This window comes from Mustela nivalis (assembly GCF_964662115.1).
Source record: "Mustela nivalis genome assembly, chromosome: 2".
NCBI lineage: Eukaryota > Metazoa > Chordata > Mammalia > Carnivora > Mustelidae > Mustela > Mustela nivalis.
The window spans coordinates 169,118,588-169,190,676 of record NC_139021.1 but is presented as its reverse complement, the minus strand read 5'-3'; positions in this window follow the sequence as shown (position 1 = coordinate 169,190,676).

Here is a 72,089-nt window from a genome sequence, read left to right as displayed (position 1 = left end):
TATTATAATTATCAGGAAGACATGAGATAATGCCCTGAAATATCAGGCTGTCACAGAGTAAGCATGTAGGAAAAGTTAGCCATTGTCATTTATCATTTAAAGGTGCTGGTTAAGAGCACAGACTTTGGAACCAGATCACTGGGTTTGAGTTCCAGCTCTGCTATGTTAATAACTATGTGATCTTGGGTAAGTTACATCCCTTGCCTCCCTTCCTCATCTCTGTAATGGGGATGATAATAGAATATGCCTCATAGGGCTGCTATGAGACTTAAGTGAATCAATATGTATAAAGAAAACAGAACATTTCCTAACACACAGTTCATACAAGAGATGGAGCAGTGGGGTTATCCAGAAAATCTTAGTACCAGATACCAGATAGTGCTGACCCTTGAGTCCCCAGGGTCCCCCATTTTTGTTCTTAACTTACCACCATGTAAGAATTCTTCATCTTTACCCTACTGAGCCTTTCACAAATGCTGGGTCCCCTACGTCTCCTTTCTGACCTTACCAGAGGAAGAACAAAAACTGTTAGAGCCAAGGTGTGCCTGGTCCACAGTGAAGATAGCCTATTGCCCTGTCGACTGAAATTCTTAACATCCCAGAAGGATCTGCATTTGGATTACTCTTTGGATGCTGTTCTTCTCCAGGAAAAAAAGGGGGGGGGGACACATGAATAAAAGGACCCACTAAACTAGTTCCTCTATAAGGAAAGAGACGATCTTCCCCAAATTCCATCTTCTGCCCTAAAGTGCTGAATCGGCTTCTGACACCCAGAAACTCTGTGACCTTAAAATCCAGACTCTCTTTCTGGAAGTCAATTGCTGGGAATCTTCAAATGGGCGTCTGTCCCATTTTACAGAAGGGCCCATTCTATGGCATTCTATCATTCTCACTGTGTGGGCCCTGGGCCAGCATAATCAGCTTCACCTGGCAATTTGTCAGAAATGAACATTTTAAGGACCCACCCTAGACCTCCTGAATCAAGAACTTGGGAAGTGTGGTCCAATCAACTGCTCTTAACAAGCTCTCCAGGAGATCTTAAATGCCTTCTCAAGCTTGCGAATAACATGTTTATGGCGAGTCTTCATGCTGTAAAGCAGACTTTCCTAAGTTAACTCTTCTAGTCCGTTGTCCTGAATGCCCAGAGGCATCAGGCTTTGCTGAGTGCCCACCTCCCACATATGTCTTCCTCCCTCTATCCTTGCTTCTGTCCTTCAGGGTACAGCTCGAATGGACCTCTTTCAAGAGTGGTTCTTAGTTCTTGCAAGGAAGCATACTAGGCTAGTGGTTAGGAGAACAGTCTTCAGAAGCAGACAATCCCCAGTGGAAGTCTTGATTCTGTGACTTATACCCCAGGCATGGTGCCTTCCTCTTTGCTCCTCAATTTTTTTATCTGTAAAGTGGGTATAATAACAGCTACATTTGGGTGAGGGTCTCTTTTATGAAAGCACGTTGAGTGGAAATAGGTGATAACATGGCATCTATGTATAAAATGAACAGTGATCCCTCTGGATTTTAGTCTAACCACACAATAAATAACAGATTAATCGTTCTCACACTTTGCTGCACATGAAAATCACCTAGGTAAATTTTAAGACCCTGATGCTTGTGCAGCATCCCAGACCAATGAAATTAGAATTTCTTGGGATTGGATATCAGTATAAATTGACAAGGTGCTACCAAGTCTGGGAACCACTACTCCAGATTGCTTTCCAGTCTCTTTATAAATGGCTTGAATCATGGGGTTTGGCCCAGCAGCGTGATACAGCACCCTTGTAACAAAGCCATCTTGTCTATAGATGGTATTTTGCATGTGCCCCATCAGCCTAGCCAGAAGGTAGGGCCACCAAAGCTAACTGGGGCCCAGGCCTCCTTGTTTTCCCCATCCCCAAGCCTGGAATATGTTCAAATCATGACTTGAATTCAGCAGGTGCTTGCTCTTGATGAACTAATTTAAATAGAAACTGAGCTGGGAGGTCCTGGGTGGCTCAGTGGGTTAAAGCCTCTGCCTTCAGCTCAGGTTATGATCTTAGGGTCCTGGGATTGAGCCCCACATCAGGCTCTCTACTCAGCATCGAGCCTGCTTATTCCTCTCTCTGCCTGTCTCTTTGCCTACTTGTGATCTCTGTCTGTCAAATAAATAAATAAAATCTTAAAAAAAAAAAAAAAAGAAAAGGAACTGAGCTGGTAGAAATGAGTCCCCAGTAGGCCATCTCAAAGAGGTCTGAAATGAAGAACAGGGACTCTAAAGCCAGGCTTCAATGGTTTGGGCTATGATAGAACAATTCACTAACTGTGTGACCCTGGACAAGTTAATCAACTTTTCTGTGCCTCAGTTTCCTCATCTCTAAAAGGGAGCTATTCTAATCAGTAGCTCTACCTCTTGAAGTTGTCATAAGGATCAAATATAATAACATGAGTGAAGTACTTAACACAGTACTTGACACATCAATAAATGTTACCTGTCACTATTATTGTGCTAGAGACTTAATCTAAGCTGTCTCAGACTCCAGCTTTAGGATTGGTGTGATCATAAGATCTGCTTTTCTTTCTCATTTTCCTCAGATTGGATTTAAGACAGCAGAATTGCTCTATTTGAAATTTTGTGATGCTTCAGTATTCCCCCGCCTTCTTTAGTAGTCATTACAGTGCCTGACACACACTAGGATTCAATAAATACTTAGATGGAAAGAATAAAGTGGATGAATGGGACTAAAATGAACTATTTCTCTATTAGACACGATTGTTGTCCCTGTGGAGTCAGAGAAAGGAAAGTGTTCACTTCAAAAGGAAATACAAACACCAACAAAACCCAAGGATAGAGAGAAAAACAGACACCCCTGGCATTTTGTCATTTAAATCATAATAGCATACCATATGTCTTTTTGTATAATCTCTTTATTTTAGCCTTTGCTGGGTCCCCATGTAAACATCACTAATTCATTCAGTCATTAAAGTGACAATTCCTAATTACAAGCTACAGAGAATTAAGTCTTGAAAGGGACTCTGTGGCAAGAAGGGCATGAGTCAGCCTGTGGCTTAGCTGCTCCAAGACTCTCAGATGCATCAACTCAGCTAGTAAGTCATAATGCACTTGTCTTAAAGCCCTGCTTGGGCTAATGGGTTTGTTCAGCTCTGAAAGAAAATACAAACATTTTTTAAGGGATGCCTGTGTGGCTCAGTTGGTTAAGCATCTGACTCTTGATTTTGGCTCAGGTCATGATTTCAGTGTTCTGGGATTGAGTCCCGAGTCGGGCTGCACACTTAGTGAGGAGTCCGCTTGAGATTCTCTGTCTCCTCCTCCCTCTATCTCTCCCCCTACCCAATGTGCATTCTCTCTTAAAACGAATACATCTTAAATTTTGTGGGGGTGGGGTGGGGAGGGAGTACATTTATCCAGTAGCTTGAAAAATCCAACCAGTAATGGCCTGGCAACTGGGCAATTTGGTTGGTGGCATAGAACTCCATTACAGGAGACAGTAGATCACAGCAGTTTTTAGAGAAGAGGCTTTGAGGCCAGACATGCTCTGCTGGAATCTTGGTTCCTCTCCCCACACAGTTCATGGCCTGGAACAGGGCTACACCAAGCCTACTTTACAGACCACCATCAGTCCATAGACTGTTACCGCTGGTGAGGTTAGGGGCTTGTGCAGCATGTACATCAGCTACATCACTAAGCACAGCATTAGTTCTGCCTCCTCTTTGTTTTGTTTTTCCAAAGTAAGACTTTCCCAATGAAGGAAGCAGTAGGTTGATTTACATTTTTTTATTGTGTTATGTTAGTCACCATATAATACATCATTTGTTTTTGATGTAGTGTTCCCAGATTCATTGTTTATGGATAACACCCCGTGCTGCATTCTAATGTAATTTGCTTCTTCCTTTGTTGACTGACAGCGAAGAGCTCCCAGAGCAACTTTTTGAGTAGCAACAACCAGGGCAAGTTACTTATTCATTGTGAGGCTCAGTTACCTTTTGGGTAGATTAGGGATAATCATTCCTACTAAGTAATATGGCTACTGTGAGACTAGAATGAGGTCTGACATGCTACATGCTTAGTATAATGCCTGGTGCATATTAGGTGCTCAATAAATGAGAGCTATTACTAACCCAGATAATATAATCCTAATCTAGCATATGATGTTAATGCTCTTATCCGAAGTGACAAAACCAAAACATGTTCAGGAAACAAAGGGTTTAGTGGTCAAATAAGTTTAGAAAACTGATTGAGCTCTGGAGGACAGAAGGAATTCATCCTAGGTGTCTGTCATGTTTCTGACTCTTTAAGACCAAAGCTATTTTATTTTTGGTTCTCCAAAGCCATCAGACGTTATATTCAATAAATGCATGGAAAGCCTAAAGGCAGATTTTACTTTGGAACCAGCTGTCCGGACATCAGTAGACTGAAAACTGTCCCAAGTATCTTATGTCTTGTATTTTCCTCCCCTGGACAGTCTTGAGCATGAGTGATTGTTTCTTCTGGATTATCTCCAACTGGCTGCAACTCCCATCCTCCCCTGTTTAGACCGTCCTCCTACACTTCTTGAACACCTGACTGGACTTTTGGTACTGTGGCCTCAGCAAATGATTCTTTAAGGCCAACTAACCAGGAGTTTAAGAAAGTTGTTTTCAGGAAACCACAAGTCTTTGGCGGCAGAGAGAGGTATACACACACACGGGGTAGTTTCCTCAAGAAATCTCAAAGGTACTCTTGGAGGTTATGTGGAGGTGGAACCGTTCCAAATCAGCAGCTTTCAAGCATTTTCATTCTACAGCTTCCCATCAAGTCTCCACTACAATATTTTAGATTTTTTCTTTTAGTTAAATGACTGCACACTTACTTTAGATTAGCTCTATATTAATCAGGGTTCTTTTAATTAAAGGTGACACAACTCTAATCAAAGTAACTTGAACAAAAAGGTGAATTTGTTAATATCCATGACTGGGAGGGATGGAGGAGATGCTAACTCGAGGTGTGACTGAATCTGGGGACCAAATGATATCCTTGGGGCTTCCTGTCTCTCAACTCTGCTTTTCCTTCTGCTTCTCCTTGTTGATTTCATTTTCTTCTGCAGATTTATTTCCTCCCAGTAGATGTAACTTGGAAGCTCACAGTTTGGGGGGAGGGGTGTCACATCTTCATAGCTTATAATCCTGGAGACAGAAAGCTGTCATTTCTGAACATCCAATTATAAAATCCCAGCATCACCTGTCCATCTGAAATCAGGGAGTTAGTTACATTAACCCACCAAGGCTGGGTATGTGGTACTCCTGCCAATCGTCCCTTTCCCTTTATAGCCTGGGTCTTAGGGAATTGTGAACTGAAGCCCCACTAGAACTACCTGGAGTCAGAAAGCATTTAGTTTTTCAAAGGAGGGAAGAGATGTTGGGCTGATTTACAGAAGTTATAGAATATTGGAGGGAGAGGGTAAAACATAAAAGAAAGACATGATGGAACTTCAAACAAAAAATAAGCAAGTAAGTTTAGGTAAGCAGGTCTTGTGAAGGTCACTCGAATTACTCAATATAAGATAAATAACTTGTCTGTCTAAGGAATTGACTAGTCTTTCTTATTAAAACCTCTCTTTAGAACACCTGGGTGGCTCAGTGGGTTAAAGCATCTGTCTTTGGCTCAGATCATGATCCCAGGGTCCTCGGATCGAGCCCCACATCAGGCTCTCTGCTCAGCAGGGAACCTACTTCCTCCTCTCTCTCTCTGCCTGTCTCTCTGCCTACTTGTGATCTCTGTCTGTCAAGTGGATAAATAAAGTCTTTAAAAAAAAAGTCACCTCTCCTTATTATATTGGAACTCACTTGATCTAATATAAAAACCGTATTTCCCACTTTTTTGACAGAAGCAGGAATTTTCTCATCACAACTTGGCCTTGCTGTTGTCTCTCTCTGTCATTTCTCCTAATGAAATGTCTGCCACAAAGTAAATGTTTAATTCATATTAGTTATATTCCCCATTTTGACTTAGGTTATTATAAGAATAGTCTCATTAAATATTTATAATAGCCTTACATATAATAACCTTATATTATTACAGCTACTGTTTTTTCTTTTCTTTTCTTTTTTTTTTGGCCATGAGGGAATTGAAGCTCACAGCCTTTGGGATATTGTTATGCTCATACCATTAGTAATGGAGAGGGGGCTGAGATTATTCAGGTTTGTCTGACTCCAAGCTGAAACTCTTCATCTCCACATAATGAATTCAATCTCTGGTTGTTGGAAGAAGAGAGGAGAAAATTGACCTCCTTGACCTAACTCCAATTCCAAGTCCGTAGAAGTAATTCACACCGTCCCAGCCACTAGGTACCTGCCTCCTCATGATTACGAAGCATTCATTATACAAGGATCCTTTATTTAATTTTTAAGACTACTGAGTTGAGGATGCTTCCTTGACAGCCCAATCCAATAACGTACAACAAAATCTCCCCACAGACATTTCTTGTTTAAATACAAATGCCACATCCTATTTAATTTGAAAAGCAGTAACATGATTGGGCTTGTTTTCAGCAGTTCCATTTGGCCCTTCATTGGCACCTTTCTGTTAATACTAATGTACTCCCGGGTTGTGGATAATTTTAGCATTACCGAAGCTCTAGGTCGTCTCATTTCTGTTGTTTCTGTTGCCCATGCCCGTTCATGTTTTACCCCCCGCTACGATGCTCATCTTCATTTTATACGTGTCACCAGCTTGAGAGTCTTGAAAGATGTAACCAAGGTTTCTAAATCCAAAGTAAGTATCAAATGTTTAATACTGGTTAAGGCAGTAACAGTGATTTTTCTTCCTCTACTCACTTGACTCTTAAGTCCTCTCTGGCTTGCTTGTATATTTGGAAATGAGTTAACACCTGCAAGAGAAGGCAGATTGTCTGCTTTAAAATCTTGGATCAGAGGTACACTTGAAATATCTTACAATTTTATGTGTCAATTATACTTCAGTAAAGTTGAAAAAACATCTTTGGATCAAAGAGTTCAAAGGAAGCCCAAAGTCCCTGTCCTGGGTCTCTGCCTTAGAACTTCACGTGTCTCCTCTCTCCTCCCCAACTCCTCTGTCTCCTTCCCTGACGTCCCTCATCTTTGCCATTTCTCAGGTTCCTGTCTGATGTATTAGAATATTTGAGCTGGAAGCAACAGCTGACATCTTTGTCTCACACATCAAGGAATTTCTCCATCAGTCAGTTCTTGGTTAATTCAGCAGCTTAGGTCCTTCCCCTCTTTATTCTGTGCCCCTCAGCAGGCGGGCTTGGTTCTTACACTAATTGTCTTGTGGCAATTGGCTTCAAGTCCCGGGTACCACACTGTACGAGCTAGCTAACCGAGATGGACGCTTCTGTGCCTCGCTCTCTTTTCCCCAGTGAGGAGCACTGTCCCAGAAGCCCCCCAGCTCTTACTTCTTAATGGCCAGAGCTGCATCCCAGGCCAGGCCCAGGCCCAGGCCCAAACCTTGTGGAATGGAAGACCATCACAGACTTAGACTAATCAGATTTATGCTCTGAAGCTGGGAAGAGGCCCCACCATGAACACCTAACTACAAGGAGTGAGAAGACAGACAAAAAAATCGGGGTTCTGTTGCTGAAAAGAACTGAGGATTCAGCAGGTAGTGTCTGGCTCAGTCTTGGGGAGCTTCCAGGGAGGGCTTACGGCCTTCATTATAACCAGTAGGGCAATGACTCCTACTTATTTATCTTCAGCCTGGATTTCTTCTGAGAATCAGAGAGGAGACTCCAAATATCCACTTAGCTATTCCACTTAGCTCTATAGATCTTCATTTTGTTTTTTGTTTGTTTGTTTGTTTTGTTTTGTTTTGAGGTCTTCCTCTTGAATAACCCTCCGTTCCTCCAGTTACATGTGCCACTTAGACCTCCCAGAAGCTCTCTCCGGGAAAATACCAAATACCTTTTTAATCCGCCTCCTTCACTCCTAGGACTGTATCCAGGCCCCCTGAACTCTCCTCGGAGGTGCGTTGAATGAAAGGTCCTGCCAATGGGTCTCTTGCTATGAGCTCCTTCCAGTGGGCCTTAGTTTTGTATTAGGCCTTATTTGAGCAGAACTCCTCACTGAAAGATCAGGGGGGATAGAGGAAGTCCCTGTATTTCTATCAAGACATTAGAAAGCTCTCTTACTGTCACTTATAAATGTACAGGGAAAGAGAAAAAGAGAGTAAGATTGATATTTACTTAATGCAGTGTTATTTAAACAATTAGAAACATTGAGAATCCAAGTGTTCTATTTCTTATAAAAAAGTGATAAAGAGTACTTTGAACCATGCCTGCTTTCTTCTCATCACAGCACTTACAACACCAAGTGAACACCCTCTCTATGTTCTGGCGAACTGTCATGCTTCTTTCTAAGTTTGGATTCGCTTCCAACGTTTTTCTGGTTTTTTTTTTTTTTTTCCCTTTGCACCTTCAAGGTTGTGAAATAGTTCTGAGAGTTCCTTTCATGTGGTTTTTTTTGAAGGTGCCAATTTCTCTGGGCTATTTTCCTCATCTATGTGGATAAGTCACCTTCTCTAAGTTCTTCTGATTGGCTGGCTGGAGTCTCCCAGGGGTGGCGCTCAGCATTCCAGGTCCTCTTTTGCTGCTCTGTTTGCATTGTTAGAATTCTCCTTTTTTTTTTTTTTTTTTTTAAAGATATTTATTTATTTGTCTATTTGAGAAAGAGAGAGAGAGAGAGAAAGAAAGCAACAGGAGAGGGAGAGACTAAAGCAGACTCCTGTTGAGCATAGAACCCCCACACAGGGCTCAGTCTCAGGACCCTGAGATGATGACCTGAGTGGAAATCAAGAGTCAGATGCTCACTCCCCTGAGACACGCAGGTGCCTCAGAATTTTCCTTCTGATTTGAATTTTATTTTCACTTCTTATTTCCTTTCCTTCCTATTTGCTGGCCATCCCCCTCTTTTGATTGCCCAGTTCTGTAACATGTCCCATGAGTGTCTCACCAAGAGAGACCAGGAGGCAGCTCAATCCCAAGGTTTGCTTGGTTGTGAGCCACTGAGACCTGCGCCCGGTGACCAGTTCCCCCTAGACCTTGAAAGACGTGACTTGATTGGTCACTGATCATGGGGTGTATCTGTTATTTTCAAGGTGATTTGTGGACTAAAAGAGCTGGCGGCACACTTTATTCAATGGCTCCTAATTACTATACTGTGGTAACTGGAAATTGATCTGCGCCGTTGGGAAATTGATGCCTATTGAACGCAACCACAGTGGCTGAAATCTGCATACTGTGAAGGGTGAAGGTCACTTATGTTGTAATTCAGGACAGAGCTGCTCAGTGGCCCCTTGCAGACAGTGTTTTCAGCTCTGTACTTACGAGACACCCCAGGCCAGCCCACTCCTTCTAGGTGGCTGCAAAGTAGAGCACGGTTTCATCAAATGCCCATCCCTGGACCTTATGCCTGGTCTCTGGCTTTAGGAGAGGATGTACTGTTAGCCTTGAGTCTGTGCAGCAGGCCTGGATGGAAACAGCTGTTAATTAGGGAGGTGACACATAGTAGCTCTGCTGAGAAGCGGGAATGCCATTACCAAGTTTAATAAGCCGAGTAACTGCCTGTGTGTCAATCAAAGATGGTAAAGGGAACAAATAAGTAGCCTGCAGGTCCCCTCTTTCTTTGTTACCGATTCGTTAGCAAATCTTTCAGTGCTTTGGCCTTTGGAACCTAATGTAATCCAATCTAATCAAGGGAATGCTGAGAGAAGGCCTGGGGGACTCTGACCTTGTCTTTGCTGTGTGACCTTACCCAGAAATTGGAACCTTTGTTTACTGGCACTGGGTCCATCCCTTGCTTTCAAATCCTCTCTTTGTCACAGGCACGGGGCAGGCCCCTTTGATGCCATCACAGGAGATCTCTACCCTAACCTCAAAGTGGCTTGAAACAGTGAGAAAGCCTTTGTATTTGCTCACTTGGAGCTCATGGAGATGCCACCTCTTTCATTTAGGAAAAATAGAGTAGACATATCTTCTGTTCTGTGTGTGTGTGCATGTATATGTGTATGTGTATCTATTTGATTACATACTTTATGTGTTGGAGAGAAATGTTAGGTTATGGTAAGGACACAGACCGCTATCAGAGCTGAATTGCAACCTAGCCTTGACCACTGAATGTACTTGAGATGTTCTATGTCTTACTGACAACGGATTCGAGATGTGGTGGCTACTGATGGTCACAAGCTGGTGTGTGGTCCAACAAGCTGATCTGTGTACAACATTTCACACAATCAGTGGGACATTGTATGTGCTCAAAATGCTATTTTCCTAACCTCTCCATTTTTTCTACTTTAGCTTCTAGTACTCAGAGAGGAAATTATTGTTCAGTTGTAATGATGAACCAATCCTAAATAATTGGTATAGTTAGATTTCTGCTCTAAATATTTAACTTTTCATGGTATGTGTGTGTTTGTGTTCTTTTTTAAAAATTTTATTTTATTTTTTTCAGTCTTCCTAGTGTGTGGTTCTGTTCTTGTTTCTTTTTTGATGTGCTTAAATATTAGAAACCTGCTGAAATCACTTGTAGATATGCATGGGGATACAAAAAGGATAAATGAATAAATAGTAATATCTCCATTGACATCCCAGTGATGTATAAATCATTCTTCTCTTCTTTCCTCTGGTCTGGTAACCTGTTGTGATACATAGCCACATTCTTCAGCTTGTGGAAAGCTTTACCTCTGAAATAACTCAGTTTTTTTCTGCAGTTCTTTTGTTTCTTCCAAACAGTTGGCACACTGTCAAAGATTTTGACCATGATGTTTTGCTTGCCAACCCCTCATAGGTGGCTTGGGACAAGTGTTGGTATATTTTGGAATGGCAGAAAAAATGTTTTGTATTTATCAAACCCCATCTCATTTATTCTTTGTCGTGACTGAGGTTCATGACTGGGTTCAGGCAAATAGGATGTGGGTAGAAGTGATGGCCGGGTGATAAACCTTCCAGGAAAATGATGACATTGTATTACCCTTCTCTGGTGACTTCTAAGGTCTGTATTTTTTAAATGGAGAATAATAATAGGAAAGGGTACTGGTTACCACATGGAGGAATATCACCATAGAGAGCCACCTAGACCTGCATCGGACCATGATATGAACATGTAATCAATCTTTGTTGGGTCAAGTGTCTGAGATATCAGGGCTATTTGTTACCAAAGCATAACACACTCTTTGCTGACCAAAATGCTTCCCCATCTGATTCATGGGGCTTTTCTGTAGATACAATGATACTATCCTCATACTAGGACTTTGTAAAGGGAATGTGAAAGCAAGATGTGAATGTAGCATAGGTTTGAGAGGTGAGAGACCACGCTCTTGCAAGAATGTCACATGCTTGCATCTCTCTTGTCAGTGGCCTTGTCATCTGAAAAGTAACAGTCCTCAACCTTATCATGAATACTTCTCAGAGTTGTTACAAGATGCAAATGAAATCACAGACATGTAAGAACTTGGTAAAATGTAAAGTACTGTCGAGTAGAAGCCACTGTAATTATTTCTCTGGAGCTTTGAGACTCTCTCTGGAGTATACTTTCACATGTTTTCTAGAATGTCAGCACATATTTTTGTTCACAAAAGCATGAGCCCAAATGTACCTCCTAAATGTAATCTGAAACACTTGGCTGGCAGGCATTTTCTGCCTCAAATATCTGCTTGAAGCTGAAAATAGAAGTGGCTAGGATATTAGGCACAAAATGTCTGGAGGGGAGATAAAAGAACCTTGCACAGATTTTTACTCTCTCCTGAAGATGAGGGTGGAGACGTAGGTAAGAAGGTATATAGTTGAAGTCTGGTATAGGAGAGAGAGAGATATCAAAGTTCCCTCTGGGAAGGACGGCCCATGGACCCCTAGAAGGGGCCCCAGGGCTAAGTGCTCAGCCTTATACAAGGCAGTTTTGATGAAACATGTGAAGACAAAGCAGGTGGTTTACAGATGGAAACTTCAGGTCCAGGATCGACCAACAGGTCCCTGAGTGCAACTTTCTCTTGTTGGGGCTCTGCTCCAAGGACAGCTATGTCCTCTGAACCTCAGTGTTCAGTTTCCTAGCTCTTGCTACAGGCCAGGCACCGTGCTAGGTGCTTCACAAATATTAGCTCATTTATTAGTCATGAATAACCCTAGGCAATAGGTACTCTTATGATCCTCACTTGAGAAATGGGGAAACTGAGGCCAGAACTGCTAAACTTTAGGACACAGAAACTATAAGTGGCTGAGCCAGGACTTAAACCCAGGCAGCATGCTCTAAACAATATGCTCACTATGCTGCCTCACCCAGAAACAGAGTAGAACATGCTTGTGTACCTGGGAGGCCCAATGGCCTTCAACACCCTGGAATTCTAGACTTAAATTCATCAGATGAGAGTCCATTAAAACCAAACTCAAGCAAGAAAGCCACTTCCTGACCAGTTCAAGTTGCACAGATATGTGGTTATGGCTCCCAGAAATAAAATGCAAATCCTCTTCTTGCTACTGGAATTAGCAATGCCTTGCTCCTGGAAACAGAGCATCACTCATTGAATTTCCCAAGGGATTGGACAGCTCTACTGCAGAGCCCCCAGTGCCCACCGCATGGAAAGCCAGACCCAAGCGAGCTCATTTCCTATTTCACTTGGTTGTTGGCTAAAAGAAATAAATAAAAAGAAAACCCTCCTGAGGTTTTGCTTTCAGTCTTGGGTATGAAGATTCATTAGCATATCTTCATAAAAATGTGTGTCTGTGGCATGTGTTTACTGTGCATCACAATGCTTATACGCACTCATTAATTACCAGTTGCCTTTAGGCATTTACTTGAAGACAGTCAAGTACTATGTAATCAAGTAGAGCTAACAAATTACTTTTGTAGAAAATCTGGAAAAAGGAAAATGTGAGATTAGCAATTAGTATGTCTCCTACTTCCCTTGCTAGCTGGTTGCTTACTTTATAATGTATCGAGCATCACACGACTGACTGGGTCTCAGTGAGTCCTTCTCTAGACTTGGTGCTTCCATCTCCCAAATGAGTATTATTCTACCATCTTTCCTTCCTACTACTAAGGGCTGTTCAAGAATATAGTCCAAACCACCTGCATCCAGCCTATCTGGGGATGTTTTCTTAAAGTTGGAAAGTGTCTAGCTCCAGCACTGACCGCCGAATCAGAATTTGCACAAGTAAGGTCTGGGGACTGCTGATCGTGTAACCTGGTTCACCCCCATTAACTCAAAGTTACTTTCATTCTCGAAGTGTTTCTGCTTTGATAATAAGCTATGTGGACCCTCTAGGCCTGAAGTTCTGCATTTTGACAGGCGGCCCTGATGATTTTTATGCTTATTAAAGTTTGAGAACTATCATTGTACATGTGGTAGAAGGATTGGAGTAGATATGACTGTTAGTGAAATTGATGGGGGAAAAAACCACTCAAGGGTCATTTATAAAAATCATATTCTTACACACATCATTTGTCTAAGACAGAAAAAAGATTTTACTAGAAGATAAACATGTAAAACATACCATATTAAATATTAATTATGAGACTAACTTCTCCGACTGGCCTCAAGCAAATCAGGAAATCTGGTACAACCGTGTCAAAGAACACAGTCGGGTTCATGCCCCCATAGAAATTCTATGAAGGCAGGAGTAGACTATATACAAACCTATGAGCTCCTTCTGAACAGGCCCCTGAGGAGTGGTCACCATGAGAAGACATCCTTATATTGCCCATATGGCTGAGAAATACTGTCAGCAGAAGCCACAAACTGGCAGTCCCTGGCCCATAGCCACCCACAGCTGTGTTCTGTTCTGAACACAGTGATTTACTCACTTTGTGTCATTTTCAAACACTTAAAAATCAGGAGATGTCATATTCAAAGAATTATTTCTAACTTTTTGTGAACTCTCAGAGGATTTTCTTCTCATATGACAGGAGCTGACTAGCTGAGTAGCTGCCGGGCTCTTGAGATGGAGCTGAGGTTTCCCTTCACTAGAGCCCTCGGCCAGCCTGCTTCCTTCGTTCCCGTGGCCTGCCAAGCCCTGTGGCTGGGATGTTGCTGTCCCTGCTCTGCGACCAGGTGGCTCTCATTCTTGGCTGCATATTAGACTTATCTTGGGAGCTTAAAAAAAGAGAGAGAAGGAGGTAGAGAGAAAGGAGAAAGAAAGAGGGGAGAAGAAGAAGGAGAAGAAGAAAAAAAGCAAAGCAAAGCAAAAAAAAAAGACTGGACTTAGCACAGATGATTACTAGAGGACCTCAGGGATGAGGCTCGGATATTTGCATTTTCTAAGCTCTATGCCAACAGAAGGTTGAGAACCTCTGGTTCACCCTGAGAACTTTCCAGAATCTGCCTCAAGAAAGGATCCCAGCATGTTCTCAGTACCTCAGGGCTCATCTGTGACTACTTTGTTTAACGTACCTGGCACATTTGACCTTGAGGTGTTACCCTCAGAAATTTTGTTTAAGTCAGGAGGAGGGTCAGTGTGTGTGTGTGCCATGGTTGGGGGGGGGGCGGGGGTTGCCAAGGTTTGCATTTTTCCCAATAGTTTTGGTGTAGGTGGTCCAGAGCCTGAGTCCGATAATTGCTCAGAGCTTTTCTTCTCCTCCCCCTGACAAGTTGGAACTCAAGGTAAGCTCAAGAAATTCAGCCATCCCGTGTCATAAACAGGAAGAGCGGGGATAATTCTGAGGTGAATGTTGCCTGAGAGAGCTGACGAGGCATTATTTCTGAAAACCTGTGTGGCATTTTAAATGAATTCTGCTCATGGCTTCTCCCCTGTTTTTCAACCTGACTGCAATGAGCAGCTGAGCTCTGAGGGATAAGTTGTTGACATCTCAGTTTGAAATGTAAGTGCCGGGAACACTTCATGATCACAGCTAATTCGCCCCTTGTCTGCCTACCTGCTACCATTTGGACTTTCAGAAAAGCTGCCCCCTCCCATGATAAAATGGCACAAATGGAAACTCATCAGAGGAAAGGCCACTTGTGTTTTTCCTGACTCTGATTCAACTCACTCCACCTCACCGTTGTGGAAGTGACTAAGAGGTCTGGTGAAGAGTCTTCATCTTATAGTTTCTCTCAAGGTCTAAAAAAAAAAAAAAAAAGAAAGAAAGAAAAGAAAAACATAGGAGTAGTTCTTTGTGGTGTTAGGGGTAGGTAAAGTTGTCTTGGATAAACCACAAAGTGCTTCAACAGAAAAATGGATAAAAAAGTTATGGTCCATATATACAATGGAATATTACTCAGCCATCAGAAAGGATGAACACCCAACTTTTGCATCAGCATGGATGGGACTGGAGGAGATTATGCTGAGTGAAATAAGTCAAGCAGAGAAAGTCAATTATTATATGGTTTTACTTGCTTGTGGAACATAAGGAATAACACGGAGGACATTAGGAGAAGGAAATGAAAAGTGAATTGGAGGAAATCAGAGAGGTAGACAAATCATGAGAGACTGTGGACTTTGAGAAGCAAACTGAGAGTTTTAGAGGGGAGGAAGGTAGGGGAATGGGTGGCCCTGGTGGAGGTATTAAGGAGGGCATATATTGTATAGAGCACTGCATGTGGTAACTAAACAATGAATCTTGGAACACTGAAAAAATTAAATAAATAAATAAAAATACCCCACCACCACCACCAAAAAAAAAAAAAAACTGAAAACAAACCACCAAGAGAGTAATTTATAAAAGAAAATAAATGGTCATTCGGACTTTGTCACAGTTAGAACTTCTGCTTTTGGACACATTAATGTTGATGTGGATGAACTATTTACAAATCCTGTATTTGATTAAGTACTTACATCTGGCATGTAGAAAGAATTCTAGGATATTCCAATTTCAGGGATTAACACACTCAGGTTAAAAAATAGGCAAAAAAAAGGTGGGGGGGGGCACCTGCCTGGCAGTTAGTAGAGCATATGGCTCTTTTTTTTTAAAAAAAAAGATTTTTTTAAAGACTTTATTTATTTATTTGACAGACAGAGATCACAAGTAGGCAGAGAGGCAAGCAGAGAGAGAGGAGGAAGCAGGCTCCCCACCAAGCAGAGAGCCAGATGTGGGGCCCAATCCCAGGACCCTGGGACCATGACCTGAGTCGGAGGCTGAGACTTTAACCCACTGAACCACGCAGGTGCCCCGGGCATATGGCTCTTGATCTTAGGATTGTAAGTTCAAGAGCCCCACATTGGGTGGAGAGATTATTTAAAAATACAATCTTCAAAAAAAATAAGCAAAAAATTTGAATAGACACTTCAGCTTAGAGGATAAAAGGTTGGAAAATAAGCTTGTAAAAAGAATCTCAGTGTCTGTGGTCATTAGGGAAATGCAAATTGCAACTAGTTTGTAATAGCACTATATGTTTATTAGATTGTCCAAAATTGAAAACAGTGAGCACATTGGATGTCGGCAAGGATGTGGAGGAACAGAAACTCTCATACACTGCTGATGGGAATTAAAATGGTATAACCACTTTGGCAAACGGCATTGGAGTTTTTCAGAAGATTAATCCTGTACCACATAATCCAGCCATTCTGCTTCTGGATATTTAACCCAAGAGTAATGAAAGTATATTTCCATTAAATACTTGCACCTGAAGGCTCATAGCAACATTATTTGTAATAGCCTCAAATTGGAAACAATCCAAGTATCTATCCACAGGCTAGCAGGTAAGCAAACGATGTCAGGTACATACCGTGGAGTGTTACTCGGTAATTAATATGAATGAACTATGGATACATCCTCAGTATGTATGAATTTCAAGATAATTGTGCTAAATGAGAGAAGCCAGACCAAAAAAAAAAAAAAAAAAAGTACATCTTGTATGATTACATTTCTGTAAAAGCTTAAAAAAATGCAAGCTATGACAGAAAGTAGATCAGGGTTGCCAGGGAGAGGGTAGAAGGGGAAAGGAATGAGAAGAAGGAATTATGAAGAGTTAGGAGTAAACTCTTGAGTGAAGATATTCATTATTTTAATTGTTTACATGGCTTCCTAGGTGTATACATACATCAAATCTTATCAAATTTTATACTTCCAATGTATGTAGCTTATTGTTTGCAATCATTCCTAAATTGTTTGAAAAGGAAAGGGAAAATGAAAAACAACAAAAAATTAGTTCTGTGATTTTTGTTGTTTCTGTTAAGATTTTTTTTTTCTGTTATAAGTGATAGAAAATTGAATGTAAACCAGCTTAGGTGAATCTTGAGTCCTCTAGGAGATGTTTGCCTCATTAGGAGGAATAAAAGTGAAATTAAGGAAGCTAGAACTTAGAACATTTATATTTAACTCTTCCTCTCCATCTGGCTCAATCAGAAATAAAAGGGCTCACTTGCACATTTACTTTCTAAAAAGCATTTTTTTTTTTCTACGCAGAGCTCAGAGGCAGAAAGAGAGCACAAGATCTTGGCTGGGTATCAGATTCTATTTCCTCCAGCAGAAGGGCAGGGCTGTAAAACTTGAAAGAATGTCTTTTCTTGCTCTTATTAAGGTCTTTGGATAAGCTTTTTCTTTGCTCTTTCTTTTGCAAAGGGAAAGGTGTAGGTCAATTACTTACAAGGCAGGCCACACTCAAGGGATGGAAGTTATGAGGAAGCTAGAGGCTCTCTGAGGACAAAAATGTGTCCATGGCTCTGGTACCAGATTGTGCTGGAAAGACGCCATGCCCTTTACATCCATCAATGTTCAGTTGAAAGGAACCTTCAATTTCAGTCATTAAAAACAAAGGACTGTGTGATAGTAATGTGAATGTCCAGACAGTCCATGATGTGGGTGAGCAAGTGGGATGCTGACTGCTAAGGAGATGAGTTTTCCACTGTGTTGGCCCATGAAAAACTGATTTTATGAGGTCCATTCCATGACAGGAAAGGTGAAATACTTGGAGAACTCATAACATTTTCCAAATAAAAGTCAAACTTTTGTTTGTACCTTCCTCCTGCCTGCAGTAATGAACATAATTTTGATCATTATCTCCATCGGGTACCAGAAGGGATACTGACAGCTCCACCTATTATCACTAGAGAAGTTAATCCATCACAGCTTCTAGAAAGGTTAGCCCACCATACTGCATGATCTTGTACCCCTGGCTGTCGGAGGCAGGCCCCTGGCCAGGGCGGCCTCCGCCATTAAAAGATGGCGCCTGGCTAGTTGCCAGGTTAGGATTGCCTTGTGAGACTAAGCGGAACGCCCAAAGAGGAAGTAAACAGCATTGGTTGCTAGCGAAGTTGTTCATTTAGGTGCACAGCCTGATTCGCTCCCTCCTGTACCCTGCTCGCTGATTGGTCATGTAAACGTATATAAGTGCGTAGACTTGCGGAAATAAAGAGAGAGAAGATGCATCTGAACTGGGGCTTCTTGTCGTCCTTGCGGGTCGAGGGCGCCTGGCAAGTGATTGAATCAAAGTGTGCATCTGACCTAAACCTAGCCAGTGACTTCAACTGGTTATCCCCAGTGGGGAATCTGAGTTTAAGACTCAAGGACCCGTCTCCCACTCTTGTCAGATGGTGGTGGGTACCAAAGATGAAGAGTCACAATGTATTGAGGTGCTGAGGAAGCAGAGGTATGGGGGAGATCATGTGGTTCCTGGAGGATATTGAGTATAGTATCTATTTATGACTTTTGTAGTTGCAATTATTCTGAAAACTCAGCAACCCTTCATTGCCCTTTCTTGGATGTCTGTGTTCTTTCTTATTATGTCCTCAAGGTAAACCCCTCATTGAGTTGGTGTGAGGGGGCTCCTGTCATAATCTAAAGAGCCCTGATGGCCATTGGTCAATATTATAGGGCTACAATTACCTTAGAATATGCAAAAGCACTTTTATAAGCATTTAATTTATTCTTTACTACAAATGAGATAGGAATTCTTATTTTTACTTTACAGAAAGAGTCCTGGGAAAAAAAATGTGTTTCAGGGAGGGGAAATAAACCGTCCAAGGTCACATAGGTGATCAGTGGTGGATTTGGAATTCAGTCCTAGGTGCTTTGAGAGAGATAGCTAATCATTTGCCCTTGGTTTTAGTTATGACATAGGTTTGACTACATGCTATAAAACTAAAAAAATAGTGGCTTAAACAATATTTCCCCATGACATAACAGCTCCTGAGTAGGTAGTTCGGGCCTGGGATGATGATTTTGTTTCCTGTGGTTATCCAGAGACCCTGGCTCCTCTGTCCTGTTGTTCTGCCATCCCCAGGTAATTATCCTTGTCTCCTGGTCTGAGATGGATTACCTCCATGACCATGTTCCAGCAAACAGGATTGGTAAAGTGGATGCAAGGAAGGGGCCTATCTCTTCCTTTTAAGGAGGTCTTGTAAACTACACATATGACTTCCTATCACATTCCACTGGCCATGAAGTGATTACCTAACACATCTAACAGCAAGAGAGGCTGGAAAATATAATTTTTACTCTCAGCAGCCACACCCTCCACTGATAATTGGGGTATGTTGCTGTGGAGGAGACTCAGGAGCTAATGGATTTGGGGTGACAGCTAGAAGTCTCTGCCTATGTATCTGTTTCCTCAAAATCCAGGTTGTCTCCTGCCTCCATTTAAAGAAGGAAGTGATTATGCCAATTCACACTAAGATACAAATGCCTGGTGATGGATACTACTTGAGAGGAGATCCTGTAGACAGAGGGTAGAGGAGAACAAAAAGGAGGAGCAGGACACTGTGCACTGGGAGAGATAATTGGGAGAACTCCCATCGGGAACTTCATACAGCAAAGGAAGCTGGAGGAAGAAAAGTCAAGGTGTGCTACTTTCCAGTTTTGCAAATATCAGTTCCATTCCTCAGGTTCTTTCTGTTCTGTGATTTCAAGGATCAATGTGGGTACCGCAGCAATATGTCAGTTAAGTCAGTCTCTATCTTTTCCACTAGGGAGTGAATAAAATCTCCACACCAGATCCTGGGTGCTCCATACTGGTGAGTTAAATGTCAGCTCACTTAGCCCCCCATATATTTAGTTCCCTGTTGCTTGGATTTCTTCTTTAATGAGTGAAACCCAAAGGAACCCCAATACTAATAGTGTTAGTATTAGAGGTTTCAACCCTAAAGGTAGGGATAGCATAGTTAAATTTCAGTCCCTGACTGTCACTTCCTCTTTGGGTCAAGCTTAAGACCGAGGCCACCATATCCTCCAAATTCCAGCTTAGGAATTTCCTCCTGGGTTGAAGATGTTTGATGATGTCATTCATCAATGACAGTCAGTAGAGCCTCAGACACCATGCAGGTGAGTCCATCTTCATGGCCCGACAACTCAGACTGAAAGAGGGGAATTTCACAGTCATTTCTTGAAGAGCTGAGATGAGAATTCTCATCACTTCTTTCCCAGGCTTATGGTTTCTGCCACACCAGCAGCTTTAATCTTTCTAGCCTTCCCTTGGTTAGGAGTTCTCTTTCTAAAATTTTTAGGAGTGACCCAGAAGAACCAGCAAAGGTCTATATCATCCCACCATTTGACCTTCTCTACTCAAAAGGCAGGGCTTGGAGAGCTCCAGCCCATCCACCCAGCACCACTTTGTGGCTGTGGAGAAGGGCTGATGTGTGGATTACCTGTGTCAGAAAGCTGGTTCCAGGAAGGGGCTGATCCCAGCGGCCAAGGCATTAAGAAAACCAGTGGCCTCTGTAGCTCTACCAGCCCCTGAGACAGTCATAAGTTGGCTTTCTCACATACTTCATGAGCCAGTGCAGCTTCCCCAAATCAGAAACCCAGGAGTGGATTTGGACTAATTGATTAGCTTGGGAAGCCCCCGTGTTGCTTTTTACATCCTCCAGAAATAAATACCATATGAATTTGACGTGATGAATGTGGATGCAAATGCCAAAGAAAGTAATAAAGATTTGACACTTATTAAAAAGTGTTGCCAGAAAAGTATGAATGATTATTTTAATATAAGCACCGTGTGGTGCATATCCCCCTGCTTTTCTTTAATTTCCCCACAGATAGGCTGCCGTGAGTGCCCTACCCTTGATAAGCAAATGAGAAATTATATTTGGAATTAAATTTTCAAAAGAAATTGCAATTGTTTTAATTATAAGTCACCCAATGTGGGTCCTGAGCTAGACAGGCTCTCGGGCACTGATTGATTGGGGGGCCCGCAATAGCACGGGACTGATAGTCAAAGCATGGAACTGGGCTTTGCAGCAGGTCTGCGTGCCTGTGTTTGACTCCCATGGGGAAGAGCAGATTTATTATTAATTATTATTAAACGCAAAAGCAGGTTGAGAGCCTTTTTCATTGTAGCATCCGCAGGCCTTCTAGCTATGTAAATCCCATTAAACCTAATGGGGCTCTTCTGATTAAAGCTCCAGGCTTAAATCCAGAAGATGCTCTCTTGTGCATATGTTGAGGGAGTCCCTGGGGTCTACTGGGTAAATAATCTATATATTAAATAGCCCTTAAGTTATCATTAGAACTCAAAATGACTCCTCCAGCATATGTACTAAGTCCCCACTAAGTACTAGGAACTCCAGAGGGACGGGTAGCCCTTTGCAGTTCAGCATAGTTGACATAACACGCTCGTCTTTCCCGTCTTACACCTGTTCCTCCTCTTGGACTTTAATCTTGCTCAGTGGCACCACTTACCCTGAGAGTCCTTCCATCACCCCCCAACACAGCCTCCCCCCCCCAACCATGCTCAACCAAAGCAGACATCAATTATCCTGCCACCATTTCCCACTGGGCTTGGATGTGACCTTAGATGCTTTTCACCCAGAATTCCAGCCCAACACTGACACGCCCAGAATTGGCCTGTCGTGTGAAAACATTTTCCAGTTCACCTAGTATCTCCACTCATGGTCCACATCTCTGACGGGTCCCTGAGTGCAGTGGATTCTGCCTTCTCTTAGAGCTCTTTTATTTGTACTTGCTTCCTATTCTCATTGTTACCACCCTCTTTTCTTCTTCTTCTTCTTATTTTTTACACAAAGGGTGGTATTGCATTTGCTTTATTGTAGCTTTCCAGCGGGAGTCCTCAGACCGGCTTCAGTCAGGCCAAAGGCTCCATAGCTGTACCTCAGAGACCTGGAGATAGCTGAGTGTGTGGGAGTGGGGGCAGTGATAAAAGCACAGGGTAGGGACTGGTGGAGTGTCAGGTTATCATCTCTGTTGCTGCTCTCGCTGCCCACTTTCCGTATGTTTGGGGCATGGAGATTCTATGGGATATTTCTTAAAAGATATATTTATTTATGAGAGAGAGAAAGAGAGAGAGAGCAATGTGAGTTGGGGGAAGGGCAGAGGGAGAGGAAGAGAATCTTAAGCAGGCTCCACGCCCAGCACAGAGCCTGGGGGTAGTTGGGGAATCTCAGGACCCTGAGATCATGACCTGAGCTGAAAGCAGGAGTCGGTTGCTTAACCGACTGGGTCTCCCAGGCACCCCTGGAATATTTTTTCCTAGAGTAAAAGATTGGAAACCAATGGCCTGCAAGTGCCCAGAGCCAGAAAATAGGGAGCACACTCTTCAGTCTGCCCAGAGAAAATCCCACTCCACCACATAGGAGGGGTTAGAATGACAGAAGGTAGCCAGTGGTTATTTCTGGCTGGTCTTCATTTATCATCCAACCCCCAGATCTTGTCTTCCTTCTCTGCCTCACCCTGTGGCCCCAGTGAAGCTGACCTATGGTGACTGGGCCACAAGGATTCCTTTGCTCTCTGGCTTCTAGCTGAATATAGACAGTAGGAGCACTGGCCCTAGATTGTGGGGGTGAGAAAGGACAGTGAGAGGTGTAGGATTGCCAGATTCTGCAAATTAAAATACAGGATCCCAGCATCTCCCCATGTCCCCTAACCCTCAGCCCCTGGTAACTATCATTCTACTCTCTCTTTATAGGAGTTTGACTCTTATTTTATTTTTTATTTTAAATTTTTATTTAAATTCTGGTTATTTCACATATAGTGAAATATTGCTTTCAGGAATAGAACTTAGTGATTCATCACTTACATGTAACACCCAGTGGGCATCACAAGTGCCCCATCGTCCATTTAGCCCATCTCCCACTCACCTTCCCTCAAGCAACCCTCAATTTGTTCTTTAGAGTTAGGAGTCTCTTATGGTTTACTTCCTCTCTCTTCCCCCCCCCCCCGGTCATCTGTTTTGTTTCTTAAATTCCATGTATGAGTGAAATCATAAGGTATTTGTCTTTCTGTGACTGATTTGTTTTGCTTAACATAATACCCTCCAGATCCATCCACATTGCTGCAGATGGCCAGAATTCATTCTTTTTGATAGCTGAGTAATATTCCATTGTATATATTATATCATATTATATATATATATATATATATATATATATCATATTACATATATATATATAACTTCTTTTTTATCCATTCATCTGCTGATGGACATTTGGGCTCTTTCCATAATTTAACTATTGTTGATAATGCTGCTATAAACATCGGGGTACCTGTGCCTCTTCAAATCAGTACTTCTGTAACTTTGCATAAATTCCTAGTAGTATAATTGCTGAGTGATGGACAGTTCTATTTTTAAGTTTTTGAGGACCCTCCATACTGTCTTCCAGAGTGGCTGCACCAGCTCGAATTCCCACCAGCAGTGTAAAGAGGGCTCCCCTTTCTTCTCATCCTCGCGAACATCTGCTGTTTCCTTTGTTATTAATTTTAGCCATTCTGACAGATGCAGGGTAGTATCTAATTGTGATTTTGATTTGTATTTCCCTGATGCTGAGTGAAAGAATGAGTTTTTTATTGATAACCACTCATGTTCTCCACCCTGGGACTGGGCAATTGAAGCCCTCAGGAAATGGTTTCTTTTCCAAGCTTAGGGATGCATTAAAAATTTTTTGTTTGTTTGTTAGGTTTCACATATAGTGAGATCATGTAGCATGTGTCTTTCTGTCTGGCTTAAGCCTCATAGCATAATTTCCTCCAGTTCCATCCATGTTGTAGCAAATGGTAGGATTCCCTTCTTTCTCATGGTTGAATAACATTCCATTGTACATATATGTCACTGTACATACCATATCTCCTTTATCCCTTCATTTATTAGCAGGCACTTGGTTTGTTTCCACATCTTGACTATTGTGAATAATGCTGCAAGGAACATGGGTGTGCATATCTCTTTGAAAGCTATCTTTCTGAGAAATTAATTTTCTTTCCTTTGGATATATACCCAGAAGTGGGATTATTGGATCATGTTACATAAATAAATTCTGAGGCTATTAGGTACTTCATGGTGACTATAGTTCATGGTAATGTTTTACATACTTGAAATTTGCTGAGAGTAGATCTTTGGCATTCTCAGCACACATCCAAAAGGAAACCAAGTGAAGTGATGGATATGTTAATTAACCTGATTGTGGCAATCATTTATATATAGATACAGATATATAAGTATCTAAATATAAATATAAATATATATTTATATATATATAACATCAGCATATTGTATGCTTTAAATATATGTACTTTGATTTGTCAGCTCTATCCCAGTAAAGTCAATGGGGGTGGGGGAGGGAGGTTACAAGATCCCAGTAAAATTTAAGTTGTAGGTAGCCATGAAAGAGATTGAAATATTTGGGACATATCTATATTCTAGAATTATTTGTTGTTTGTCTGCAATTTATATTTAACTGTGAATCCTGTATTTTATCCAGCAATCCTAGAGAGGCTGGGCTGTTTATTCCTATTCCTGCTGAAGCCTGGCTGAGCTTTTATGACTTTGGCAACAGCTCTTCTTGAGATCCCTTTTCTATGGCTCCAGGTGTCACTGGGCTGGAAACCCAGTCCTCTCCCCTTTAAGCCTCCCATGATTTTCAGTATATGAGAGCCTCACCGTCCCTTGCTGGAAACAATCTCTTTAAAAGGTTCAGTTCAATAAATTCCTTTTTTTTAAAAAAAAAGATTTATTTACTTATTTATTTGTCAGAGAGAGAGAGAGAGAGAGAGAGAGAGAACAAGCAGGCCAAGCGGCAGGCAGAGGTGGAGAAACAGCCTCCCCACTGAGCAAGGAGCCTAAGGTGGGACTTGATCCTAGGACCCTGGGATCATAAGCTGAGCCGAAGGCAGGGGCTTAACCAACTGAGCTACCCAGTAATCCCAATAAATTCCTTTGGAATAGGCCATTCCAAATGCTTCCTGTCTAATGCAAGGGCCACCCCTGTTATAGGCATTTTCAGGCCCCTGGTATGTCAGGACAGGGTACTCCTAGCTAGGAGTGTCTGTGTCATTCTTCATGGCCGCAGGCTGAGTGAATGGGTCCAGTGGTCAGTCACCAGCACATCGGTATCTACCGTGAAGACTGGAATTCAAATAGAACATGAATGGAAATGATTAACAGAAAGGGTTTTCTAGTCTACATCTCAGATGGGTTCCTGAAGCACAAGACATGTTAGTACCCAAATGTGCCTGTGTAGATGTGCACACATATGTATATACACACATGCATGCATACATACTTATACATTCATATATAATACATATTCTAAAAAAATAATCTTAAAAAAAAACAAACCTATTTTTCCTCTGTGATAATCTGCCAAATCTGCTACAAAGAAACAGTGAAGCAAACCAAGGAAGCTGATAAAATCCCCTGAGGTGGGAGAAACCGAGTTTCTGTTAGCTCGGGATTCTCAGACCAGTTTCAAGAACTAATGAGGTGATGTACGTCTTCCATTGGGTGATCAGTATTCTTCACCATGTCTCTTGATTTATCATTTCAGCAAGGATTTGTAAGGTGCGGTTCTTTGTGTTTTTAATAAAATAAAAAGCGTTTGATTTCTTCAATTTGTCATTTCTTGTTTAATCATAAAATTTTAAATTTGCACATAAATCAAAGATAATTTCCATTAATTCTGTGCAGCAATTCATTTGCACGCATATTTTTTGATGTCTACTTTGACCTAAGCATGAATTATGTCTCATGAGGCCCATTGGTATCCCATCAACAATGCATTATAGTGTAAAACATGTCCTTGAGGAAACAGATGGAGAAAATGCTGATTAAGTGCATTCTCAATGCCTTAGCCACCTGGGTGATCTTCGAGCCACAAGCCATGATCAAAGTCCCTCATTCCCATTGTGGGTCCCCACTTCCTCTTTCCGAGTCTGGCAAGATTGCATCAGGGGATGGGGACACCTCCTTTTCTGCCCTTCTCAGTGGCTCCACCTCCCCCCAAAAGTCTTTCTCTTCATCTCCCCACTCTCAGCTTTCTTACTTTCTTATTCTCTTCCAGAGATAGTTCTGTCATCTTCATCTGTGCTCAGCCCCTTTGGGTATAGGCAACTCCTAGTAATTTTGAGTCTTCAAAGAAATTAGAAGCTGCTTCTCCCTAGAAATCAATAACCAGAGTATTGGAGATCCTGATTTTAGAGTAGGATTTCTTAACTCAGAAGGAGTCTAGAGACCTGGATGGAAGCCTACCCTACTTTTTTTCCAAGGGTTGATTTCAGGCAAATGTCTCTGTCCTCATGCTCAATCTTCTCATGTGAAATGGACATAATAATACCTATCTGGCTAACTCACAGAGCTCTGGCTGGGGGCCAAGGAAGTGATAGACTTAAAGGCCCATTGATGTGTTAAAGGTCCATTGATGTAAGTCTACTCTAAGGTTATAGCAGATACATCACCTTGACAAAAATGAGCATGCAATTCAGGAAAACAGCCAACTTCTTTTTTCTTATGGAGTAAGTCACGGATTGACTGCTGATTGTTTTGGCCTTGTGTGAGGGAATTAAATTTTCTTTTGTTTTAACAAATCTGAATCAAGTAACTATCATGTGCCAGGCACAGTGGCAGTAGGAATAAAATGAGAACTTGGTTATAAACCCTGACATCCAAGAGCTCACAACTTAGTCACAACCCACGCTAAGTAGGACATAATATGGTTAGAATGATCAACGTGTCTGCAAAGCTCTCTGGGAGTTTGAAATCTCCCAGAAATCCTGGGAAATCTCCCAAAATCTTCCTGGGAATGAGAATAATTGTAGGAAGGTTTTGTACTAGATTTTAATTGGTTTACTCATTTATTCATTCAACAAATCTCCTTTGAGCCTTGGCTTTGTTTCAGGCTCTGTGCCAAATGCTGGGAATACAGCAATGAGCAGGTCAGATGTTTTCTTATTCTCAGCAGCTTACAGGGTAGTGATACAGGGTAGTTCAAAGATTAACAAGCATCTTACCATTGTACAATTATAAATATAATAGGTGTGCAGTAGTAGTACAGGATAGTTTTACAAGAGTCTGTTTAGCCTGGTAGTCCACAGATGGAAACTGTCCTAACACAGTGGTTCAAAGTCCTCCCCTAGGAAGGAACACCCAGGCTGGCATCTTAAGGATGGGTTAAGGGAGAGAATGGGATGAGCAGAAGAAGGGACAGCAGCTGTGCATAAACACCGAGGAATGGCAGAGTAGGGATCCTTAGAAGAACTAAAAGGTACCCTGCTATGAAGGAGCAGAAGCTTCACAAACATGTCCTAGTCTTTCTGATTCGGAATTCATCTTGTTTTCTGTCTTGTTCTGTCAACTTTTCTCCAGTTACCAGCTAGGGCATCAGTATCCACCGTTTTTCAGACACCCTAGAATCCTTTCCTGAGATGCATACTGAGTCTTTGATTGAACGTATGTCAAGTCATTTCACAGAAAAATGGGGACAAGCAAGGAGGATTGGGAAGACCAGGAACTCAGGAGCAGAAGTTCAGGGACATTTTGTCAAGCTACCATAAATGGGACTCAGAATTCATTATTTGATTTCCATTTCTGGTTTATAGTTCTAAGTAGCTGGACTTTGAGTGGACTGCCTTGGGTGAGCTATCTGCCCCCGGATCAGTCTCCGTGGCAGGAGGTAACAACACATATAGGGAGTGTCTACTGTGGGACAGGCAGTGCTCTGAGTGCTTTGGACATGCATCTCATTTAATTCTCAGAGCAGCTCAGAAGTAGATATTACCAAAATCTCCATTTCACTTAGGAGAAAGTAGGACAGGGAAAGATGAAACACTTACCAAGGTCACAGCTAGTGAGAAGAGCCCATTTTTGAAACCGAGGAGTCTGACTACAGACACTCTACTCTTAATCCATTGTTCTATACAGGGACCGTTCCATGATAGACATGGCCATGGTAACTTTCCTTGTGTATTCAAGCAGTTTCCAGAAAGGGAGGAATTATTAATGAGCCAGGAAGATACCTCCAGGCTTGTTGACCAGATATCCCAGTTCAGTTTTAAAATTCCTTTCTTCTTGGGGCACCTGGTGGCTCAGTGGGTTAAGCCTCTGCCTTTGGCTCAAGACATGATTCCAGGGATTGAGCCCTGCTTCTTCCTTCCCCTCTGTCTGCCTCTGTGCCTACTTGTGATCTCTCTCTGTCAAATAAATAAAATCTCAAAAAAAAATTCCTTTCTTCTTAAGATCAGGTCTTCCCCAGCCATCAAGACCACGCTGAAACTATAGTACAAAATTCTAGCTAAGTCAGATGTCTACTACCAAGAGCATACACAGAAATACACAAAAGTGTAGCAGGCATACTTTCCCAATGAGAGGCAGTTCATTCTCTCACCAGCAGATCTATAAAATTGCAACCAAAGGCAGTCAAGAATCTCACATGCTTCTTGTTTTCTTCAATTCCATAATGTCCTCCAGCACTAACGTTTAGCTCTTCCCATTTCTGAACGTAGTCCTGTCTTACTAATTCCCTTTACATCTTCCTGCAAGGAACTTTCTTCCTTTTGTCTTTAAATCATGGTGAAGAGAATTCATTACCTCATTAGTTGGGAAGATTTGAGCAGATCCTTTGGGCAAAATAACACTTCTATTTATTTTTCTGTCAGAGAATGACAAGGAAGGAAACACAATTGCCTACAATAAAAGTTTTTAAGAGTTTGCTGGAACTTCCTTAGTTGCAAATGCTGTTTTTTCCCTTCGGCAATCTTAAGCAGAGGAGTTGGTGAATGGATCCCACTGCCTAGCTCAGGAAGTAGGTCAACTACTCCTTTTCCTCTGGAAATTTAGAGCCCTTGAGAGGACCTTTAGAGTTAACAGGAGCCAGGCTTGGACAGTGCCTTAAAGAGTAACTGGTCTGCCTTGTGTACGTGTTCTAGCATCGGAGATTTGGAAGCAATAAGATCTCAGGAATGAGAACATAGTGGCCACTACGTGGTAGCAACTCACCACTGTCAAAAGACCCAGAAGAAATTAATAGGATTTTTACAGCATCTGGAAATTCACATAACTGTGGTTGCAGATTAAGTCAGAGAAACATAGCTGTAAAGGAAAAAGTTGTCTATAGTTAATGCAAATGATGTGATGAGTTTGGAGTCAGTATACATTAGTAAAACCATTACCGTCATCAGTGTCACAAACATATCCTATAAAACTGTAATTTTTAATTTTAAAATTTTAAAAACTCAATTGTAAAATTTTCTTTTGTGTGTGATAAGAACACTTAACATAAGTTCTACTCTCGTTGAAAAATAATTTTTTTAAAGATTATTTATCTTAGGAGAGAGAGCAGGGGAGAGGCGGAGGGAAAGAAGATCTCAAGCAGACCCTCTGTTGAGCATGGAGCCCAACACAGGGCTCTGTCACACGACCCTGAGAGCATGACCTGAGACAAAATCAAGAGTTGGTCACCTCACTGACTGAGCCACCCAGACACCCCTTTTCAAAAAATTTTAAGTATGTAATACAGTATTGTTAATTATGGGCACTAGGAGGTGTAGTAGATTTCTAGGACTTAACTCATGTAACTGAAACTTTGTGTTTCTTGATGAATACCTCCTCATTGCCGCCTTCTTCTACCCCATGGCTAGCAACATTCTACTCTCTGCTTCTATGACATTGACAATTTTCAATTCCTCATATAAGAGGCGGTATTTGACTCTCTGTTTTGACTTTCTGTTTGGTTTATTTCATTTAACAACATCCTCCAGGTCCATCCATGGTGTCCCAAATAGCAGCATTTTCTTCTTTTTAAAGCTTAATATTCCATTGGATGTAAATACCACATTTTTCTTTACCTATTTATCCACTAAAGGACATGCAGATGCTTCCATGTCTTGGCTAGTTTGAATAGTACTGCAGTGAGTGTAGAAAAGCCAGTGTCTCTTCCAGAACCTGATTCCAATTTCTTTGGATATCTACCCATAAATGAAATTGCTAGAATATATTTTCTATTATTTTTAAAAAAATGTTAATTTTTTGATGAACCTCCATACTGTTTTCCATAGTGGCTACACAATTTCCCACTAACTGTATACAAGTGTTCCCTTATCTCCTCACCAATGAGCATTATCATTTGTTTATGTTGTTGCTGTTGTTTGTTTGTCTTGATAAAAGCCTACCTAACGTGTATGATGTAATTTCTCATTGTGGTTTTGATTTGCGTTTCCCTGATGATTAGAATTGTTGAACACTTTTTCCTCATACGTGTGATGTAGTCCTCCATGTCTATTTTTGCTTTTATTTCCCTTGTTTTTAGTGTCATTATAAAAGAAATCATTGACAAGGGCAATGTTCAGCCTTTTTTCTGTTTTCTTCTGGAAATTTTACAGTTTAGGTCTTACATTTAAGTCTTCAGTCCATTTGAATTTATTTTTGTATATGGTATATGACAAGGGTTAAATTTCATTTTTTTGAATATGGATATCTGGTTTTCTCAACACCATTTATTAGAGAGTCCATTCATTTCTTATTGTGTGTTCTTGTCACCTTTGTCAAAGATCAGTTGACAATATATGTCTGAGTTTATTTCTGGGCCCTCTTTTCTGTACCATCGATTTAGATGTCTAAGTTTATGTCAGTATAACACTGTTTTAATTACTGTCACTTTGTTGTAAATACAGAAATCAGGAAGTATAATACCTCCAGCTTCATCCTTCTTACTCAAAATTGGCTTGGCTATTCAGGGTCATTTGTGTTTCATATGAATTGTAGAATTTTTTTTTTCTATTTCTTAAAAAAAAGCCACTGGGATTTTTATAGGCATTTCATTGAATCTGTAGATTGCTTTGGTAGTATGACATTTTAATAATATTAATTATTTCTATCCATGAACATAGGGTTTATTTCCATTTATGTATTTTCTTTTAATTTCTTTGATCAGTGTTTTATAGTTTTCAGTGTACAAATCTTTCCCCATCTTGGTTAAGTTTATTCCTCAGTATTTTATTCTTTTGGAGATTATTTTCTTGATTTCCTTTTCAGATAGTTTACTGTTAGTATATAAAAATACAGCTAATTTTTGCATGTTAATTTTGTAGCCTGCAAATTTACTGAATTCATTCCAACAATTTTGGGGGAGTCTTTAGGGATTTCTACATATAAGATCATGTCATCAGCCAAGGGAAATAACTTCACTTCTTTCTGGCTTATATACCTTTCATTTCTTTTTCTTGTTTAATTTCTGTGGTTAGGACTTTCAGTACTATGTTGAATAGAAGTGGTGGAAGTGGACATCCTTCACTTGTTCCAGATCATAGAGGAAAAGCTTTCAGTTTTTCAACATTGAGTATGATGTTGACTATGGGCTTTTCATACATGATCTTTTTTATTATTATTATCTTCAGTTATCCAACATATAATACCTCATTAGTTTTTGATGTAATGTTCAACAGTTCATTAGTTGTGTATAACACCCAGTGCTCATCACAACATGTGCCCTCCTTAATACCCATCACCTGGTTACCCCATCCCTCCACCCCCTCCTTTCTGTACTCCTCAGTTTTTTTTTTTTTTTCCCTAGCATGTAGAGTCTCTTATGGTTTGTCTCCTCTCTAATTTCTTCCCATTCAATTTTCCCTCCCTTCTTCTATGATTCTCCATACTATGTTCCACACATGAGTGAAACCATATGATAATTGTCTTTCTCTGCTTGTATTATTTCACTTAAAATCCCCTCCAGTTCCATCCAATAATCTCATTTCTGTGAAGGAAATTTCCTATTAAAGTTATTTTGTTGAAAGTTTTTATCATGAATGGATGTTGAATATTGTCAAATGGATTTTCTGCATTTATTGAGAAGATCATATAATTTTTAGCCTTCATTGTGTTAATGTCACCTTGATTGATTGTTGTATGTTGAATCATTATTGTATCCCAGTAATAAATCCCATTTGGTCATGGTATATGATCCTTTTAATGTGCTGTTGAATTTGGTTTTATTGAGGATTTTTGCTTCTATGTTAGTCAAGGACAATGGCCTGTAATTTTCTTTCTTCTGGTGTCTTTTTCTGATTTGGTATCAGGATGATGTTAGCCTCATAAAATGAATTTGGAAATATTCCTTCTTCTTTCATATTTTGGAAGAGTTTAAGAATTACTGGTATTATTTCTTCTTTGAATGCTTCACAAAATTCACCTGTCAGGCCATCAGGTCCTGGGCTTTTCTTTCTTAGGAGGTTTTTGATCACTGATTTTACCTCCTTATTTATAATTGGTCTGTTTAGACTTTTTCTTTCTTTCTTTCTTTCTTTCTTTCTTTCTTTCTTTCTTTCTTTTTTTTTTTTTTAAAGATTTTTATTTATTTATTTGACAGAGAGAGGGAAAGAGAGAGAGAAATCAAAGTAGGCAGAGAGGCAGCAGAGAGAGAGGAGGAAGCAGGCTCCCTGCTGAGCAGAGAGCCCTATGCGGGGCTCCATCCCAGGACCCTGGGATCATGACCTGAACCAAAAGCAGAGGCTTTAACCCACTGAGCCACCCAGGTGCCCGGCTTTTTATTTCTTTTGATTCAGGCTTGGTAGGTTGTATGTTTCTAGAAATTCATCCCCTCTAGGCTGTTCGATTCATTGATGTATTATTGTTCATGATAATCTCTTATGGCTCCCCCACCCCCCCCTTTTCATGGTATCAATGGTAATATTTTTTCTTTAATTTATGCTTTTATTTATTTGAGTTTTTTCTCTTTTTTCTTGGTTAATATAGCTAAGGGTTTGTCAATTTCACTTATCGTTAAAAAAATCTCAATTTCATTAATTTTTCTACTGTTCTCTGTTCTCCATTTTTTTTTGTTTTTGTCTCAAGATATTTTTTTCCCTTTTTGTTTCTTCTTTAACCCAATGGTTATTAAATAATGTGTTGTTTAATTTCCATGTATTTACAAATTTTCTTGTTTTTCTTATGATGTTTTTAGTTTTATTCCATTATGGTAAGAAAAGATATTTGGGGAAATTTTAGTTTTATTAAATTTGTTAAGACTTGTTTTGTGACCTCGCGTGTGATCTGTTCTGTAGAATGTTCCACGTGTGCTTGAGAAGAATGTGTATTTTGCTGTTGTTAGGTGCAGTGTTATGTATATGTCTCAGTATTTTTTAGGTCTGCTATTCCCTTATTGATATTCTCTCTAAATACTGTGTTTATTATGAAAATGGGCATCAAAATTATCCTCAGACAGATCTGAGGGTTTGAAGTTGGGGGGGAGGTTGGGGTACCAGGTGGTGGGTATTACAGAGGGTACGGATTACATGGAGCACTGGGTGTGGTGAAAAAATAATGAATACTGTTATGCTGAACATAAATAAATTTAATTTAAAAAAATTATTCTCAGTCTTCTGGATTATGGTGTCATTCATTAATATGGGCGATACAAAAGGAAGAGCTTTTCAATTTGGGGGAGGAAAGTTGTTGTTTTGTTTGATCAATTTCATTTACTTGTTTAGTTTATACACTTGCCCAGAGTTTGAGTATGACCTTTTTCAGTGGTGTTGTTAAGGAGGTTTTTAATTCCCTACAATGAGCTTGAAAAAAAAAAAAAAAACACTTGCCATCCTGGGGATGTCTTCCACCACTGTTTACAAGGCACTGGAGACTGTGTGCGTTTCTCTCTGCTTTGCTGAGAACACTCCAAGTGCTCTGAGGGGAGGTTTGCTTTCTTACTTCAGTGCTTGCTGCAGAGCTGGAGTAAATGCATATGTGTTTCTAATATCTTTTTCCTGAAAAAGTAACTTCCCAATTTCATTCTGAAACATACTACCCTATAGAAGAGAACCATCGAATTGTAATAGCATCTCAAGTGGGACAGTATTAAACATTTCTTTCTCAACCCATAGAAGCTTTGTATCATTCTTCTCACTTTTATGTACAACATAATGAATCTGCAGATGTTTTCATTTTAAGTAAACAGTCCAAAGGGCCCAGGTTTTTTTTTTTTTTTTCTCTGCTGCCCACATTCTGGCCTTCTAGTGTCTTCCAGCACATTCTAAGATCTGTGTCATAGCTGGAAAAAGAATCCCAGTACTCAAATATCACCTTAGATTAGGTACTTAATTTATGTCTCCCTCTCAGATTAATTTGTACATTGTAACTATTTAGTGGGCTTATATAACCCTAGTAAGAAAGGAAGATAAGCAAAGTGTAAGGTAGCTTTAGCAAACTCATTGACAAGAGTGTCCATTTCAATTTGGAAAAAAAAAAAAACCTATATATATTTTCTTTCCATCCTCTTCCCTTCCTTTCTTCTTCTTTTCTTGATTTCTCTTCCTGTTCCTGCCCTTTATGAATGTATTAAAAATGAGTACAGCCCTAAATTAAAAATCAATTTTGAGAAGTCACTGTTAATATCTTTTTAACAACTAGCCAAGTGTCAGGATTCCTCTTTTTTTTTTTTTTAATTATTTTTTTAATTTTTATAAACATATATTTTTATCCCCAGGGGTACAGGTCTGTGAATCACCAGATTTACACACTTCACAGCACTCACCCAAGCACATACCCTCCCCAATGTCCATAATCCCACCCCCTTCTCCCAAACCCCCTCCCCGCAGCAACCCTCAATTTGTTCTGTGAGATTAAGAGTCACTTATGGTTTGTCTCCCTCCCAAAGGATTCCTCTTTTGACCGCGATGGAGATTTTCAACAATTAATCCTTGGGCCTGTGCTTGCTAGTCAGTTCTTTAGAAAAAGATTAGATGATATGGGAAGAGAAAACTTCTGCTTTTCTAAAGCTGCTGCTTTTCTAAAATCTCCAATGCAGATTCTGTCTAGGACATCTTCATCCCAAATTAAGGATTAGCATCAGTTCATGTGATGCCAAAGATTAAAGTCCACCAGTTTTGCATCATGCCCCGTTGACAGGGTAAAGTAGTATTGCTCTCACACTTTTGGAAGTACAGAAAGTCTGTCTATTCAGTTCAACAGCCATGGCCATATTCTTGACTTGAACTGAATTTCATGACCAGAGAAGACTTTAGAAGCAATACCCTGAAAGAGGGCAAAACACGGTTCTCTCTATTGACTTGCCAAGTTGAAGCCATGCCTGGGGCAGTAGGGCCCTCTCCACTCATGGTTCAAATGGCCTCTAAAACCATGTGTTTGAGAGTTTTACATTTGTATTGACTATTAAGCCCTGCTATAATCAGAAAGGAAACAACAGTCAGAATTATTTTCAAGGGTTTTCCTCCTCTTGATTCTTATAGTTAAATAGATAATTATTACAAAAGATGCAATCATTATGCACTTTTTTGTGCATATTGCCTTTGTTCCTCTTTTAAAACAAAAGTTCATTCTTACTGTAAAAATGTCACATACATTTGCAGAAGTGTACATCGTGCAAAATAAAGTACACAAAAAAGAAAGCAAAAATAAACACATAAAGTTGTACCATCTAGAAAAAGGATTTTTAATGTTTTCATGAACAATAGATTGTGTTTAACAAATCATTGAAGACTACATCAAAAGCTAATTATGTACTATACAGTGGCTAACTGAACATTGAAAAAAAAAAAAAAGGCTTGAGTCATAGCAATTGCACTACTGAGTATTTACCCCAAAGATACAAATATAGTGATCCAAAGGGGCATGTGTACCTCAGTGTTTATAGCAGCAATGTCCACAATAACTGAACTATGGAAAAAGTCTACATATCCATTAACATAAGAATAAATAAAGAAGATGTGGGAAATACACACACACACACACACACACACACACACACATAGTGCAGCCATCAAAAAAACCTGAAATTTTGCCATTTGCAACAATGTGGATGGAACTAGAGGGTATTATTACTGGAGGTAAATAAGTCAATCAGAGAAAGATAACTATCCTATGATCTCACTGATATGTGGAATTTGAGAAACAAGGCAGAAGTTCATAGGGGAAGAGAGGAAAGAATGAAACAAAACAAAACCAGAGAAGGAGAAAAATCATAAGAGACTCTTAATCTCAGGAAACAAACTGAGGGTTGCTGGAGTGGAAAGGGTTGGGAGAGGGTAGCTGGGTGATGGGCATTGGGGAGGGTATATGCTATGGTGAGCGCTGTGAATTGTGTAAGACTGATGATTCACAGACCTGTACCCCTGAAACAAATAATATGCTATATGTCAATAAAAATTTTAAAAAATTAAAGTAAATAAACTTAAACAATAAAAATAAAAAGCCATCTTGAAAATTAGGTGTGTTTGGGTTATGATGTATAGCTATGTATAAGGGAAGAAGGAACAGACAAGATCTACCATTAACATTTTCTCTAGTTAAGAAGCACCAAAGAGGGGGCCTGGGTGGCTCAGTGGGTTTAAGCCTCTGCCTTGGGCTCAGGTCATGATCCCAGGGTCCTGGGATCAAGCCCCGCATCAGGCTCTCTGCTCGGCAGGGAGCCTGCTTCCTCCTCTCTCTGCCTACTTGTAAGTAGATCTCTGTCAAATAAATAAATAAAACCTTAAAAAAAAAAAAAAAAGAATCACCAATGAGGGACAACTGGGTGGCTCAGTGAGTTGAGGTTTAGCTCTTGATTTCAGCTCAGGTCATGATACCAGAGTCATGAGATCAAGCCCCACATCTGTTTGAGGTTCTCTCTCTCCTTCTCCTTCTACCCTTCCCTTCCACTCACACTCATGCTCTTGCTCAGGCTCTCTCTCAAATCAGTCAATAAATCTTAAAAAAAAAAAAAAAGAAAGAAAGTAAAAGAGAAGAAGCAGAAGCAGGAAAGAAATCACATTCAGAGGAGAAGGGAGAAAAGTTGAGAGGATAGATTGTGCGTGTATATATGTATGTCTGTGTGTGCGTTTGTGAATAAAAAATGGAGCACGTAGGGTGCTAGACATCAATGAAGGAATGCAAATCTAGACAACACATGTGGTTAGAACCCACACATGAAGAGATTTTTTTCTTTTTGGAGAGGTTTCCCAGGCCTGCCACAAACAATAACATCCACAAGGCTAACCTGTATCCGCTCAAATACAGTTTAAACAGTTCTGAATTGGACTTCCTAATTAAAATTTTAAAGTCTCTTTCTTGAAACTGCTAATTAAATTCAACTGAAAACATCCACGTGGGCTTATCTACATGTGTGTGTGTGTGTGTGTGTGTGTGTGTGTATTTCCATAATTGAACCAATCCACAGAGATACAGATCTGTTGCTTGGGTCTTGATTCAAGAAATACTGAGTTCACACAGTTTTTAACTTATCTCCAGGGAGTAGGACTCAGAGACCCTTCACTCCCAGCCCGTTCTCAAGTTGATCTATTCTGGGTTTATCCTTCAGTGCCAAGAGAGCCCCATAACCTCCTTTGCAACTCAGCCCAGAATCCAGGTGCAAAACTGTTGGCCCAGGATGGTTCATTGAAATCCACAGAGACCAAGAAGCAGAAACCGGCACATCCACTTGGAATACCAAACAGTTTTGTTTTGTTTAGCTTTTTCTTCTTCTCCTTCCCCTACGAGGGCCTGTCTCAGTCACAGGGAGCATAATAAACACATCTTAGATTTAATCAATTTCAGAGACTCTGGTCTGTTTGTCGACTAGTTTAAATGTATTGAATTTCCTCAGCTCTTCAGCGGGCTGGGAAGGGGAACAGTGGCTTATAGCTCAGGATGCATCTTGACTTCTTGCATGAACATCTCCTCCTTTGTTTGTGACAAATCCAGTGACGATTAGCTTTGTAACGCCGCTGAATGGCTTCTTGCCTGCTAGCTGCCCCCAGATAATAGTTTTATCACACCAAATCACCATTATAAGAATCATTGCCAATGTTTCCCCAGGATAAATAGCTGCTTTTTGACAAAGCTTGTCTTTCAGGGTAAATGCTTGAAGACCTGCATGTCTCGTGTCATTAACAAGTTAGCAGATAAATAGTCCTATTCAGGAATTCTCTTTGCTGATACAGACAGTTATAAATTCACATAAATGAAGCAGACAGTTTTCATTTGGAACCCCCACTTAGCATTTTTATGTTACTGATGCTTGCCAGATAAAATAAAATACAACCTCTTTGTTTGCTTGGCAGGCAGCTAGCACCCTCCCACTTCAGTATTTTTTTTTCTTTGTTACTGGTGCTAGAGTCACCCTGAAGTCAGAACATTTTTAACTCAGGAGCCAGCTGACCTCCTAAGATTGGTAGGATTGCATTCTCTGAGTGTAGATAGAACTCTGGCAGAGAGAGAATAGCACTCAGCAGTCAATGTGTGGCTCCCTGCAAAATCCCTGCCTCAAATGTATTAGATTTGAATCAGGAAAGAATAAGAGCCACTGACCACCAGGGGAGGAGAGGACTGTAAAAAGGTATAATCTTTTTGTGTTACAGTTGGGGAAAGTTGATCCAAGAGCAGGAACATGTCTTGCCCAGGGCCACACAATTAATCTAAGTTGGAGTAAAAGAAAAAGTCCACATACCAGTTTTCCAAGGGATGGGACCCCCTCCACCACCCTTTACATGGGCTCTTTTGTGTTAGGGTGTCAGTTCTCACACAGGACCTATTAAAAAGGAAAGACTGCTTGGTAGAGAGATATTTGAATGCCTTGTCCTTCCACTTAAGCAATTAACAAGAGTTTCTTTATCTGGGAAATTACCAATGACAGCTCAGCCAAAAAAATAACGTGGAACCTCTCTAACTTCTGTTGAAGTTGGACTCATCCCAAGCTCTGAGACTAATGCCAGGAGAATAAACCAAACCCTGGGAGCTATGCCCTTGCCTAGGGCTTCCCTTTGCTCATCTGAGACTCTTCTTTCATTCCTTCAGCATTTGACACTTTGGACCAACCCCCTCTTTTTGGATATTTTCCTGTGCAATGACCCCTTTGCCTGCCTAATAACCCGTTCCTGGTTTCTCTTCTTTGTAATTCAGGTCTTCCCCCTAACTTGTATTTAATTCTGATCTTGATAAGGGATGTTTGGGAGAAATTCAGCAGCTCCGCACCTCATGAGCCCAGCTGCTAGACCCACACTGACCTTGCGCCCAACTTAAATGGCACTGACAGTGACCAAGTCTCTGACCGATGGAGAACAATGAGATAGCCGCAACTCCCTCTGAAAGGGTTCAAATTCAGGGCTCTGCTCACTCAGGATTTCCCTCTGCAGGAAACTCTGTGGCTAGAGAAGTGGGCGTGCCTGTCTACCTGGCCAAGTCTACCCACAGCTTGAAAGACAGATGGCCAAGGTGGATGGAGCTGGAGGAGGCAATAGCTGAGCAGCCAGGAAGTCCCATGCAGGGAGGTAGAAGACAGATTTTAATGCCAAATGTCCTTGGCCATCCAAGGCCAGGAAACCAGAGCATACTGGGCAACTACCAAAGGAAAATGTATCTTTGAAGTCTATGCTGAAGGACATAGGACCCAGAAGTTGCCTTTAGCAGGAGAGCTGTAGGGCTTTTCCAGCCATCTCCTCTGTCTCTAGGACTAGCAAGGAGGCTGATTTATGAGATGCCAATGACCTACCATGTAAAAGGGGATAGATAAAAGAGAATATCTGAAATCAGTCTTAGGACAGATGATTATAGCTTAATTTTTCTGTAGAATTTGTATCTTGGCATTCTTTATTTCTAGCTTTAGTTTAGAAGGTTTCATGCTGACAGGAAAGACCATCTATTTGGAGGGATGATTATTATCTGTTTAATGTTGAGATCTAAAGGGCTCAGTTTGACATGCTCCAGAAATTTATATAATTCAGCTGACAATCTTGACAATCTGGCCACCTGAGGATCTTGAGATAAGATGCTAAGCAAGCAAGGAACACCCTCACCCTCGCTTCACTGTCACTGACATCTTGGGGTGTTGTCTGATACTTTGTGAAGGACAGAACAAATGTAAATGAGATATCTTACTCATTTGGGGCTAATACAACAAAATATCATTGATGGGGTGGCTTGGACAGTTAACATTTTTCACAGTTCAGAAGTCTATGAAGTCTAAGATCAAGGTACAGGCAGAATAGTGCCTGGTGAGGTCTCTCTTCCTGGTTTGTGGAGGGCCACTTCCTTGCTTTTTCTTCAGCATAGTGGAGAGAGAAAGAGCTCTAGTTTCCTTCTCCTCCCATCATGGGGGCTTCTCCCAACCCCATCATGGGGGCTCCTCCCCTGACCTCCTCTAAACCTAATTACCTCCAAATTTCATGACATTGAGGATTAGGGTTTCATGTGAACATTAAGTCCATGGTGAGGGATTCCAAGTTGGACTTCAAAAGGAATCAAGGGGACACTGGGGGGCTCAGTCTGTTGAGCATCTGATTCTTGATTTCGGCTCAGGTCAACTCAGGGTCTTGAGATCAAGTCCCGGGTTGAGCTCCATGCTCAGTGAGGAGTCTGCTTGAGATTCTCTCTCTTCCTCTCCCTCTGTCCCTTCTCCCCTCTTCTCTTTCTCAAATACATTAAAACAAAACAAAACAAAAAACAAACACTTAAAAAAAGAAGCATGAAGGAGGGAGTCAGGAAGTATCTTTTTAATGCTGAATGTTGATGGTGTTTTTTTTCTTTTTTTAAAAAAATATTTTACTTATTAATTTGGCAGACAGAGATCACAAGTAGGCAGAGAGGCAGGCAGAGAGAGAGGAGGAAGCAGGCTCCCCGCTAAGCAGAGAGCCCGATGCGGGGCTCGATCCCAGGACCCTGGGATCATGACCTGAGCTGAAGGCAGAGGCTTTAACCCACTGAGCCACCGAGGCACCCATTGGTGGTGTTTTCTAAAGCGTCTTATTTCAGATTTAGCCTAATTGAAGAATCAGTTTTATTTCTCACGAATCAAGTAAGATAAATGGTCCAATATTGATGATCTATTGCTATAACAGTACATTTTAATACTCAGTGGCTTAAAAAATAATCATCTATTGGTTATGTGTGAGGAAATCAGCTATGGGAAGAGAAGGTGAGTTCATAGGATAGCAATTTAGGTTATGCAGGGTTAGACTGCTCTTCTGGTCTCAGCTAGGCTCCCTCACATGTCTGGGCTTGATTGGCTATCCTGGATCTTCGATAGCCTCATTGTAGATGGCTGTAGTGACTGGAGCCTCTCTTCCTGCACCCCTCCAGCCGGCTGGCTCAGGCACATCCTGATAAAAATTGTGCAGAATCAAAGGTGAAAGCAAAAAATGTACAGGTGCTTCCACAAATTTCTGCTTGCCTTGTTTGCTGTTTCATGGGTCAAAACAAGTGACATGGCCAAACAGAGAGTCAGCCTATGAGGGCATTTCCAAAGGTGTGAAATGTGAAAGCTATTGATCAGAGCAAACAATACAGCCATTCTACAATACCATGGGAAAATCCAGCTTTCTCTGTACTGATAGCTGCCAAGTCCTTACCAGTTTTAGGGTATTGATGGCATTTATACAGATTGCACCCATGGGCAATTTGGTTTCCACTGCACTGAACACTGACTGTAAGGCTAGTTTTCCCAGGAGAGCTTTGGTTCCTGCCCACCCTTTCCTCCCAATCTGAGTCTAATTGACTTTTAGTCCTAACAGCAGCACCTGATTGCTGGAGCAGCCACTCTATAGTCAGAGCCCAAAACAAGAGCCCTTTATCTCTTTGTGCACCTTTAGCTTCCATTCTGTGGGTGTGAGGGTGATGAATGTTTAGAGAAGCCCAAGGATGAAGGGAAGTTTATTAGCCAGGTTTCTCCCAGGAAGCAGAACCAATAGGATATATTATATGTAATATTATATCACATATATTATATAATCTGAAGGGGAGATGGACATGTACATCCTTATAATAAATCACTTTATAAAAAGGAATTGATTGGCTTATGTGATTATGGAGTCTAAGAAATTCCACAAACCACCATCTGCTATCCAGAGAGCTGGGAAACCTGGTGTTGCAGTTCAGTCTGGGTCAGAAGACCTGAGAATTAGGAGAGTTGATTGTGTAAGTGCCAGTCTGAGGACAGGAGAAGACCCAGCTCGAACAGGCAGGCAGAGAGAGCATATTCATTTTTTTCTCCACTTTTTTGTTCTACTCAGGCCCTCACTGGATGGGATGATGCCCATCAAGCCCAGAGAAAGCAAGATGCTTTACTCAGGGTACAGATTCAAATGCTAATCTCACCCAGAAGCACCCTCACAGACACACTCAGAAATAATGTTTAACCAATTATCTGGGACTCCGTGGCCTAATCAAGTTAATGCATAAAATCAACAAGAATAATAAGGAGAAATATTAGAGAGTGAGAACAAGACCACCTTGTTGGTTCCCCCAAGACCCTCTGTCTTTGAGGCAGAGGTGATTAAATCAGGGAGGGACCTTCAAGGTCATATTCCTAGTGTCAGTGATCTTCATGTGTCACCATAAAATATTCAGGGAATCTCAAGTTATGGATTTTAGTTCCAATGATATATGGGGGAAATATTGTACAAGGTTTCTGGGTCCACAATATTGAGGAAGAGAGCTGATTATACATTCTAACTTATTATCTCTCAATCTCCCTTCCCACTCCATACAGGAACCTTCACCCTTGTCTACTACTAGATGCACCATTCCTAGCCCCTTTCTCAGTCTGGATAGAGTTGGCTTCATCCTCCTGTTCTAACTTGCTACTCTTCCAGCTAGCAGAGAGTCTATTCTGTTCTTCTTACTTGGTCGTCTTCTTCCACTCCTTTCTTGCAAGGTTTAGGCTTCACCTCTTTATTTCCAGACAAGCACCTCTTGGCTAGTCCCCCATTTAAGGTAGGTGCCAGAGTGACACAGTAATTATATTCTCTTACATAATCTTGAGCAGGGTGGGAAAAAAAGGAATATTCTTTGCATATTAGGGATTTGATGTCACTGAAATTTCATGAATGCCATGTCAGAAATTCTTTAATACATCTTCCTTGCTTTGCAGAATAGGAGCATGAAATTCAGTCAAGTGAGGGATTCTATACATAGATATATAGTCAATTTCTTAATAGGGCCGGGACTTCAAGCTCTGAGATCTTATCCAGTGATGACATTTAGAGACAGCAGATGTCTTCTCATCTCTGAAACTGTTCAAGCAATGATCACATCAAGGAAAGATTGGGTTAAATGGCCCCTGAGATTCAGAGACAGTGAGTCTAACCTCTCAAGTTATAGATGAGACAGCCAAGAGAAGTTGAACAAACTGCCTACATCCCATTAGCCTTGAAGTTAAAATGTAAAGCTGGGTGTTCAGTCCCTGTTCAGTGTCCATTCCCTGCACTGTCTTCTGTGTATCTCACCTAGAAGAGACTCATTGTCTTGGACTCTTCACATTTCTTGAATCTAAGTGCTACAGAACAGAAGAGAAGAACTTGTGCTCCTCATTTGCATTTGTTGGATTCCTTTAAGTTGTTCCTGGGCCAGAAACCCATTTTTTAAAATATTTTCTGTAAAGTTGCCCAGAAGCACTGAGCCCTGGTTATTTGGATCATTTAAAGCAATTGATTTCTTTCTTCACTTTTTTCTCTTGTTCTTTCTCAATTCCTTCGGAAGACTCCAAATGAAAACACAAAGAGAAAAGCAATTTTTGAAAGAATTGAACATCTTGAATTTCTTTTTCAGATGATGTTTTTCTCATTCTTAATGACCCTCTTTATTTTTTAAGTAAATGCAACTAAAATTTTCTACCAAATATCCTCAATAAGGAAGAAGAATGAGCTTGTACCTCTGGAGGTCTGGAAACATAACTCTAAGTTCTCCCCACTTACCCTGAAATTTCCTTGAAAACTTCTGTCTTTTTTTAAAAAAATGAGAATTTCACATTTATTTCTCCAACTGATGCATTTTATTTAAAGTGTTTCAAATTACATACCATGAACACAAATTGATTCTGCATCCGTCACTATCTATATCCCAGCGTTCTGCACCTATCCTTTTGGCATTGTAAAAAAATATTCTTGTTTAAAGAAGTATGGCTTTACACACCTCATAGAGATGGGTATTGAGCTTCCCAGCTTGCCTCTGAAAACCATAAAATCACCAAAGGATGAATTCAATAACTTCCAATATTTGATCTCCCTCAAAAATATTAAAATCACATTCTGCCCCATTAAGGAGTAACACCTTCCCCAATATGCATGTCATAATATAATATCGTACAAGATTAAAAACTAGCATTTATTGTTTTATGCATGATCTCACTTCATCCTCACAATCCTATACAATAAGAACAATACCATCAGCTACATTTACAAAGATGAATTGGAACCAAAAAGGGACTCAGTCACCTACCCAAGGTCACATAACAATAAAGGGCTGGAAGTGAGGGTTGGGATGAGACCCAGGCAATGTGTCTCCTAACCACCACACTTTCTGGCTTTTCTGTATGAGTTTCTTCCAGTTCTTGGCAAATATTTGCTCCTTCAGATGATGTACCTCTCTCCCCAAGAGTAGTTGTTCTAGAAACAAATCTCATAACTTGTGTTCCCCAAGTCATTGTTTCTTGTCTGTCCCTCCAGTAAATAGAAGAACAAAAGGACTCCTTGGCTATTTCTGATATCTTTTGTATTTTTAAGAAAAAGGAGGGCATTTGTATTAAAGACAAAAACCAAATCAAACCAAAATGAAAATGCAGTGACTCAGATGCTGTAGGGAACTACCTTGGAGAAACTCAAACTGACAAGGATGAGGTCAGGGAGAAGCTGCAGGGAGAAGACTCAATCCATATGGAAAAGTCTTCTGAGAAGAAAATGTCTTAAGATGCATTCTGGTGTTTTCCTTGCCTTCGCACGGTGTGCTATCTACCTGCATTCCCTTTGGACCTTTCTTTTTTTAACCCCCTAAGGATATTTTGGCCACTGTGAACAAAGATGGTGCTATCACTTTGATGCACTTCCTCCTAGAGACCAACACTATGCCTTGAACATGGAGATAATCTGGTACCATGCTGCCAGTACCCCAAAAGGGAGCTTTGGTTCTCTCAGCCTGTTCTCTAACAGTCATGGAACTTTTCATCATCCTACCTTATGGTTCTTCATTCAATAGTATTTTTTAAACCTCTACTACATGCAAACCCTGGGATGGGAACTGGAGATAAGATTATAAGTAGAATACATATATTCCCATTATCTGGAAGAAAGGGAGACCCAGTTAATAAATCATACATATATATGAAAACTTACACTGGCTAAGTACACTAAAGAAGATGTATGTAATGGCACCATGAGAACATTTACCAGGCATGCCTGACCTTGTCTGAGAGAGTTGGAAGAGACTTCTGCAAAACCTGAAGAATGAACAGTTGTAAATTGTGGGAAGGTAGAGGGAGGACAGAACATTCCAGGAAAGAGAACAGCATAGAATACATTTAAGGCAGGCATGCAGAGAACACAAAGCAAGGTGATAGAACATGAGACCACAGACATGGGCAAGATCAGGCAGAGTCTTCTGGGTCATGTGTATGACTTTATCCTAAAAGCATGGGAAGCCACTGAAGTGTTGAGTGTTGGGGGAGGGGGGAGCTGAGTGTCATGTGTAATCAGAGTGACAGTCTGGGAAGTTACTCTGGTCTCGGGGAGGGAGAGAATGAATTAGAAGAAAGGCAAGTAGGGATTAAGGGAAATCAACAAAAGGTTATAAATAAATTCTACCCCTGAAACTAATGATACATTGTTAACTAAATTAAATTTAAATAAAAATGTTAAAAAACACAAAAAAGTAAATTATAGAAAAGGCTATTAAAGATGTTCAGGCAAAAAGGAGTAGACTGAATATTGACATTGGAGCAAGAGATAAATGTTTTGATTAGAAAGATATTGGGAAGTGAGTTGGGGGAAACCATAGAGGGAGACAAACCATGAGAGACTGTGGACTCTGAGAGACAGAGGGTTTTAGAGTGGAGGGAGGTGGGTTCAGTGAGCCTGGTGGCGGGTATTATGGAGGGCATGTATTGCATGGAGCACTGGGTACAGTGTAAAAACAATGAATTTTGGGACATTGAAAAAAATTGAATTAAATTAAATTTAAAAAAAGAAAGATATTGGAATATAAATTCCACAGGAATTGTTGATAGATTGATATGGAGGATTAAAGCAGGACCTTGATTTTCTGGTTTGCATAGCTGGATGAATTGTAGTGCCTTTCAGTGATACAGAGAACATCAAAAGGAGGCCAGGTCTGAGGATGAAAATCATGTTTAGTTTCATACTGTTTTTTAAATTGGAGCAACTTTGAGTTTGAGATAAAGGCATTAGGTAGTCAGTCAGATATACAGGTCTTCAGTTGAGGAGAGAACTCAGAATCAGAAGCATAAATTTGAGTCACTGGCATAGAGAACATCATTAAAACCATAAACAAGGAGATTGCCTACGATGCACTGGTGTCAGACGGGGTCAGATTGGACTGTATGGAGGAGTGGCCGGGAGACAGGGAAATAAAGACAGAAAATGTAGACAAAAATTTGGAAAAATTTGGCTCTAATAGGCAGATGGGAGACAGGGTGATAGAAAAATATGTGGAGTCTTTCCCCCACCTTGGTCTTAATAAGCCCATTCTCACTTCTTGATTTCAGATAGTTCGTTGCCTTCTTCAGCCCAGACTCCTCTGTGTGTGTGTGTGTGTGTGTGTGTGTGTGTGCATGCGCACATGTGTGTGTGTTCATGCACACACGTGTGAAGATTTTTAGTCACCTTCTGGGCCTGGTTATTGGATCTCCTGATACTGGCTCTGCAAGTTTGATAAAAACAAATTAATTGTGTGTGTGCCTTGAGTGGAGGGATGAGAGGGAAGAGTCGGGTTGATCAGATCTTGCTGTAATCAGCTAAATTAAATCACCAGCCCCATCCCACAGCTGGAATATGCTGGAAATTATAGCCTTGACTGTAATGACAGATAGCATTTACTGAGTTATTGCTATGAACTAGGTGCTGTGCTAAGTGTTTCATACATATTTATCTTTTTATTTTCACAATGATAAGGTAGATACTATCATCATCTCCATTTTACAGAAGAAAGTCCCAAGGACAATGAGATTTAGAGACATTAAGTGATTTGCTGGACGTCACACAGAGCTGAAAGTGGTAGGCCCATGTGTCCACTCAGTCAAGCTCTAGAATTTGGGCTTATCACCACCCCCACTCTACCTCCTCTCGATCCTCCAATCTCAGAACATTTAGGTAGATTCTCTCCCTGGGAAACTTGGAATAGCTACATTGCTGCATCTAGTTACAAAAGAAACAACACCATGAGACTTCTGATACTTTCTGTTCTTGGCAGGGGGGAAAGGGAATGAGCTTTAGTGGAAAGGGTGCTGAATTAGGAAGAACTGGATTCCATTTTGACACTGCCTCTTGCGAGCTATGTGATGCTGGGGAACTTAATTCATATGTCCTTTTTTTATATATATAGATTTTATTTATTTGACAGACAGAGATCAAAGGTAGGCAGAGAGGCAGGCAGAGAGAGGGGGAAGCAGGCTCGCCGCTGAGCAGAGAGACCAATGTGGGGCTTGATCCCAGGACCTAGGATCATGACCTAAGCCGAAGGCAGAGGCTTTAACCCACTGAGCCACCCAGGCGCCCCTTAATTCACATTTCTGAGCCTCAAAGTGCCATTGGTTAATTGGAAATAACACTTACTGAGTGCCGTAAATATGCAAGATATTTTCATATTCATTGCCTCATTAAGCCTTTACTCCCCCCCCCAAATCCCACATAAGGTAGCTATATCATATTCCCTTTTTACTGTTGAGCAAATGAGTCTTACTGAGGTAAGTACATGGTACATTTCTCCAGACATACTTACACCTGTGTGCAGGGCCGGCCCCCTCATTCCTGCCTGCAGAATCCACCAAACCAGCCCCTTTCCACGACCCTCTGGGAAGTTATCTAGTTTGCAAGCTCTGGTCCTCCCAGCCAAGTCTTTCATCTCCTCAATCAACAGATAATAACTGAACTCCCACTCTGCGCAAGCCCCTGTATCCCTGGGGGAAGGGGACTTTCTCAACACCTTTTGAAGCTGGTCAAATGGATGGTTTGATACAGCTGTCATCTTTATAGGGAAGGTGAGTTTCTTCTGCTAATTCCACTCCCTCAGTGCAGCCTGTTGCTACTTGGATGTCTCCCACAGAAGAGAAGGAGGAAAACGCGGCAGTGGGTATGTGTCAGGGAAGGATCATTAGTCCATGCTCATGTTGTCTGCATGGAGACAGCCCACTCACTGCACAGTGGGCCTGGGATCCTTGGTATTCACTTAGGGCACTGAGCTGGCCCGAGCCTCCACTCCATGGGCAGAATGAGTCTGATGATCATGGTTATAGGAGATTAATGTGGTCATTAAAAAATCAGTCCCAAGCAAGCATGACCTCCAAATGATAAGAAAACAAGAGCTGTTTCTCATGGTGACATCATTTTCTCAACTTGGAAAAGCACTTGTCATGACCACAGGCAACCATCACCCTTAAAGCATTTGTCCTAAGATACCCACATGTTAGCTCCTTCTTCTTGAGGACATGGATATAGTGGAAGCACCTCAAGAAGAAGGAACCTCCATGGTGGGGGCAGGATGCTCTGAAGGCAGGAAGCCTTGCTGCAGTGTCCTCTTCTGACCTGGACTAGCTTTTCTCACTTCTCTGCACTGAGGGTCTCAACAGCTGACATTGTTCCATGGTCTTTCCTGACATCCTTCAAAACCAGCTGCAGGAACGCATGGGTTTTGTGCGTGTGTCCCTTTTCAGGTTTTTTTTTTTTTTTTAAGATTTTATTTATTTATTTGACAGAGAGAAATTACAAGTACACTGAGAGGCAGGCAGAGAGAGAGAGAGAAGGAAGCAGGCTCCCCACTGAGCAGAGAGCCCGACGCGGGACTCGATCCCAGGACCCTGAGACCATGACCTGAGCCGAAGGCAGCGGCTTAACCCACTGAGCCACCCAGGCGCCCCCTTTTCAGGTTTTTAATTGCACAAATTCCCCATGATGGTACCTCTCAGCCAAAACCCTGAAGCAATTTTAAAGATTTCTCAGTAAGACTAGACTATCTGCCTAGTCTGTGTCTATATTCTTACACTGACCACCATGAATTTTGCTTTGAAAAAAAAAAAATGACGTTGGCAGGGCTCTCTAGTTAACGACTAAGAAATATTAAAGTTCACATCACTGCCAAGCCTTTAAAATTAATATGCCTTTAACTTTAAACAAATTTAAGTGAAAATAACCTAAAATCAGTTGATGGGGGTAAAGTGCTGATTTTGTTTTCTTCTCGAGGCTGAACTTTCTAGGCATTTAAGAATGAGTGGGAATTGCAGTCAAGTAAAAGTGACATCAGTAGCAAAGAGCAGCCATCCCATATGCTCACCTTTCCTTGCTGGAGAAGCAATGGCTTACTACTGAAACTTTTGGGTGTTATTATCCAAAAAGTCTTCCAGCCTGGAACAGCAGGCTGTCTCCAGTAGGACTTTATGGTTTGCTGTCTTTGTTTTTCACTCCAACCTTAATACATGCATGTATACTCACTTAATTTGAACTTGGTAGCTCCTCACCCTTACCTTCCCTTTCTCTTCTTTGTGCTTCTGTTTTCTTCCTTCTTTTCCTCCTTCCTGTATATCATGGCAAATTTTACTCTAATTTTATTTTATATAGCAGATGTCTGAAAAGACTGACCGATTTGCTAAAAATAATCATTTGTGCATTTATATGAATACACGTATTTACTGTTGCTTTTTCAGTATTTCCCACCATTTTTCCATGTTTCTCTTTTTATCAATGAAACACAGAGTCTTGGGGCACCTGGGTGGCTCAGTGGGTTGAAGCCTCTACCTTTGGCTCAGGTTATGATCCCAGGGTCCTGGGATCAAACCCCTCATTGGACTTTCTGCTCAGCAGGCATCCTGCTTCCCTTCCTCTCACTGCCTGCCTCTCTGCCTACTTGTAATCTCTCTCTGTCAAATAAATAAATAAAGTCTTAAAAGAAGAAGAAGAAGAAGAGGAAGAAGAAGGGGAGGAGGAGGAGGAGGAGGAGGGGGAGGGGAAGGGGAAGGGGGAGGAGGAGGAGGAGGAGGAGGGAGGGGGAGGGGGGAGAAGAAACAACACAGAGTCTTCTATATTCTAGCCAAGCTATAGTTTGGGGTTCTACAAGAAGGTTGGTATCATTCTTTTTGATAAATATTCTTGTTCTTTTGAGTAAGTTTCCTAATTTGCTTTCTTGGTACAGAGCTATATGGTAGGTACCCCCAAAACTCTTCCCACTGCATCCCATTTTTCCTTGCATATTTTTCCTTTTAACCTTTTCGCTTAGGTCTAGGGACAAAGGCTGAGTATCATCTTGACAGCCTAGGCCACTGTTATTAGGCAAATAGAGAGTTAATGGGCAGTTGGTTGAAATCCTGCATGTGAGGGCTATAGGAAACAAACTGTTTCATCAATTTAGTTCTTGAAATACATATGCTAACCAAAGGAACCTTGTACAGTGCTTGCATCATCCATTTTTCTTTATTTTCATTACATGCTTTGGACCCTCTCCTATACATACCTAGAGTTTCTTTTATAGCCAGGAAAAACTTGTGAGTTTGAAAATTCGCCAGGTAGCAATAACAAATGCACAAACTTTGCACAAAGGCTTTGGGGATACCTCTTGCAAGATACTCATTCACATCTAGGAGAATTGTGTCCTCTCTTTTCCTGTCTGACCCTTTTGTCCCAGCAGACTGAAGATACCATGCATTTTCAGATTTGAAAACTCTAAAATGTGCCAGGAAGTTGTCTTGAAAGCCATTGCCTTATGCTCACCTAGAAACCATCCCCATATATGCCATAAATCAAGTCCCTGTTTAATATGATTGTTCAAAGAAACCAGACTAGAAAAATCTTACTGCTAGTCATGACTTGCTCCTTTGTGCCATTCAGATCTCAGCTTTAATATTACTTTTTCAGAAAAGCCTTCCTAACTACTCAGTCTTTTTTTTAAATTTCATTTTATTTTATTTCTTTTCAGAGTTCCAGCATTCATTGGTTATGCACCACAGCCAGTGCTCCATGTAATACGTGCCCTCCTTAATACCCACCATCAGGCTCGCCCAACCCCCCACTTCCCTCCCCTCCAAAACCCTCAATTTGTTTCTTGGGGTCCACAGTCTTTCATGGTTTGTCTCCCTCTCCAATTTCTCCCAACTCACTTCTCCTCTCCATCTCCCCATGTCCTCTATGTCCTCTGTGTTATATTCTTATGCTCCACAAGTAAACAAAACCATATGATAATTGACTCTCTCTACTTGACTTATTTCACTCAGCATAATCTCCTCTAGTCCCGTCCATGTTGATACAAAAGTTGGGTATTTATCCTTTCTGATGGAGGCATAATACTCCATGATATATATGGACCAAATCTTCTTCATCCATTCGTCTGTTGAGGGGCATCTTGGTTCTTTCAACAGTTTGGCAACTGACTACTCAATCTTAAGCAGTTCTCCAGGCACTTGCTATTACATTGCCCCATTTCAAGTCTCTGTCTTACCATAGCTGATATTTCCTCCCCCCCTCCCTCCATTTCTTCTTTCCTTCCTTCATCTATCTATCTATCATCTACTTATCTATCATCTATCATTCTTCTGCAAAGGAAAGGTTATTTTATGAGAGCAAGGATATTTTCTGCTTTCTTTTTTCTTTCTTTCTTTTTTTTTTTTTCTGCTTTATTTATTGTTGAATTTCTAGCACTAGGTCAGTTAGCTCTTGCGGTCTAATGAATCATCTCTGAAACTTAGTAACCTAATACAACAAACCACTCATTTATTTGCTTATGGTTCTGTGGGACAACAATCTAAAAGTAACATTGATGAGACAGTTTTTCTCTGCTCATCATGGTGTCCACTGGGTTCATTTATGCATTTGCTGGCAGCATGTGGTCACATGTCCACTGATAGATATGGGGGTTGACTCACCGTCAGCAAGAGAAATGGAGATAGCTGTGTGCTCTTCATCTGGCAGATACACCTGGGCTCATTCCTAGGGTGATGGTCAAAGAGTTCCCAAGAGCAAGTAGGGAGGGTAAACTCCAATGATCAATCACTTTTCTTGTCCCTGATTGCATCATACATGCTAATATCCCCATTGGCCAAGTCAATGCCCAAGCCCAGATTAAAGTAGTGAATAAATACTTTCTTTTCTTTTCATGGAAGAAGCTTCAAAGCTATGTTACAAAGGGCCTATAGGAAGGGGAAGCAGATACAAAGATGGGAGAAATTTATGACTATTTCCACAATTTGTAATAAGTACGGTGCATAGTGGGCACTGAATAAATACTTGCTGAATGAGCAAATGAAAAATGAACAATCCAAATCTACTGGGAGTAATCTTAAGTCCCTCATATGAAGTCTAGTTCCTAATATTGAGTATCAAGTTTATCAGGTCATGGTTTCTGTCCTTAAAGAGTTCATGATCTAAGGCAGTCTAAAGTTCTGCTAGAACTTACCCTCTGGAATGTGTGCTTATAAGAGTTCCTGTATCCACAATGGCAGACACACTTCAAAGAGAATGATAGACATGCATGCTTGGGCCACATCACTAGAGGTATAAACCTACCGATCTGGGAGATAAATGACAGTGAATTCAAAAAGTCAGTTGCCGATTGGCCAGGTTTTCTCAATCAGCAGTAATTTGCATTTATGTCCTTAAAGCTACCTATTTGTATATATACAGAACAGACAGTCAGATGAGAGGAATCTCCAATGTGTTACAACTACCTGGTGATCTTGGTCATCTTCTAGCATTTCACAGTGGAAGACTCATGATAGGTTGGGTCAGGCTTTAAAACATATGCCACCCTGCCAGTCTACACAGACAAGAAAACTTTGGATTAAAAAAAAAAAAAAGAGGTTGGGGGAAAAGCCTTTCACTGCTTAGCATTTCAAAATTCTTCCCTTCTTTCTCCTCATTCTTGTCTTACTTACCTCACTGGTATGAAAATCTTGACGATAACTTCATCCTTTCTAGATCCTGATAAAAATGATCTTGGACCAGCCTCATTTACCTCTTACTTGGATTCCATAGGTGGACCCTTATTTGGAGGTTTTAGGGACCCCCTTTCTTTGTCAAACAGAAGCACCAAAAGCAGATAGCTGGAAAGCAAACTCTCAGCTGCACTGCCAATGAAGATGCATTGCAGAGCAAGGCTCCTATCCGTCGCCACACTGACTTTCAGATGCTCAGCCCCCCAAATCAGACTCCCCACCTGGTTGCAGGCCACCCTGCACAACCACAGTCCTCTCCTCATTGGGACTTGCTCTAAACATTAAGGCCAATATGAGCAAACTAGAATTCTAGTTTCCAGCAGAAAGAAGAGAAAAGTTAAGACAAGAATGCTCCTCTTCTTTTCTGCAAACAACCCCTTCTTTTTATTTTTTTACAGACAGAAGTCAGGATAAGAGTGGAAAATTAAAAGAAACAAGCCAAAGAGATTTCCCTTATCTCAACACCTTGAACCCACCGTATGTTTTCTAAGGTTTGCCTCGGAAAATCCAGGTTTCTTATTCCAAGTTCCCCAGAAGAAATACCAGTGCCCCTTGTGTATCCCTGGCTACATCAAATATAGCCATCCTTGTGTTGAATCCCATTCTCATAGGTTTGGGATTCAGAAAAACTCTGAGGCTGTCTCATACTGCATTATCTGAATCGTTGCTTCTATGTCAGGCAAGGCTTTCTCCTGCCAGGCTGCAGCAGGGAGTGAAGAAGACAAGAACCGCATGGCTGGCTGACATCATCTTTGGCCTCAACCACTGTGTCTTCCAATTGTGTTTTGAACTAAGGACTCCATCACTCCGAGGTCCTTAGCCAGACTCATCAGTCAAGCCAGGATTTTATTGAGAGGCCCTTCTGCTCCAAGGGAGGTGCAGGCACATAAGCAGTGTTGCTAAGTTGGTAGGGATGGCTTTCATCATGCTCCCCTCTGCTTGGGATTTATTACAAAAGGGGGGCAGACATACCTATCCCCCATCTCACTCAATGAACTGACAAGGATATCATTTCTGACATGTGGTCAGTATTAACCATTTTTAAAATAAAATACTTACCCTGTATCCAGAGGAATCTTAATACTTCAGCAATGTGATATTCACTATCCTCAGTGTAAAACACACACATACACACAAGAATAAGTTAACAGTTGGAAATTTTACATCAGTTCCTTTTCTCCTTGAATTTAAATTCCATTCTACTTCCCACACAGAATTTTATCCTAAGGTAATGTATTTTAAGCCTGAAACTGTTCTATAGAAAACCCTATTATGCTTTTCTGCATCAAAAGTATTGCATATAAATGGATATGTAACTTTTTATTGCCTTGAGCATAAGGTTGTTAGTATTTTGTGTGTGTGTGAGATATCATTAAAACTATTATTTTATACATTAATCAAAACAAATATATTGTTACTTCTGAAAAATATTTTTAAACAAATAACATTGTTAGAATGAGGCAGGATTCAACATTCTCTTTTTCTCTCTTTGTCTTAAAAATGTAAACAATGGCAAGCCATTTTTAAGATTTGTTGTAACAATACCACTCAATTCTTTGAGCTCTTTCTGAGTTATATACTAAAAATCACAGGGATTTATCATTAACAATAATGATTAATGATCTATTTATTGACAGATCAGATTGAACTATCCCTTCATTTTACTGAAAGCAAATTTTATTAGAAACTATCTTATTAAAAGGATGGATTTCCAAATTATTAGTCATTATTAGTCATTCGCTTTCTCCACACCAATAACAGCATTTCAAAATGTGTCCTTGTTTAGTGCCCTAGAGGTTTCTATTCCCTGGAACAATGCTTCTTGGTAAGAGAATAGTGTGAGATGTGGGGGGTTTTGTCAAGTTGGGGGAGAGAAAGAAACGTCACCACTATCTCAGCCACTTTATCAGGCAATCTTCCACTTGAAGACTCATTTCCATACGACCACACCTGTCCACAATAACACTGGTTAGTGTTATTCTGATAAACCTACTCTTTGAGACAGAAAAGCTCAAGATTTGTGGTATTTGCTGAGTTCTATCTTATAAATATTCCCATGATACTAATATAAATGTAATAAACTGCAGAGATGAGGAAAGAGGCACGTGAGCCAAGAATCAGATTTTCTATTTACAGAGTCATGTTGAGTCCCTAGGTCAGTTCCTTGTAGAGACCTACAGTCTTGGAGTTGAAAGGGACCCTATGGAATATCTGGTTCTATGTCTGTTACTTGTAAGAATGCCCTTCCACAACATTCTCTAGAGGCGAACGTATAATTTATGGTGAAATGTCCCCAGAAATCACAGTATATTCAGTTGCAGTTTGATCAGAGTTAATTATTTGCTTTTTCTTTATATCAATCAAATTCTATCCCACGTTAATTGCAATAAGACCTTTCTGATCTGCCTTCTGAAGACTTCAGAATAAATCTGACTACTCTTTCATGGGGCAGACTTCAATTATTAGAGGATTTTAATTATAATGCTGTTCCCCTCTTACACCTTTCAGTGTATAAAGCAAGCAGAGGCAATGGAGCCAGGGCTTACTTTGCAGTCCATGGGCTATGAAAGTCCTTGGTCATTGAAGGAAGCACCATCTGATATTGTTTATAGATACAGTATTTGACTTTCGGCATTGAAGCATTAACCCTCTACATAGATAGACAGACATTGGCATAAACATACCCCTAATCACACACAGGGGAATTTAAGAAGCCATGTTGCTTCTAAATCATATCTAAATCATTGATTACCCCCAAAGCATATCTACTATCTATATAGAGAGAGACCCTCTTGTCTTTATTAACTGGAAGACCCTAGTAAGTTCTACAAGTGCATTATACAGAATCATCTTCTGGGAAAGGACTGGATACAAGCAAGTCTGAATGGGTTATGACTACATATCCAGCTTTATAAGCTTCTTTTTGAGTTCTTAAATAGGATCATTTACAAACAGTTATGAGTCTTTGTTTTGTAAATGGGTTTCAAGTTGGTCAGGGCAAGGAAAGAAAAACTCCTGAGTAAGAGCTTGGCAGTCATGAAATTTTATCTCCTTTCAGAGTAGGAGGGTGGTTGGGTTGAGCGTTGCAGTGATGGAGAGAAATATATATGGATTTGAGAAGGTTCTGATAGGAGATCATTCTAGAAGCAGAAAACTTCTGGGTATTTTCAGTGAAGAGGAAGGTCTAAAACAATAGGGATCATGTGGCTAAGTTTATCTCCTAAGTCTGAAGAAGCTTCAGTTAAACTTGTGGTTACTGCCACAGTACACAAATAAGGAGAGGGAGGCTTTGTTTCCTGGTAAAATGACATGGATCACTGATGTCCATTGTACTCTTGTGTAGAACCCCCAAAGTTTATCTTGATCTTTAATGTACAAAAAGAAAGGTAATGATAATTAGTGAGACCAAGACTATCAGGTTTTCAAAGGAATCCTTTACAGCAGATAGTTTCAAGGAAGTTTTTCAGCCCAAGGACTCACCTTACATATTATCCTTTACTGGATTATACAGAAAAGAACCGAGTTTGGAAATGTTACAAATCAAATGCCTATCTATCATATAACACCAAATAATTTTTAAGCTGCCTACTAATAATTGGCACAGGAAAGTCACAAATAGCTTACAGTCTTTGAGAAAAAAGTCTCTCAATTTTGCATTATGTCATAGCCTAGACAATGTGTTCAGGCATGACAAAATGGAAGACCATCCTTAGCAATTGTGTCCCACACATGCTACCACTGTCAACAAGTAAATGAGATCAATTCTGCAAGACTTTTAAGTTGAAGAACATAACAGATCATCCACAATTTATTTAAGAACAGAATCCTGAGTGATTTGGATGTTTCTAAAGCTATGGTTAAATAATTCTAAGAAGTAAGAGGGTATTTTGTAAACCACTGGGGCAAACTGCATGTGTGCATATGTATGTCTGTGTATTTATTTATTTGTTTATTTATTTATTATTGATTTCCCCAAGTAAATGCAAATAGATATGTGAGTCTGCCTGTCTTTTCACTTTCCTACAGCCCTAGTCCCTAATACCATAATTCTGCAAGACAGCCGCTTACTTTACAGTGAGACAGATCAAGTCAAGAAGACTATACCTGGGGCGCCTGGGTGGCTCAGTGGATTAAAGCCTCTGCCTTCGGCTCAGGTCATGATCCCAGGGTCCTGGGATCGAGCCCCGCATCGGGCTCTCTGCTCGGCAGGGAGCCTGCTTCCTCCTTCTCTCTCTCTGCCTGCCTCTCAGCCTACTTGTAATTTCTGCCTGTCAAATAAATAAATAAAATATTTAAAAAAAAAAAAAGACTATACCTAAACAAACAAACAAAGAAAGAAAACAAAAAACAAAGAAGGACTTTTCAAAGACAATAAAAAATTAAAATAACAGCTTAGAGAGCACTTCAGTGAAAAGGAAGCCAAGTGTCTTTTCATCAGGAGTGAGACTTACTTATTTTACCAGCCATGGAACTCCAGGCTCCAGGGAGGGGAGACATCAAAGAGTCTTTGATACCCTCTATTTTTATCTAAATGGCCAAGCCTATGCAGAAGTCCGGCCAGAGCCAATAGACTGCACCAAAAATCTTCGGAGGAAGATCAACTAGAGCATGGATAGGATAAGCCTTTATTCAAAAGGATGTGAGAGGGATCCAAAAGAACATTACAAATTAAAAGAGAAAGGTACAAAGATTTTTAACACTTTAACAAGAGAGTTCAGCAAAGTTTAGCCTGTTTGGGGAATAGTTGGACCAAAAATTAGTTCTAAAAGTAGAGGGAAAATATTCTTTCAGATAAGTAGCCTTTGGTTGGACAATTCAGGTTCATTGAGTGGGGTGGGATATCACTGTTAGGGGCTGAAGTCAATTATTTTAGGGAAGTTACATTGGGAAAACCACTATGGGGATCAAGGACGACATTAGAAGTGTGATCTCTATGCCCAAACTTGTAGTTAACCATTTGGTTGTAAAAGAAAGCATTATCGTTCCTACTTACTTTGGGTCTCTCTCCTTGTGGTTCTCTAAATGGGACTAGCATGAGTTTGTTTCTCATTCCTTTTGCTGTATAATAAGGGCCAAACTACCTCACCTTTCCAGTATGGCTTTATCATACTTTTTTTTTATTAATTTTTTATTTTTTATAAACATATATTTTTATCCCCAGGGGTACAGGTCTGTGAATCACCAGCTTTACACACTTCACAGCACTCACCAAAGCACATACCCTCCCCAATGTCCATAATCCCACCCCCTTCTCCCAAACCCCCTCCCCCCAGCAACCCTCAGTTTGTTTTGTGAGATTAAGAGTCACTTATGGTTTGTCTCCCTCCCAATCCCATCTTGTTTCATTGATTCTTCTCCTACCCACTTAAGCCCCCATGTTGCATCACCACTTCCTCATATCAGGGAGATCATATGATAGTTGTCTTTCTCTGCTTGACTTATTTCGCTAAGCATGATACGCTCTAGTTCCATCCATGTTGTCGTAAATGGCAAGATTTCATTTCTTTTGATGGCTGCATAGTATTCCATTGTGTATATATACCAAATCTTCTTGATCCATTCATCTGTTGATGGACATCTAGGTTCTTTCCATAGTTTGGCTATTGTGGACATTGCTGCTATAAACATTCGGGTGCACGTGCCCCTTTGGATTACTACGTTTGTATCTTTAGGGTAAATACCCAATAGTGCAATTGCTGGGTCATAGGGCAGTTCTATTTTCAACATTTTGAGGAATCTCCGTGCTGTTTTCCAGAGTGGTTGCACCAGCTTGCATTCCCACCAACAGTGTAGGAGGGTTCCCCTTTCTCCGCATCCTCGCCAGCATCTGTCCTTTCCTGACTTGTTGATTTTAGCCATTCTGACTGGTGTGAGGTGATATCTCATTGTGGTTTTGATTTGTATTTCCCTGATGCCGAGTGATATGGAGCACTTTTTCATGTGTCTGTTGGCCATCTGGATGTCTTCTTTGCAGAAATGTCTGTTCATGTCCTCTGCCCATTTCTTGATTGGATTATTTGTTCTTTGGGTGTTGAGTTTGCTAAGTTCTTTATAGATTCTGGACACTAGTCCTTTATCTGATATGTCGTTTGCAAATATCTTCTCCCATTCTGTCAGTTGTCTTTTGATTTTGAGGAGTCAATCCCATTTACAATTGCATCCAATACCATAAGATACCTAGGAGTAAACCTAACCAAAGAGACACAGAATCTATACTCAGAAAACTATAAAGTACTCATGAAAGAAATTGAGGAAGACACAAAGAAATGGAAAAATGTTCCATGCTCCTGGATTGGAAAAATAAATATTGTGAAAATGTCTATGCTACCTAAAGCAATCTACACATTTAATGCAATTCCTATCAAAGTACCATCCATCTTTTTCAAAGAAATGGAACAAATAATGCTAAAATTTATATGGAACCAGAAAAGACCTCGAATAGCCAAAGGGATATTGAAAAAGAAAGCCAACGTTGGTGGCATCACAATTCCGGACTTCAAGCTCTATTACAAAGCTGTCATCATCAAGACAGCATGGTACTGGCACAAAAACAGACACATAGATCAATGGAACAGAATAGAGAGCCCAGAAATAGACCCTCAAATCTATGGTCAACTCATCTTCGACAAAGCAGGAAAGAATGTCCAATGGAAAAAAGACAGCCTCTTCAATAAATGGTGCTGGGAAAATTGGACAGCCACATGCAGAAAAATGAAATTGGACCATTTCCTTACACCACACACAAAAATAGACTCAAAATGGATGAAGGACCTCAATGTGCGAAAGGAATCCATCAAAATCCTTGAGGAGAACACAGGCAGCAACCTCTTCGACCTCTGCCACAGCAACATCTTCCTAGGAACAACACAGAAGGCAAGGGAAGCAAGGGAAAAAATGAACTATTGGGATTTCATCAAGATCAAAAGCTTTTGCACAGCAAAGGAAACAGTCATCATACTCTTCATCAACTGTGACAGACAACTGGTACCTCAAGTCTACCTCTTGGTCCACCTCTGATTCTAGCCTCTGCTCTGATGAATATTTCCTGGGAACTGATCTGACATCATAATGACTGACTTGCCTCAAGCACAAGAGACTCAGTTTTCTTTTTCTCTCTATTTCTTTCTGCCCTGAGATCTTACAACCCTGCAGAAGTCTATTTATAGTTCAGATAAATCAATGCCTTCAGTGCAAACCTCAGTGTGTGATGGAAGTCCGTAGGTAGATGTAAATATCTCTGTTTTTTAGTGGGTACCAGAGGAACTGGGCCTCTGTTACTTACAGGTGTACTTTAGATAACGCATTCTTAAATTGGCCAGCCTTACTCTCCTATTTCACTCTACCTACTCCCTCCCTCCTGCTTCTTGGGCTTTGCTCCCAAGCAAACTACCTGTACCCAAAACCTTATCTCCTGTTTGGGGAAGAACCCAAACTAATATATCAACCACATCTAATATATATTCATTTAATGATTATGAATTATTTATTGAGTACATAAAATGGATCAGACAGTGTTCTAGATGCTTAAGATACAGCAATAAATGAGACAGAAAAAAAAAATGCCTATTCCTAATTGAGGAGAAGAGGAATTTATAAGCACTCAAAAAACATTCAAAACAGAAACATAGAAAGTACATTCAAATTAAGAATGTAAATTCTGGGTGCCTGGGTGGCTTTGCCTTTGGCTGAGGCCATGATCCCAGGGTCCTGGGATGGAGCCCAGCATTGGGGGGAGAGGGGGTGGTCCCTGCTCAACAGGGAGTCTGCTTCTCCCCCACCCCTTTATGCTCTCTTACGTGCCCTCAAATAAATAAATACATAAAATCTTAAAATAAAACCATAAATCCTCTGCAATCCCATGGAGCTAATATTTATATCCCATCTAGTCCTTCATAGATTTGCCACAAGTGAATTGCCTCTCTTCTCTATCTGCATTCTATAGATCCTTTAAACATTAAATTAAGTTTTATTCTGATTATAACAGTAATATATGTCTACCATTGAAAATTTAGAAACTACGAAGGAAGTAGAGAGAGGAAAATAAAAGCAGATAGCTACCTCAACCTAGAAACATTCATAATTATCATGTCAGCTTAGTATCTTTCCAGGTATTTAAAACTCATTTTAGCTTAAAAATATACTTAAATACTAACATAGTAAAATTTAATTCCAATATACTAAAATGAAAAATATATGTCAAGTACTACATTGTCACTTTTCTTTTTTAAATTTTCTTGGCTATCTGAATCTATTTTTCTTTTTTCATAAACTTCATAATCACTTTGACAGCTCAAAAATAACCATGTTGCTGGGCTGCCTGTATGGCTTAATTGGTGGCACATGTGACTCTTGATCTCAGGGTTGTGAGTTTGAGCCCCACATTAGGTATAGAGATTATTTAAATATATATATTTTTAAAAATTTAAGAAAATAACCATGTTGGGATTTTGATTTATCTGCATTAAAATCTATAAATTTATTTGGGTATACATGACATAATAATATTCAGTCTTCTTACCAAGGAATCAAGGTATAATTTTTCATGTATTCAAACCTCCTTATATAACTTTAAAAAATTATCTATAGTCTCCTTAATATAGGTTCCAAGTGTTCTTATAACATTTATCCCAGACTGTTTTATATTTTTATTGGGTAACTTTTCCATTATATTTTAAAAATTTGTTTTAAAGAAAGATAACTGTTTTCTATGTTTGTAACTAATCAGCTTCCTGATCTTACTTTTACTAATTCCAATACTTTCTCAGTTGTTCTGTTGAATTTTCTGAATAGATAAGATAAATTGATTCAAATGAGGCTCCTAACCCTCTGGCCAACACCTCAAAAACTTCTTTCTTCTTCTTCTTTTCTTTTTTTTTAAAGATTTTATTTATTTATTTGACAGAGAGAGAGAGAGATCACAAGTAGGCAGAGAGGCAGGCAGAGAGAGGGGGAAGCAGGCTCACCACTGAGCAGAGAGTCCGATGCAGGGCTTGATCCCAGGACCCTGAGATCCTGACCTGAGGTGAAGGCAGAGGCTTAACCCACTGAACCACCCAGGCGCCCCAACTTCTTTCTTCTTTCTACTGTATTCATGCATTATTTTACTTCTTCCAGAAGATTTGGTGGGTTTATCTGATTGGTCAGGATTCAGGAGAGTTGATTGGATACAATAGCAATGGGAATAGTCTGATGTTCCTTTTTTATGTGTTATATTTATCCAATTTTGGTTATTAGGGTTATACCAGCTTCAAACAAATATCAACTCACATTGAGACTCTTACCATCTTTATTTTATGAAAGAGATAAAAGAACATGGGTATTTTCTGTGCCTTAAAGGATCCATCTGTTAAATTCATGGAGGTATATTAAACCTCATAGAGGTGTTCTGTTTTGTTCTTCACTGGAGAAAGGGAGAGAAAAGTTTCCTTGATTATTGCCCAATTCCTTTTTTCTGATGAAGTCAATTTTAATAATTTATATCCTCTGCAAACTTTATCAGTTTTATTCAAACATTTTCATGGCATTTAAAAGTAATTTTAGATTTTCTCTACATGTTATGAACTCTTTTTCACTTCTAAAGGAAGATAGCCCTGTGCCCTTACCTCACACTCTTATTTGCTCTCTTCCTTTTTCCTCAAGATGCATACGTTTCTTCAAGGTATACGCTTATTATATAGAACCACTTCATTTTTGTTTATTAACAATTCTCTCTTCACTTTCTTTTTTTAAAAAGATTTTATTTATTTATATGACAGATCACAAGTAGGCAGAGAGGCAGAGAGAGGGGGGAAGCAGGCTCCCTGCTGAGCAGAGAGCCCAATGCGGGACTCGATCCCAGGACCCTGAGATCATGACCTGAGCCGAAGGCAGAGGCTTAACCCACTGAGCCACCCAGGCGCTCCCTCTCTTCACTATCTAATTCATTCACCTTTTTTATTCTTTTCACCGACTTAGGAATATTTTTTAATTTCCTAACTTCTTGAATTTAATAATTATTTCCTCTATATTTATTCTTTGGTGTGTAAAAATAAAAGTATTGATGACAGTGTAATTTCCTTTGAGTGCAGCTTTGATCACATCACATAAATTTGATATATGGAGCTTTTAGAGTAGCTATTCTCTAAAAGTCTGTAACTGCAGTGCTCATTTCCTCGATAACTGGAAGTTTATTTAGAATGGTATTTTAGAATTTCCAATTTCTTTTAACTAAAATGTTTATGATTAATTTTCATTTTCATTGGTTTGTCTACCTATCATCCAGCTTAAGGACATCGGCTTCTTAAAAAGGTGGAACTGAGCTGTATTTTCTTTAGTATCTTTACTTATTCTACCTCTGAGTAATCCTTGCTTTCTCTGATCCCCGATCATACTTGGCTTGGATGGCCTGATGTCAGAGTTCGTTTGTTTTTTTTTGTTTGTGTCTTATGTCTGTCTCTCTAAGTCCGTAAGCAAGTCCATAAGCAGCACAAGCAACTTGAGGATAGAGCTGGCATTTTATCATTCTTTGTGTCTCGCATAGTATCGAACACCCCGAACACATGACGTGATCAATAAATATCAGCATACCACTTTGTATTTTAGGGATGGTGAGACTGACTCACGTTGTAGAGGGATCAAAAACCTTGCAAAATAATTATGTGGTTTGCCATTTTACTAAAATACATCTATGTTATGCCTTCTTTTGTCCTGAAAAATACTGCCGTCCTGACAATAATCATGATTGTGGTGACTAAGAATGATCTAATATGACCATCGATACTGACCACAAGTTGAGCACATCTACATTCCAGGCACTGCTTTTAGAACTTCACATACTGTGTCTCACTCTCTAATGCTCACAATAGTTCTCCTAAGTAAATATGATAATTAGCCTCATTTTCCAGATGAGAAAAACAAAGCTTAAGGTCAAGACCATGCCCAGGATCTTCCAGCTGGTGAAGACGAAGTCTGGATTAGATTTCACACTTGTCTGTTCCTTCCACTTCTGGTGCACACCAGTGTCTGCACATTTATTCTCCCAATTGCTCTCTCATTCCCTCTTTCAGTCCATCCCACGTGCAAACAGCTAAATGCTTGCTGGTTTACCTTGCCAAGAACTGTACTAAAAGACAGGAACATAAATGTGAATAAAACATAGCCCCTGCTTTTGGTGACCTTCCAGAGTCCAAGGGAGCCTTTTCTTCGACATACACCAAGTTTTAAAATGTTGCAGAATGTGCTAATTGTATCTGGGCTACCCTGCAGTTTCTCTGTTTCTCCGTTCTCTGCTCCCATGATGATCAGGTGTTTACTTCAGGGTTCAACTGATCCAAGCTGATTCAGATCCTGGCTGCCAAAACTGGGGCAAGTGAAGTCATTGTATGCTCTTTGTATGTGCAGAAAGAACCCAGGGTTTTAATAGCCTTTCTCCACCCACCTTCAACTCGGTTTCCCTCAGGACAATAATATATGCTTTAAAGCCAAAGACAATTATGACAATGTTATTATTTCTTATGGGGAAAATCGATCTTGCCAGCCTAAGTAGGTGCCAGACTTCTGAAACATACAACAGAAACCAGACTTGGAGGCAGGGAAGACAAGCTTCAGAAATACGTTTTATGGGGAAGAAACAACCTGGGTTTTTGTTTGCTCAGACCATCTGGTCATTTGGGCTCAGAAGAGGCTTCAGGGACTCTCATCCTTAAGATCTTTGCTGCTACATGTTTTCATCCACACACCTGGCTCGGAGTCTACACAAGCGCCATACCATGGTAAAGCAGCCACTAAACACTGCCTACAGGGACAAAGCTAGGACCAGAGGATAAAAATGAAGTGGGGCCTGCTGGGACTCACCTCTCGGATTTGAAGTCTTCCAGGTTTATAAATTTTGCTATGAGAGGGACGCCTGGGTGGCTCAGTTGGTTAAGCGGCTGCCTTTGGCTCGGGTCATGATCCCAGCGTCCTGGGATCGAGTCCTACTTCGGGCTCCTTGCTCGGCAGGGGGCCTGCTTCTCCCTCTGCCTCTCCAGGCCTCTCTGCCTGTGCTCGCTCACTCTCTCTCTTCCTGTGCTCGCTCGCTCTCTCTCTTCCTCTATCCCTGACAAATAAATAAATAAAATCTTTAAAAAAAAAAAAATTTTGCTATGAGATTTCAGCTGACCAGATCGTCCTCACTCATGGCCAGTGCCACTTCCTAGTTTTCTGTCCCTTCACTTTACTTTTTTTCTCACTAAAACTCTAATAATGCTACAATTATTCATCTATGTGAACTTTCTCTCTCAATAAAAACATAAGGCAGTTACTTAGTTTTGTTTCTTACTGTGTCCGTAATGCTAGATGGTGTCCAACATAGAGCTATTCATACAATGATGGAATGGACCGTGAGGAATCGTCGCAGCCAGACTACACTTTTGTGTTCATCTTATATACTGCCACCTTCTCCAGCTTCTTGATCCTCACAGTCATGAGCTTTGCCATCATCAGTATGTCGGTGCGCATCGCAGACCCCATGCTGCCCTCTATCACCTCCCTGATATTCTCGGCTCTTACTCCTGTCCGAGGCGAGGTACACGGGGAAGATGAGCACCCCAGCCCACAGAGGAGGGGGCTGAGCCGCAAACTGGTATATTAACTCACTTTGGGTCACAGTCTGGGCCACTGCCTTGTTTGTTCCTCTCTTCACAAGGGTTATTTTTATATGGCTTTTTTTAAAAACTTAATTTTATTATTATTATTATTATTATTATTATTTTATGTAAAGCAATGTCAATTTAATTCTTTGTTCCCTTATAGTATTTCACACAGTGCCTGGTGCATTGGGGCACTTCAGACTCTACTGAAAGACCAAACGGCACCAGAGTCCTCCATGATTTGGGCTCTAGCTTCCTCTACAGTCTTCGAGCTCATGCACCCCAGTACCCATCTGGGAAATTGTTGCTGCTGCCCATCACCTTTTAGCACTGATCTGCCTGTACCCTTTCTTGCAGCCCTCTGTTGCTACCTAGTCTTCTTATTTAATGAAAGCTTTTCAGGCTCCTCCCGCTTGAATTGACCACCATTCCCTTGAATGATATCCTACCCTATAACCATTCCTTAGTGTCTCTTTGGAAAATTCGGTAAGCGCGGTAGACTGTAAGCCCCTGGAGGGTGGCTGGCATATCAATATTGCTCAACACTCTATCCTGCCCTGGCACCTGGCAGTAGCCGCTAATAGCAGGTCCCATTTACTGAGCACATACAGTATGCCAGACACTAGGTTTGTTGATGTATATAGATTATCTAATTTAATCCTCATAATAACCCCAGGACATAGCTATCATTACTGTTCACCTTTTATAAATGAGAAAGTAAGGCTTAAAGTTGTTACATAAGAAGTCAAAGCCACCTTCTAGCACCGGAAGTAAACAGGGAACACGTTCAAACACTTTTGCCAGCGTTCAATCAATGTGGATTAAATCATGTAAAAATTACATGGAATGATTGCTCATCTTCAAGTCATTGTGCTTTACGCTTGATCTGTCTTGAAACAGGTGTCTTCCACCCACCTCATCAAGTGATGCCCGTTGCTCCAGTGGGGGTCCCCTTCATGTCAGAGACCTCCTGCTTCTTTTGTGTTTAAAATTAAGGGAAACTGGCTTCTATATTTGTAACAGCTCTTTCTGTACCTGTTCTGATGGAAAGGTATGGTGGGTGGTATTCTCTACAAGGTTACATGATTAACTTGTCTTTCTTCTCTAAATGCATTTCCTGTCTTACAAAGGTTGCCCAGTGGCAAGTCTCAGCTGCTAGGAATGTGTGCCATTTTCTGACCCCTCTGTGGTCTGCCTGCACATGAATACAGTCTACCAACGTGGTATTAACCACACAGGATATCTCCTCCAATATACTTAACCAAGTCATAAAGCCGTTCACCTGTTTTCTTAATGTCTAGCCTAAGAACAGTAGCTTCTTACTAACCTCTCCAAACTCATAATCGATTGCTCTGTGTTCATGGCACTGTTTTCAGACTTGCAGAATAAAATGAAAGTATGCAATCATAATTCTCTCCCCTTGACTCCTGGAAAAATTAAGAAGTCATAAGGACTTGGGATGAAGAGAAAGAATATACCTGCTTTGTTTGTTTTTGCTTCTTCCAAATATTGCCCTTATCAAAACACAGCAAGCATAAGCAGGGCCACACAGCTCTTGAATATCCCTGTCTTGTGCCAACCTATTTAAAGGAGGGTTGGGAATCTCTTTAAGATTCTGTAGTCTAATTAGCCATCAATAATGAGTGAATAAATAAACTGACAAACAAAACTTCCATGTGTTAAGAGAAGATTCTATACCGCATTTTATAGAAGAGACTACTGTAGGTCTGAAAGGGTTAGTTACATGCACTCTGCTCTAAAGCCTGGTGGTTTGGGGCATAGATTTTGGAATCCAGTGTCATGGCTTTGCCAGTTACCATTTACATGTCCTTGGGTATGAAACCTCTCAAAATGTTGATCTCGACTGCAAAGTGGTGACAGTAATGGCACCTATCTGTAAAAATAGAGTTATTATATTTTAATAGAAAAATAAGCCATTTCTGTCTTATTCAGCTATTTCTCTAGTGCCTAAAATGATGCTTACATGTAGAAAATACTCATAATATTTCTGTGCAATGGAGAGCAATGACTAGAACAGTGGTTATATAGTAAGTCTTCAGAAGTTGCTGGCTATTACTACTACTACTGCTGCTGCTGCTGCTGCTACTGTCCAGGTGAATGGTAGAAGCAGGAGACAGAACCAGGTCTCGGTTGACTCTCAGAGCAAACGCGGGCCGTTCTTCCTTGGTGTTGCCCCCTCCCTCTCTCTCATTCCTTATTTCCTTCCACCACTCATGAAGAACTTCATTCCTCAGCCACTGAAGTGACTTTCTAAATAGATTCCCTCACTTAATTCATTCTGGACCCAATTGCCTAAAATAAACTCAATCAATAACTTTGGAGCTTTACAGTTATGTTCATGGGAAAAAAACAGATTCTGTAACCTAAGTCTCAAAGTTCCTCTTTTTTTTCCTAGACCCACTGGCATCTCTCTTCTTCCTCTCCATGATGCTTTTATTGCAAACTGTATCTACTAGATTGAGAAGCTCCATGTGCCCCAGAATCCTACCTCTGCCTGCCCTCCATCATTCTTTCCACTGCCCTGTTCTTACCTTTTTTCTCAGTCAGACCAACCCTGGCTCACTCTTTAAGCCTCTATTCAATGAAATAATCCATAACCACCTGAACCACATCTATCATGTTCTTTCAAATTTGGCATTCCAACCTATGCTACTCCTATGGACTTTATTTTAAAACATGCTTGTGGTCAAATTTCCCACACTACATGTACTACTGATTTCCAAACAAGTGTGACTTACTATTTCTTGGATAAGCATATGCTTGTTTTAGCTGAAGTATAATGATTAAGCAAGCTATTCGGTGAGCATCCATTTCCTCATCTATAAAATGGGAATAGTAGTACATACCTTTCTAGATTGCCGTGAAAGGGACAATAAATGTAACGTGTTCCTTCCATTGAGCACCTTGCACGTAAAATGCAGTAGCTACAGTTGTTAAATATTATTTGTTTGCTAAATTTAAGTAAAGATGAGCTGAGCATGTTATAAAAATACCAAGGAATGTTGGAATTTCTTTATCTCAGTTTATAAAACCAGCCCCGTGTTCTCTTTCTTCTCTTTGGTAGAACCTGATTTCTTATATATCAAGTACCCCTAAATTAATGATTACTCCCATTTTATATGAAAAATAGAAAGCCTGTCATGACTTCCCTCATTAATAAAACTCTTTAAGTCCCCTCCCTAGCTCTGCTTTCAGATTTCTGTACTATTGACCCAGGCAGGGACTAGTACATGTAGGAGGCAGACCAGATGGGGCTCCAGGGTTGGAGAACCCACAGACCCTTCACCTCACCTTACCTCTCCTTACCTCACCTCACTTTCTGCAAGGGTGCCTCCCAGAAAGCCTGTCCAGGGTGCCTCCTTTTTTTTTCTTCTTCTTTTTTTTCTCTTTTTGGTTCTGCCTGTTTTGATAAGATTAGTTTTTACGCTAAGCCTAGAAGCGGAAGGGCCAGGATAATGTCAGGAGGGGCTGGCCCTTATGCAATTTCCTATTGTTGACTAGCAATGGAACAGAGAAATCTTCCTGGCAGTTTTATGAGATTGAGATTTCTCACTCCCAGAGGCCAAGGAGGAAGAGCTACAGGAGTGGGAAAGAGATTGCGATGAACTCCAGCCTTGGAAGGAATCAGTCTCAGAAGCCTGGCGCCATGCTTCCTGGAGCCCCTCTCTCCTAGAAGACAGAGGGAATGTGTAGGCCCTGCACACCTGAGAGTATACCTGCCGGGGGCTGCTTGAGCAAAGATCTGGCTTGAGCCATTAATCCTTCAAGAGCCTTACACCTTCCCCTACTATGGTCAACAATGAACATCTTAACAATGGTTTCCCACCAATCAGAGCTTGACAACTCCAGGCCTCCTGTGATTCATACAGAGAAATTATAGTCAAGTCATAGCAGAGCATATTTCTGTTATATTCATACTAGTAGGTACCAGAGTGTTAGGTTGCAGATTTAAGGTTAGCACCAGTCCTTGGCTGCTTTCTTCTAGTGGAGAAACCGATCTTTAGGATAGTCATAGTCTTAAGCTCTTGAAATCATCTATGTGAGAACCACTTGAGGTTTAAACCACTTGCTTAAAATGTAGCTTTCTGTACCCCCACTGCAGATCTTTAGAATTGAACTCTCTGAGGGACTGGCCTAGAAATCTGCATTTGACAAACTCCCCCCAAACTTTAGTTTTGGGGTAACTGAGGTGCCCCAGGCTGCTGAGGACTGAGTTCTTATGACCTTCTGTGTTATGAAACTATGGTTTTGTTTTTCTTCATTATTCATTGCCTGGAGGAAATTGACTCCCAGTTTTAATCTGATCTGGAAGAATACACACATTTTGAATACAGTATCACTTTTGCATTCATTCTTTAACACTACACCTATTTAGCACTTTCTGTGTGCCAGGAACAATACTAAAAGCCTGGCCATGAAGATGAATAAGACATGGTCCTTGAATTCAAGGAACTTCTAATCTCTTAAGAAAGCATATATGTGCAATTGGGTGTTAGAGGAGCCCTGAAAGAGGTCCACAAGGATAAAACCAGGAAGGCGAGATCAATTATACCTAGGGAACAAGGCAGTCGGTCAGAAATATCTTCACCTGGTGAAAGTTGTGTAGGTATCCCCAACCAGACAAATGGGAAGAAAGGTAACATTCTAGACTGATGGGGCAAAGACTGAAATTCTAAAATAGCAAGACAGTTCCTAGGAACTAAAGGTGGTTCAGGATAGCTGGAAGACAAGATGATAGGTAGAGGAGAGGAATAGAGCAATCAATGACCCCTGGGAGACAAAGAGGAGCCAGATTATAGATATCTGTGCTAAGGAATTTGATTTTTTTTTCATTGAAATATACTTGGCATACAATATTACATCAGTTTCAGGTATACAGCATGGTGTGTCAAAACTCTGTACATTCTGGGCACCTGGGTGGCTCAGTGGGTTAAGCCTCTGCCTTCAGCTCAGGTCATGATCTCAGAGTCCTGGGATCAAGGGCCTCATCGGGCTCTCTGCTCAGTGGGGAGCCTGCTTCCCTTCCTCTCTCTGTGCCTGCCTCTCTGCCTACTTGTGATCTCTCTCACTCTGTCAAATAAATGAATAAAATCTTAAAAACAAAAAAACCTCTATACATTCTGCTATGCTCCACAAGTATAGCTACTGTGTGTCACCATACAATCCTATTACAATGTCATTGACTATATTCCTTATGCTGTACTTTTATCCCAGGGACCTAGACAAAGCATTTGAAATTTATCTTCTAGGATTGTTTTCTCAAAGTGTGGACCTAGATATTTCCACGATAGAATCACCCAACTGAATCAGCATTTTTAGAAGCATCCCACATGGCCAGTACATTAAGTTTGGAACCCACTGTTTGTGCAGAGGAGAGAAATGATTAGAACGAGTATTCATCAGGATGGATGATGGATGAGTTGCACTGAGTTTAGAGGCAAAGAGAGTCCTGGAGGCTAGTTCGCAGACCAAAGCAATTCTCCAGATGAGAGATGTTAAGGGATTCAGCTAATAAGGATGGGGTCTGGATTAGAAGGTATGCTAAGAAGGTAGGATTTATAGGGCATAGTCCAAGTGGAAAAAGAGAAATTTCCAAGAAGATCTTGCAGCCAAGTACAAAGCTTAGTATTTGTTGAAAGTCTTAGCCACTTATCTGGGGTCATTTCTATCTTGTGTGACAAAGAAAAGAAATGTTCTTTCATCAGAACTTTCTTTGTAAAAATCAACACCCTTATTCATTCTTGTGCATTCCCATGAGTGTGCATGAAAAGCCACAGTAGTTCCAGAGCAATTGTAGGTGATATTATGGATGGTGCTGAAAGCAACTGTTTTTTCTCAGAGACATAATTCTGCCTCACACTTCTAAGAATGATGAGGTTGAAAGGTTGCTTGGTCTGCCAAGGCTTGGCATCTTAAACAACAGAAATTTATTTTTTCACGGTTGTGAAGTTTAGAAGTTCATGATCAAGTTGCCAGAAGAATTTAGTTTCTGGTGAAAGCTCTCCCCTCAGATTGCAGATGGATGCCTTCTCACTGTGTGCTCTCACGGCCTTTTGTGTGTGTTCAGAATGAGAGGAAGAGAGGGAGGGAGGAAAAAGAGAGCACATGATTCCTCTTGGGTGTCCTCCTACAAGAACACTAATCCTATATCGGGGCACCTGAAGATCTAGAACACTGATTACAACAGCCTGGCTCATAAAAAACACTCAATTTTTTGTTGACTATTGAATGAATGAATGAATTTGAAAATTCAGGAATTTCAGAGAGATGTGAGTAAAAAATTTGGCCTAGTTTTCTTTAAAACTCAAAAGTTATAAAAAATTAAAAACTATGCTCCTTGGAAAAGAATTTCAACACTGAAATTCTTCAAGATATAGCAAATACAACATTAACAGTGGTTGATTAAAATATAAAATGTTTAGGGGCACTTGGGTGGCTCAGTGGGTTAAAACCTCTGCCCTCGGCTCAGGTCATGATCCCAGGG